This window comes from Oncorhynchus gorbuscha, unplaced genomic scaffold (assembly GCF_021184085.1).
Source record: "Oncorhynchus gorbuscha isolate QuinsamMale2020 ecotype Even-year unplaced genomic scaffold, OgorEven_v1.0 Un_scaffold_1121, whole genome shotgun sequence".
NCBI lineage: Eukaryota > Metazoa > Chordata > Actinopteri > Salmoniformes > Salmonidae > Oncorhynchus > Oncorhynchus gorbuscha.
Window position 1 is genome coordinate 138,253 of NW_025745995.1, and position 64,652 is coordinate 202,904.

The 64,652-nt window shown below is 45.3% G+C and overlaps 1 protein-coding gene and 1 pseudogene across 1 annotated transcript; one reads left to right on the forward strand and one right to left on the reverse strand.

Annotated features, from left to right (window-relative positions):
- The window catches only part of LOC124021465, a 120,822-nt pseudogene extending 119,352 nt beyond the window's left edge, over window positions 1-1,470 (reverse strand).
- A 30,237-nt stretch (window positions 1,471-31,707) lies between these two features.
- On the forward strand, window positions 31,708-60,526 carry ap3s2 (adaptor related protein complex 3 subunit sigma 2). The gene is made up of 6 exons (XM_046336662.1): window positions 31,708-31,857; window positions 32,218-32,309; window positions 32,702-32,813; window positions 50,548-50,619; window positions 57,589-57,696; window positions 60,250-60,526. Exons 1-6 carry the CDS (start codon window positions 31,789-31,791, stop codon window positions 60,373-60,375), a joined length of 579 nt encoding a protein of 192 aa, XP_046192618.1. The 5' UTR covers window positions 31,708-31,788; the 3' UTR covers window positions 60,376-60,526.
- The last annotated feature ends 4,126 nt before the right edge of the window (window positions 60,527-64,652 follow it).

Here is a 64,652-nt window from a genome sequence, read left to right on the forward strand (position 1 = left end):
CCACTACTTACTATGTTAGTTAACCCACTACTTACTATGTTAGTTAACCCACTACTTACTATGTTAGTTAACCCACTACTTACTATGTTAGTTAACCCTTACTATGTTAGTTAACCCACTACTTACTATGTTAGTTAACCCACTATGTTAGTTACTTACTATGTTAGTCAACCCACTACTTACTATGTTAGTCAACCCACTACTTACTATGTTAGTCTAACTATGTTAGTCAACCCACTACTTACTATGTTAGTTAACCCACTACTTACTATGTTAGTCAACCCACTACTTACTATGTTAGTTAACCCTTACTATGTTAGTTAAACCACTACTTACTATGTTAGTCAACCCACTACTTACCCACTATGTTAGTCAACCCACTACTTACTATGTTAGTTAACTATGTTAGTTAACCCACCTTACACTATGTTAGTTAGTTAAACCCACTACTTACTATGTTAGTTAACCCACTATGTTAGTTAACCCACTATGTTAGTTAACCCACTATGTTAGTTAACCCTTCCCCTAACCTGACTCATAACCAGTGTTAGCCACATAGCTAACGTTAGCCACAACTCATTGGAATTCGTAACTTTAAGACATTTAAGAAAATGGATAACACATTTGTACTTTTTTTTGCAAATGTGTAACATCATCCGAAATGTAATTCGTTTACTTCCACAAATGAATACGACACGTAACACATTATACTGAAGAGAAAGTGGGTTTTCCAGGATAATAGGACATGTGGAGAGAGCAGGTTGTCCCTGTAGGTACATTACATTCAGCTATATGGTTGTCTAAAGGTAGAACAAAGATCAACTATTAGGAGCAAAGAGGAGCATTAAGACAACCTAGCAAATATATATATATATACAGTATTGCATTTATCAATTTAGTTAGGTAGTCGTTCCCTGGAAAACGGAGATGAAACCACTTACTTTCTCCATGTGCGGACCGAGGGCAGGTCGCGGAGACACACAGCAGCAGACCACAGAACAAGGTCACCGGATCCGTTTCTGTGCCAGACTTCATTCCGGTAAAACAAACTTCCTCCCCGGCGTCAGAAACAAACAACGGGAATGACCCCCTAATCAATTAATGCTCCCAAATAATGGTCGCTTCTCAGGCCACACAAATAAAAGGCCGAGAACGTGGGAGCAAAGTGAACACGTCCCTGACTTGTAATTCCTAAATGTTGACTTCTCGGTACCGTCGGTGTTTTAGTACCGTCAGTATCGGTACCGTCGGCAGCCAGCCGATGCGATCTCCCGGACTAACAGACGTGGTCTTCTCCTGTGTTGAGGAATGTCCACTGCGGGGTTGAATCCAGCAGGAAAACAAGGCTGTCCTGGTCTCTCTGTCATATAATGACCCCGTCGGGTTGAGACGGACAACCTCCCAGGGACGGATGAAATGTTACCGGGAAACAGCCGCGTCGAGCAGTTGACAATCCGCATCTTCCGACTCCATTTCTTCAAAAAAGCAAAATGCCACTTTGTTCGCTTGAATGCGCTCTTCACCAGGCGGGGAGAAAGTCCTCCAACGTGGACGGGAGAGCGGGCTTGGTTCGGGGTTTGGTTAGTAAAAGAGCCCTCCCGGAGTGAGACACATGAGGTTTTGATCCAAAATATCCGTCTAGGACGGAAAAGGATTCAACAACTGCAGCCCCCGGTGTCTCCCCCTCCTCCGTCTTCACCCGCCGCTCATAAAGACACACGAACAACCGAATCCATTTTCAGCGCGCAGAAACGGGATTATTTCAATATTATCGTCCGTGTTCGTTCAGATTCAGACCCCTGTAGTATCCATTACAACCCGTGTTCTTGTCTCTTACAACGTCAGTCAGCGGCTCCGGTTGTGGGATCACGGCTCAGTGGGATGGATTCAGCCGCTGTAAACAAGGCTGGACGTTTCTGTAGACTGCTACGTCCTACAAGGCTGGATGTTTCTGTAGACTGCTACGTCCTACAAGGCTGGATGTTTCTGTAGACTGCTACGTCCTACAAGGCTGGACGTTTCTGTAGACTGCTACGTCCTACAAGGCTGGATGTTTCTGTAGACTGCTACGTCCTACAAGGCTGGATGTTTCTGTAGACTGCTACGTCCTACAAGGCTGGATGTTTCTGTAGACTGCTACGTCCTACAAGGCTGGATGTTTCTGTAGACTGCTACGTCCTACAAGGCTGGATGTTTCTGTAGACTGCTACGTCCTACAAGGCTGGATGTTTCTGTAGACTGCTACGTCCTACAAGGCTGGATGTTTCTTTCAGCCACACACCGTCGACTGTTACGTCCTACAAGGCTGGATGTTTCTGTAGACTGCTACGTCCTACAAGGCTGGATGTTTCTGTAGACTGCTACGTCCTACAAGGCTGGATGTTTCTTTCAGCCACACACCGTCGACTGCTACGTCCTACAACGCTGGGTGTTTCTGTAGACTGCTACGTCCTACAAGGCTGGATGTTTCTGTAGACTGCTACGTCCTACAAGGCTGGATGTTTCTGTAGACTGCTACGTCCTACAAGGCTGGACGTTTCTGTAGACTGCTACGTCCTACAAGGCTGGATGTTTCTGTAGACTGCTACGTCCTACAAGGCTGGATGTTTCTGTAGACTGCTACGTCCTACAAGGCTGGATGTTTCTGTAGACTGCTACGTCCTACAAGGCTGGATGTTTCTGTAGACTGCTACGTCCTACAAGGCTGGATGTTTCTGTAGACTGCTACGTCCTACAAGGCTGGATGTTTCTGTAGACTGCTACGTCCTACAAGGCTGGATGTTTCTGTAGACTGCTACGTCCTACAAGGCTGGATGTTTCTGTAGACTGCTACGTCCTACAAGGCTGGATGTTTCTTTCAGCCACACACCGTCGACTGCTACGTCCTACTAGGCTGGATGTTTCTGTAGACTGCTACGTCCTACAAGGCTGGATGTTTCTTTCAGCCACACACCGTCGACTGCTACGTCCTACTAGGCTGGATGTTTCTGTAGACTGCTACGTCCTACTAGGCTGGATGTTTCTGTAGACTGTTACGTCCTACTAGGCTGGGTGTTTCTGTAGACTGCTACGTCCTACAAGGCTGGATGTTTCTGTAGACTGCTACGTCCTACAAGGCTGGATGTTTCTGTAGACTGCTACGTCCTACAAGGCTGGACGTTTCTGTAGACTGCTACGTCCTACAAGGCTGGATGTTTCTGTAGACTGCTACGTCCTACAAGGCTGGATGTTTCTGTAGACTGCTACGTCCTACAAGGCTGGATGTTTCTGTAGACTGCTACGTCCTACAAGGCTGGATGTTTCTGTAGACTGCTACGTCCTACAAGGCTGGATGTTTCTGTAGACTGCTACGTCCTACAAGGCTGGATGTTTCTGTAGACTGCTACGTCCTACAAGGCTGGATGTTTCTTTCAGCCACACACCGTGACTGTTACGTCCTACAAGGCTGGATGTTTCTGTAGACTGCTACGTCCTACAAGGCTGGATGTTTCTGTAGACTGCTACGTCCTACAAGGCTGGATGTTTCTTTCAGCCACACACCGTCGACTGCTACGTCCTACAACGCTGGGTGTTTCTGTAGACTGCTACGTCCTACAAGGCTGGATGTTTCTGTAGACTGCTACGTCCTACAAGGCTGGATGTTTCTGTAGACTGCTACGTCCTACAAGGCTGGACGTTTCTGTAGACTGCTACGTCCTACAAGGCTGGATGTTTCTGTAGACTGCTACGTCCTACAAGGCTGGATGTTTCTGTAGACTGCTACGTCCTACAAGGCTGGATGTTTCTGTAGACTGCTACGTCCTACAAGGCTGGATGTTTCTGTAGACTGCTACGTCCTACAAGGCTGGATGTTTCTGTAGACTGCTACGTCCTACAAGGCTGGATGTTTCTGTAGACTGCTACGTCCTACAAGGCTGGATGTTTCTGTAGACTGCTACGTCCTACAAGGCTGGATGTTTCTGTAGACTGCTACGTCCTACAAGGCTGGATGTTTCTTTCAGCCACACACCGTCGACTGCTACGTCCTACTAGGCTGGATGTTTCTGTAGACTGCTACGTCCTACAAGGCTGGATGTTTCTTTCAGCCACACACCGTCGACTGCTACGTCCTACTAGGCTGGATGTTTCTGTAGACTGCTACGTCCTACTAGGCTGGATGTTTCTGTAGACTGTTACGTCCTACTAGGCTGGGTGTTTCTGTAGACTGCTACGTCCTACAAGGCTGGATGTTTCTGTAGACTGCTACGTCCTACTAGGCTGGATGTTTCTGTAGACTGCTACGTCCTACTAGGCTGGATGTTTCTGTAGACTGCTACGTCCTACTAGGCTGGATGTTTCTGTAGACTGCTACGTCCTACTAGGCTGGATGTTTCTGTAGACTGCTACGTCCTACTAGGCTGGATGTTTCTGTAGACTGCTACGTCCTACTAGGCTGGATGTTTCTGTAGACTGCTTCCTACTAGGCTGGATGTTTCTGTAGACTGCTACGTCCTACTAGGCTGGATGTTTCTGTAGACTGCTACGTCCTACTAGGCTGGATGTTTCTGTAGACTGCTACGTCCTACAAGGCTGGATGTTTCTGTAGACTGCTACGTCCTACTAGGCTGGATGTTTCTGTAGACTGCTACGTCCTACTAGGCTGGATGTTTCTGTAGACTGCTACGTCCTACTAGGCTGGATGTTTCTGTAGACTGCTACGTCCTACTAGGCTGGATGTTTCTGTAGACTGCTACGTCCTACTAGGCTGGATGTTTCTGTAGACTGCTACGTCCTACTAGGCTGGATGTTTCTGTAGACTGCTACGTCCTACAAGGCTGGATGTTTCTGTAGACTGCTACGTCCTACAAGGCTGGATGTTTCTGTAGACTGCTACGTCCTACTAGGCTGGATGTTTCTGTAGACTGCTACGTCCTACTAGGCTGGATGTTTCTGTAGACTGCTACGTCCTACTAGGCTGGATGTTTCTGTAGACTGCTACGTCCTACAAGGCTGGATGTTTCTGTAGACTGCTACGTCCTACTAGGCTGGATGTTTCTGTAGACTGCTACGTCCTACTAGGCTGGATGTTTCTGTAGACTGCTACGTCCTACTAGGCTGGATGTTTCTGTAGACTGCTACGTCCTACAAGGCTGGATGTTTCTGTAGACTGCTACGTCCTACTAGGCTGGATGTTTCTGTAGACTGCTACGTCCTACTAGGCTGTATGTTTCTGTAGACTGCTACGTCCTACTAGGCTGGGTGTTTCTGTAGACTGCTACGTCCTACTAGGCTGGATGTTTCTGTAGACTGCTACGTCCTACAAGGCTGGATGTTTCTGTAGACTGCTACGTCCTACAAGGCTGGAAGGAAAGCCTGGACCGAATCCAGTAGTGGCTTTGTTTTCCTCTCACAGATGCTCACCAGCTTGGAGTCCTAAAAACGGAAATGAGTTACCTCTGGATTGTTCAGTCATTGCTATGGGGAAAGTTCATTGGGGAAACAGGGTTTTGGGATAAACGTCAAAAGAGAAGGTCTGAGGTTAACACAGGTTCAGGAGATATTATATGGCTTTTTCTATGAGATAATATCATACCACTTTATATAATGTTTTCATACCCTACATTACTCATCTCATATGTATATACTCTACTCTATGCCATCTACTGCATCTTGTTTACATACCCTACATTACTCATCTCATATGTATATACTCTACTCTATGCCATCTACTGCATCTTGTTTACATACCCTACATTACTCATCTCATATGTATATACTCTACTCTATACCATCTACTGCATCTTGTTTACATACCCTACATTACTCATCTCATATGTATATACTCTACTCTATGCCATCTACTGCATCTTGTTTACATACCCTACATTACTCATCTCATATGTATATACTCTACTCTATGCCATCTACTGCATCTTGTTTACATACCCTACATTACTCATCTCATATGTATATACTCTACTCTATGCCATCTACTGCATCTTGTTTACATACCCTACATTACTCATCTCATATGTATATACTCTACTCTATGCCATCTACTGCATCTTGTTTACATACCCTACATTACTCATCTCATATGTATATACTCTACTCTATGCCATCTACTGCATCTTGTTTACATACCCTACATTACTCATCTCATATGTATATACTGTACTCTATACCATCTACTGCATCTTGTTTACATACCCTACATTACTCATCTCATATGTATATACTGTACTCTATACCATCTACTGCATCTTGTTTACATACCCTACATTACTCATCTCATATGTATATACTGTACTCTATACCATCTACTGCATCTTGTTTACATACCCTACATTACTCATCTCATATGTATATACTGTACTCTATACCATCTACTGCATCTTGTTTACATACCCTACATTACTCATCTCATATGTATATACTGTACTCTATACCATCTACTGCATCTTGCTGTTCGGCCATCGCTCATCCATGTATTTATATGTACATATTCTTCAATCATTCCTTTACACTTGTGTGTATAAAGTTGTATAAAGTAGTTGTGAAATTGTTAGGTTAGATTACTCGTTGGCTATTACTGCATGTTCGGAACTAGAAGCACAAATATTTCGCTACACTTGCATTAACATCTGCTAACCATGTGTATGTGACCAATAAAATTAGATTCAATTTGATTTGTACGACCTTTATGAATTAAGAAGACTTGATGTTCTTTTTTTATTACATAAATGCTTAAAAATGAACAAAAAGTGAATTCTCATTGAACAAAACATATAAGATCTCCTAAGCCTGTGCTTAGCTTACCATAGATCTTGTTTTCAGCTTTTATCCAAAATCCCTACAAAAACTAACCCTGGTGCCTGTTTCTCTCTGGGCTCAGCACCATACATTATGATACAAAACGAACCCTGGTGGAGTTAGTGCCTGTTTCTCTCTGGGCTCAGCACCATACATTATGATTACAAAACGAACCCTGGTGCCTGTTTCTCTCTGGGCTCAGCACCATACATTATGATACAAAACTAACCCTGGTGGAGTTAGTGCCTGTTTCTCTCTGGGCTCAGCACCATACATTATGATTACAAAACGAACCCTGGTGCCTGTTTCTCTCTGGGCTCAGCACCATACATTATGATACAAAACTAACCCTGGCGGAGTTAGTGCCTGTTTCTCTCTGGGCTCAGCACCATACATTATGATACAAAACGAACCCTGGTGCCTGTTTCTCTCTGGGCTCAGCACCATACATTATGATACAAAACGTACCCTGGTGCCTGTTTCTCTCTGGGCTCAGCACCATACATTATGATACAAAACGAACCCTGGTGGAGTTAGTGCCTGTTTCTCTCTGGGCTCAGCACCATACATTATGATTAAATCAAATCAAATCAAATTTATTTATATAGCCCTTCGTACATCAGCTGATATCTCAAAGTGTTGTACAGAAACCCAGCCTAAAACCCCAAACAGCAAGCAATGCAGGTGTAGAAGCACGGTGGCTAGGAAAAACTCCCTAGAAAGGCCAAAACCTAGGAAGAAACCTAGAGAGGAACCAGGCTATGTGGGGTGGCCAGTCCTCTTCTGGCTGTGCCGGGTGGAGATTATAACAGAACATGGCCAAGATGTTCAAATGTTCATAAATGACCAGCATGGTCGAATAATAACAAGGCAGAACAGTTGAAACTGGAGCAGCAGCACAGTCAGGTGAACCGGGGACAGCAAGGAGTCATCATGTCAGGTAGTCCTGGGGCATGGTCCTAGGGCTCAGGTCAGTTGAAACTGGAGCAGCAGCATGGCCAGGTGGACTGGGGACAGCAAGGAGTCATCATGTCAGGTAGTCCTGGGGCATGGTCCTAGGGCTCTGGTCCTCCGAGAGAGAGAAAGAAAGAAGGAGAGAATTAGAGAACGCACACTTAGATTCACACAGGACACCGAATAGGACAGGAGAAGTACTCCAGATATAACAAACTGACCCTAGCCCCCCGACACAAACTACTGCAGCATAAATACTGGAGGCTGAGACAGGAGGGGACAGGAGACACTGTGGCCCCATCCGAGGACACCCCCGGACAGGGCCAAACAGGAAGGATATAACCCCACCCACTTTGCCAAAGCACAGCCCCCACACCACGAGAGGGATATCTTCAACCACCAACTTACCATCCTGAGACAAGGCTGAGTATAGCCCACAAAGATCTCTGCCACGGCACAGCCCAAGGGGGGGGCGCCAACCCAGACAGGATGACCACAACAGTGAATCAACCCACTCAGGTGACGCACCCCCTGCAGGGACGGCATGAGAGAGCCCCAGTAAGCCAGTGGCTCAGCCCCTGTAATAGGGTTAGATTAAAAACGAACCCTGGTGGAGTTAGTGCCTGTTTCTCTCTGGGCTCAGCACCATACATTATGATACAAAACGAACCCTGGTGCCTGTTTCTCTCTGGGCTCAGCACCATACATTATGATTACAAAACTAACCCTGGTGCCTGTTTCTCTCTGGGCTCAGCACCATACATTATGATTACAAAACGAACCCTGGTGCCTGTTTCTCTCTGGGCTCAGCACCATACATTATGATACAAAACGAACCCTGGTGCCTGTTTCTCTCTGGGCTCAGCACCATACATTATGATACAAAACGTACCCTGGTGCCTGTTTCTCTCTGGGCTCAGCACCATACATTATGATACAAAACGAACCCTGGTGCCTGTTTCTCTCTGGGCTCAGCACCATACATTATGATACAAAACGTACCCTGGTGCCTGTTTCTCTCTGGGCTCAGCACCATACATTATGATACAAAACGAACCCTGGTGCCTGTTTCTCTCTGGGCTCAGCACCATACATTATGATACAAAACGAACCCTGGTGCCTGTTTCTCTCTGGGCTCAGCACCATACATTATGATACAAAACGAACCCTGGTGGAGTTAGTGCCTGTTTCTCTCTGGGCTCAGCACCATACATTATGATTACAAAACGAACCCTGGTGCCTGTTTCTCTCTGGGCTCAGCACCATACATTATGATTAAAAACAATGATGTAACGAGTATTAATATGACCGTTCTAACCAGCTACATATTGATTTAGAACTGGGCGATATGGACAGAAATCCAGAGCGCCATTAAATTGCCTTGAATTGGTGCGATAAGGATAAATAGAACAATCCCCTTTGGAACATTAATCTGCACCTCAGTTTCTTCCCCCAGTTATCTCGTACTACTAGTTTGATGGTTGTGACAATCAATTGTTCCATTAATAATCACCCATATTAGCAAACTTATTTCATTTCAAATGTCCCGTTTCTCTAGTAGCCTGGAGGCTACTCGTCATAATGAACGATATCAGCGAAAACGCCTGCGATAAGGTGATCGGTATGGTCGGCGTCGATCATTTTCAGCTGCATTCCACATTTTCCAACGCGGTAGTTAGTATCCATTCAGTCATACATTCAGTCCTTGGGTTGTCTTGCCCATCCAAGGACTGAATTGGATTCTTAGTATTGACCGTGGCATGGCCTAGGGATGAGCACGAGTAATGGAGTACTCAAACGGACGCCAGAACTCACTCTTTAACCAGACTAGAGATCAGTTGGGTTTTTTAGACTGGTAAACTATTTTGTGGAATGTGGTTTGTGGCTGCCTGAACAGGCAAGTTATATTTTGTCTGGAATTGTTTAATTTGCTTTGACTCTCGTGTTCCATTAGTACATGTGCATTTGCAGGGAACAAGGAAAAATAAACCAGGCCAAAGCATTAGTTCTTCTCCTTAAATTCATTTTCTCCTCCTGGTCTCGCTCACTGAATTAGGTTCAAACCGCTCCCTCTACTGTTCTTAATGCCCACACAAGCTCCTGCTAGGCCGACAGAAATCAAGGCCCATAAAAACACAGCTATAAAATGTATCTAACTGACAGGATAAACAAGCTGCATTCCTTGCCAAATCACGACAGTTTTATCACAAATAAAAGTAAAAAATGGACTGGTTGATTGAAGGAAATATGTGTTCCGTCAATAAGCTGCTGTTTTGGAGTCATTGTGCCCCATCTGTTTTTCCTCCTAGGCTATTATGAGAACTGCTAGTAACATTTACAACTGGCTAGCCTAGGCTACTATGAGAACTGCTAGTATCACTTACAACAGGCTAGCCTAGGCTATTATGAGAACTGCTAGTAACACTTACAACAGGCTAGCCTAGGCTATTATGAGAACTGCTAGTATCACTTACAACAGGTTAGCCTAGGCTATTATGAGAACTGCTAGTAACACTTACAACAGGCTAGCCTAGGCTATTATGAGAACTGCTAGTATCACTTACAACAGGCTAGCCTAGGCTATAACCCCCCTAAACATAGACTATAACCCCCCTAAAAATAGACTATAACCCCCTAAACATAGACTCTAACCCCCCTAAACATAGACTATAACCCCCCTAAACATCGACTATAACCCCCTAAACATAGACTATAACCCCCTAAACATAGACTATAAACCCCTAAACATAGACTATAACCCCCCTAAACATAGGCTATAACCCCTCTAAACAGTGACTATAACCCCCCTAAACATAGGCTATAACCCCCTAAACATCGACTATAACCCCCTAAACATAGACTATAACCCCTAAACATAGACTATAACCCCCTAAACATAGACTATAACCCCCCTAAACATAGACTATAACACCCCTAAATATAGACTATAACCCCCTAAACATAGACTATAACCCCCTAAACATAGACTATAACCCCCTAAACATAGACTATAACCCCCTAAACATAGACTATAACCCCTAAACATAGACTATAACCCCCTAAACATAGACTATAACCCCCTAAACATAGACTATAACCCCCTAAACATAGACTATAACCCCTAAACATAGACTATAACCCCCTAAACATAGACTATAACCCCCTAAACATAGACTATAAGCCCCCTAAACATAGACTATAACCCCCTAAACATAGACTTTAACCCCCTAAACATAGACTATAACCCCCTAAACATAGAATATAACCCCCCCTAAATATAGACTTTAACCCCTAAACATAGACTTTAACCCCCTAAACATAGACCATAACCCCCTAAACATAGACTATAACCCCCTAAACATAGACTATAACCTCCCTAAACATAGACTTTAACCCCCCTAAACATAGACCATAACCCCCTAAACATAGACTTTAACCCCCCTAAACATAGACCATAACCCCCTAAACATAGACTATAACCCCCATAAACATAGACTATAACCTCCCTAAACATAGACTTTAACCCCCCTAAACATAGACCATAACCCCCTAAACATAGACTATAACCCCCCTAAACATAGACTATAACCTCCCTAAACATAGACTTTAACCCCCCTAAACATAGACCATAACCCCCTAAACATAGACTTTAACCCCCCTAAACATAGACCATAACCCCCCCTAAACATAGACTATAACCCCCCTAAACATAGACTATAACCTCCCCTAAACATAGACTTTAACCCTCCCTAAACATAGACCATAACCCCCTAAACATAGACTATAACCCCCTAAACATAGACCATAACCCCCTAAACATAGACTATAACCCCCCTAAACATAGACTATAACCCCCTAAACATAGACTATAACCCCCTAAACATAGACTATAACCCCCTAAACATAGACTATAACAACCCCTAAACATAGACTATAACCCCCTAAACATAGACTATAACCCCCTAAACATAGACTATAACCCCCTAAACATAGACTATAACCTCCCCTAAACATAGACTTTAACCCCCTAAACATAGACCATAACCCCCTAAACATAGACTTTAACCCCCCTAAACATAGACCATAACCCCCCTAAACATAGACTATAACCCCCCTAAACATAGACTATAACCTCCCCTAAACATAGACTTTAACCCCCCTAAACATAGACCATAACCCCCCTAAACATAGACTATAACCCCCCTAAACATAGACTATAACCTCCCCTAAACATAGACTTTAACCCCCCTAAACATAGACCATAACCCCCTAAACATAGACTTTAACCCCCCTAAACATAGACCATAACCCCCTAAACATAGACTATAACCCCCTAAACATAGACTATAACCTCCCTAAACATAGACTTTAACCATCCCCTAAACATAGACCATAACCCCCTAAACATAGACTATAACCCCCTAAACATAGACCATAACCCCCTAAACATAGACTATAACCCCCCTAAACATAGACTATAACCCCCTAAACATAGACTATAACCCCCTAAACATAGACTATAACCCCCCTAAACATAGACTATAACAACCCCTAAACATAGACTATAACCCCCTAAACATAGACTATAACCCCCTAAACATAGACTATAACCCACCCAAACATAGACTATAACCCCCCTAAATATAGACTATAACCCCCTAAACATAGACTATAACCCCCTAAACATAGACTATAACCCCCTAAACATAGACTATAACCCCCCTAAACATAGACTATAACCCCCTAAACATAGACTATAACCCCCTAAACATAGACTATAACCCCCTAAACATAGACTATAACCCCCTAAACATAGACTATAACCCCCTAAACATAGACTATAACCCCCCTAAACATAGACTATAACCCCCTAAACATAGACTTTAACCCCCCTAAACATAGACTATAACCCCCCAAACATAGACTATAACCCCCCTAAATATAGACTATAACCCCCTAAACATAGACTATAACCCCCTAAACATAGACTATAACCCCCTAAACATAGACTATAACCCCGTAAACATAGACTATAACCCCTAAACATAGACTATAACCCCCTAAACATAGACTATAACCCCCTAAACATAGACTATAACCCCCTCAACATAGACTATAACCCCCTAAACATAGACTTTAATCCCCCTAAACATAGACTTTAACCCCCCTAAACATAGACTATAACCCCCTAAACATAGACTTTAACCCCCCTAAACATAGACTATAACCCCCCCCTAAACATAGAATATAACCCCCCTAAACATAGACTTTAACCCCCCTAAACATAGACTTTAACCCCCCTAAACATAGACTATAACCCCCTAAACATAGACTATAGCCCCCTAAACATAGACTATAACCCCCCTAAACATAGAATATAACCCCCCTAAACATAGACTTTAACCCCCTAAACATAGACTTTAACCCCCCTAAACATAGACCATAACCCCCTAAACATAGACTATAGCCCCCTAAACATAGACCATAACCCCCTAAACATAGACTATAGCCCCCTAAACATAGACTATAACCCCCTAAACATAGACTATAACCCTCCTAAACATAGACTATAGCCCCCTAAACATAGACTATAACCCCCTAAACATAGACTATAACCCCCTAAACATAGACTATAACCCCCTAAACATAGACTATAACCCCCTAAACATAGACTATAACCCCCTAAACATAGACAAGTTCCACACTGAAAACAAAACATTAGTTAGATGAATACAGAGCATATGTTCATGAGAATCATTAAGCCGAGGCCTACTCACCAGACAGCTGTCCTGGCCATAATTCATCACCATGCAGTGGTCAACGTGGAATTGTTCATACATTTAGACAATTCAGAAAAACAGACAGAATAAACCAAATTGAACGTCTCGAAAAGAAGACAGATTTTGGTTAGTTTGAGATTCTTCAAAGTAGCCACCCTTTGCCTTGATGACAGCTTTGCACTCTCTTGGCATTCTCTCAACCAGCTTCATGAGGTAGTCACCTGGAATGCATTTCAATTTAAAAGAAAATATATGTGGAATTTATTTTCTTCTTAATGCGTTTGAGCCAATCAGTTGTGTTGTGACAAGGTAAGGTTGGTATACAGAAGATAGCCCTATTTGGTAAAAGACCAAGTACATATTATGGCAAGAACACCTCAAATAAGCAAAGAGAAACGACACTCCATCATTACTCTAAAACATGAAGGTCGGTCAATCCGGGAACATTTCAAGAATGTTGAACATTTCTTCAAGTGCAATTGCAAAAACCCTCAAGTGCTATGATGAAACTGGCTCTCATGAGGACCACCACAGGAAAGGAAGACCCAGAGTTACCTCTTCTACTGCAGAGGATACGTTCATTAGAGTTACCAGCCTCAGAAATTACAGCCCAAATAAATGCTTCACAGAGTTCAAGTAACAGACACATCTAAACACCAACTATTCAGAGGAGACTGTGTGAATCAGGCCTTGATAGTACAACTGTCTGTGATTTATTTTGAATTCAAGGGACACTTAATATAACCAGCATGGCTACCACAGCATTCTGCAGCGATACATCATCCCATCTGGTTTGTGCTTAGTGGGACTATCATTTGTTTTTCAACAGGACAATGACCCAACACACCTCCAGGCTGTGTAAGGGCTATTTGACCAAGAAGGAGAGTGATGGAGTGCTGCATCAGATGACCTGACCTCCACAATCACCTGACCTCAACCCAATTGAGATGGTTTGGGATGAGTCGGACCGCAGAGTGAAGGAAAAGCAGCCAACAAGTGCTCAGCATATGTGGAAACTCCTTCAAGACCATTGGAAAAGTATTCCAGGTGAAGCTGGTTGAGATAATGCCAAGAGTGTGCAAAGCTGTCATCAAGGCAAAGGGTGGCTACTTTGAAGAATCTCAATAATAAAATACATTTTGATTTGTTCAACACTAAAATATATTTAGATTTGTTTAATACTTTTTTGGTTACAACATGATTCCATATGTGTTATTTCCTAGTTTTGATGTCTTCAATATTATTCTACAATATAGAAAACAGTCAACATAAAGTAGTAGGTGTGTCCAACCTGTTGACTGGTGCTGTTTATGGGATGATTTGTTGTCTGTGATGTTTATGATAAATTAGGGATTCATTCATTGTTGTCTGTAATGGTTATGATAAATGAGGCGTTGTTGTGGGCTGTTGCCACATATAGATGAATTCATCCATATTTGTTTCCATTGCAGGCCGTTTTGTAGTTGTGTTTTAGTTTTCCCAGTGGAGTACTCGAACAGTCAAAACATTTAAATTGCCCATCATTAGCATGGACAACCACAGAGACTGAACAGAAATCAATGATGGACGCTAGAAACTGCAACCAGAAACCAACCAGAATCCAACCAGAAACAGAGGGGTGATGTCATGTTTTGTCTTATATTGTCTTGTCATTATGCTTTCCCTTCTGTTCGTTTCCCCCTGCTGGTCTTATTAGGTTCGTTCCCTTTTTCTATCCCTCTCTCTCCCCCTCCCTCTCTCTCCTCTCTCTATCGTTCCGTTCCTGCTCCCAGCTGTTCCTATTCTCCTACTCACTCATTTAGTCTTTCCACACCTGTTCCCTATCTTGTCCTCTGATTAGAGTCCCTATTTCTCCCCTTGTTTTCCGTTTCTGTCCTGTCGGATCCTTGTATATTGTTCGCCGTGCTGTGTCTTGTTTCCCTCAGATGCTGCGTGTGAGCAGGTGTCTGAGTCTGCTACGGTCGGTGCCTTCCCGAGGCAACCTACAGTTTATGGTCGAGTCTCCAGTCTGTCCTCGTCACTACGAGTGGAATTAGTTTTTTATGTTTTGTTTTCTGCTCCGATTTGTCTAGGAGTATTGCATATTTCCTTTACTGGAATAAAGACTCTGTTTTCGCCAAGTCGCTTTTGGGTCCTCATTCACCTGCATAACAGAAGGATCCGACCAAGAATGGACCCAGCGACTATGGATTCTCTCTACTCTACTCTCGAGTTCCAGGGAGCGATGCTCGGCAGACACGAGCAGGAATTGTCTGCTGCTCGGCATGCCGTTGAGACCCTGGCCGCTCAGGTCTCCGACCTCTCAGGACAGTATCAGAGTCTTCGTCTCGTGCCACCAGCTACTTCCTGGTCTTCCGAGCCTCCGGAACCTAGGGTTAATAACCCACCTTGTTACTCCGGGCAGCCCACGGAGTGCCGCTCCTTTCTCACCCAGTGTGATATTGTGTTCTCTCTCCAACCCAACACATACTCTAGAGAGAGAGCTCGGGTTGCTTACGTCATATCACTCCTTACTGGCCGGGCTCGAGAGTGGGGCACAGCTATCTGGGAGGCAAGGGCTGATTGTTCTAACAATTACCTGAACTTTAAAGAGGAGATGATAAGGGTTTTTGATCGTTCAGTTTTTGGGAAAGAAGCTTCCTGGTCCCTGTCTTCCCTATGTCAAGGTAATCGATCCATAACGGATTACTCTATAGAGTTTCGCACCCTTGCTGCCTCCAGTAACTGGAACGAGCAGGCGTTGCTCGCTCGTTTTCTGGAGGGACTCCACGCTAAGGTTAAGGATGAGATTCTCTCTCGGGAGGTTCCATCCAGCGTGGATTCTTTGATTGAACTCGCTATTCGCATTGAACGACGGGTAGATCTTCGTCACTGAGCTCATAGAAGAGAGCTCGCGTTAACTGTGTCTCCCCTCTCTCCGACACTACCATCTTTCCCCACTGACTCAGGTGTTGAGCCCATGCAGCTGGGGGGGTATTCGCATTTCGACTAAGGAGAGGGAACGGAGAATCACCAACCGCCTCTGTCTCTATTGCGGTTCCGCTGGTCATTTTGTCATTTCATGTCCAGTTAAAGGCCAGAGCTCATCAGTAAGCGGAGGGCGACTGATAAGCGCTACTAGACGGTCCTCTCCGTCAAGTACCTGTACTACCTTACCGGTCCATCTACGCTGGACCGGATCGGCAGCTTCCTGCAGTGCATTAATAGACTCTGGGGCGGAGGGCTGTTTTATGGACGAAGCCTGGGCTCGGGAACATGACATTCCTCTCAGACAGTTAGGGGGAGCCCACGGTCATGTTCGCCTTGGATGGTAGTCCTCTCCCCAGTATATTATGTGAAACCCTACCTTTAACCCTCACTGTATCTGGTAACCATAGTGAGACCATTTCTTTTTTGATTTTTTGTTCACCTTTTACACCTGTTGTTTTGGGTCATCCCTGGCTAGTGTGTCATAATCCTTCTTTTGATTGGTCTAGTAATTCTATCCTTTCCTGGAACGTTTCTTGTCATGTGAAGTGTTTAATGTCTGCTATTCCTCCTGTTTGTTCTGTCCCCTCTTCTCAGGAGGAACCTGGTGATTTGACAGGAGTGCCGGAGGAATATCATGATCTGCGCTCGGTCTTCAGTGGGTCCAGAGCCAACTCCCTTCCTCCTCACCGGTCGTATGATTGTTGTTCTGATCTCCTCAAGAAGCGTTTTGCATCCGCTCCTATCCTTGTTGCACCTGACGTCACTAAACAGTTTATTGTTGAGGTTGACGCGTCGGGGCTGGGCGTGGGAGCCATTCTGTCCCAGCGCTCCGATACTGACGATGGGGTCCACCCTTGTGCGTATTTTTCTCATCGCCTGTCACCGTCGGAACGTAACTATGATGTGGCTAACCGCGAACTGCTCGCCATCCGTTTAGCCCTAGGCAAATGGCGACAGTGGTTGGAGGGGGCGACCGTTCCTTTTGTCGTTTGGACTGACCAAAAGAACCTTGAGTACATCCGTTCTGCCAAACGACTGAATGCGCGTCATGCTCGTTGGGCGTTGTTTTTCGCTCGTTTCGAGTTCGTTATTTCTTATTGCCCGGGTACTAAGAACACCAAGCCTCATGCTTTATCCCGTCTCTTTAGTTCTTCTGTGGCTTCTACCGATCCCGAGGGATCCTTCCTGTTGGGCGTGTTGTCGGGTTGACTGTCTGGGGAATTGAGAGACAGGTTAAGCAAGCACTCACGCACACTGCGTCGCGCGCGCTTGTCCTAGTAACCTTCTTTTCGTTCCTGTTTCTACTCGTCTGGCTGTTCTTCAGTGGGCTCACTCTGCCAAGTTAGCTGGCCATCCCGGCGTTCGGGGTACGCTTGCTTCTATTCGCCAGCGGTTTTGGTGGCCTACTCAGGAGCGTGACACGCGCCGTTTCGTGGCTGCGTGTTCGGACTGCGCGCAGAATAAGTCTGGTAATTTTTTTTCTGCTTCTGCTCCTGGTCTTGCTGGGTCTCAGTCTGTTCCCTGCCATCGCATCTCTCCTGTTCTTGTTCCTGCCCTTGCTGTGTCTCAGTCTGTCCCTAGTTGTTACTCTCCTGGCCTGTTTGGTCCTGTTTGCTCTAAAGCTTTCAGTTCTCTACCCGTGTCTCATTTTTTTTTTTAGAGTAGTACCCTAGTTTCCCTTTTTTATCGTTTTTCGTTACGGTCCTGAGGAGAGGAGTTGGGTTCTTTCTCGGGACGTGCTGGACCGTTTGTGATCTATGATTTCCTCCGTTGCCGCCAGTGTTCCTCCTCGAGAGCGCCAGGAGGCGCTCGGTGAGTGGGGGGGTACTGTCATGTTTTGTCTTATATTGTCTTGTCATTATGCTTTCCCTTCTGTTCGTTTCCCCCTGCTGGTCTTATTAGGTTCGTTCCCCTTTTCTATCCCTCTCTCTCCCCCTCCCTCTCTCTCCTCTCTCTATCGTTCCGTTCCTGCTCCCAGCTGTTCCTATTCTCCTACTCACTCATTTAGTCTTTCCACACCTGTTCCCTATCTTGTCCTCTGATTAGAGTCCCTATTTCTCCCCTTGTTTTCCGTTTCTGTCCTGTCGGATCCTTGTATATTGTTCGCCGTGCTGTGTCTTGTTTCCCTCAGATGCTGCGTGTGAGCAGGTGTCTGAGTCTGCTACGGCCGGTGCCTTCCCGAGGCAACCTACAGTTTATGGTCGAGTCTCCAGTCTGTCCTCGTCACTACGAGTGGAATTAGTTTTTTATGTTTTGTTTTCTGCTCCGATTTGTCTAGGAGTATTGCATATTTCCTTTACTGGAATAAAGACTCTGTTTTCGCCAAGTCGCTTTTGGGTCCTCATTCACCTGCATAACAGGTGAATTGACCCCAAACCAGACTAACAAATTAGAACAACCTCTGTTTATTTTCTAAATCTATATTTGTGTGTATATCTGAATCCAACTCCTTTATTTCCAGTCTTATCAGAACGTATAGCCTGATCCTTTCCATGGGTTCTGATAGAGACTGGGTTTAAGGATGTGTCCAGGACTCTTCACTAGATGTGTTCTAGCTTCATTCTGTCAGATATACTCATCAGAATCACTTTGAATATGAGCCTGTAGTCGTTTGGTACTTCTTTACACCAGAACAATGTTGCTGCAATGATCCCAAGGTTCTGGTGAAATGGCTCCCCAGACTATTTGCATTGACCCCCTCCCCCTAATGAAATGGCTCCCCAGACTATTTGCATTGACCCCCTCCCCCTAATGAAATGGCTCCCCAGACTATTTGCATTGACCCCCCCTAATGAAATGGCTCCCAGACTATTTGCATTGACCCCCCCCCCTAAGGAAATGGCTCCCCAGACTATTTGCATTGACCCCCCTAATGAAATGGCTCCCCAGACTATTTGCATTGACCCCCCCCTAATGAAATGGCTCCCCAGACTATTTGCATTGACCCCCCTAATGAAATGGCTCCCCAGACTATTTGCATTGACCCCCCCTAAGGAAATGGCTCCCCAGACTATTTGCATTGACCCCCCTAATGAAATGGCTCCCCAGACTATTTGCATTGACCCCCCTAAGGAAATGGCTCCCCAGACTATTTGCATTGACCCCCCTAATGAAATGGCTCCCAGACTATTTGCATTGACCCCCCTAATGAAATGGCTCCCCAGACTATTTGCATTGACCCCCCTAATGAAATGGCTCCCCAGACTATTTGCATTGACCCCCCTAATGAAATGGCTCCCCAGACTATTTGCTATATACAGGGGGTACCGGTACAGAGTCAATAGCCTCCACATTGATTCTGTACCGGTACAGAGTCAATAGCCTCCACATTGATTCTGTACCGGTACCCCCTGTATATAGCCTCCACATTGACTCTGTACCGGTACCCCCTGTATATAGCCTCCACATTGACTCTGTACCGGTACAGAGTCAATAGCCTCCACATTGATTCTGTACCGGTACCCCCTGTATATAGCCTCCACATTGACTCTGTACCGGTACCCCCTGTATATAGCCTCCACATTGACTCTATACCAGTACCCCCTGTATATAGCCTCCACATTGACTCTATACCAGTACCCCCTGTATATAGCCTCCACATTGACTCTATACCAGTACCCCCTGTATATAGCCTCCACATTGACTCTGTACCGGTACACCCTGTATATAGCCTCCACATTGACTCTATACCAGTACCCCCTGTATATAGCCTCCACATTGACTCTATACCAGTACCCCCTGTATATAGCCTCCACATTGACTCTATACCAGTACACCCTGTATATAGCCTCCACATTGACTCTGTACCGGTACACCCTGTATATAGCCTCCACATTGACTCTGTACCGGTACCCCCTGTATATAGCCTCCACATTGACTCTATACCAGTACCCCCTGTATATAGCCTCCACATTGACCCCATACCAGTACACCCTGTATATAGTCTCACTATTGTTATTTCACTGCTGCTCTTTAACTACTTGTACCTTTTATTTCTTATTCTTATCCGTATTTTTTAAAACTGTATTGTTGGTTAAGGGCTCGTAAGTCAGCATTTCACTGTGAGGTCTACACCTGTTGGTTAAGGGCTCGTAAGTCAGCATTTCACTGTGAGGTCTACACCTGTTGGTTAAGGGCTTGTAAGTCAGCATTTCACTGTGAGGTCTACACCTGTTGGTTATGGGCTCGTAAGTCAGCATTTCACTGTGAAGTCAACACCTGTTGGTTAAGGGCTTGTAAGTCAGCATTTCACTGTGAAGTCAACACCTGTTGGTTAAGGGCTTGTAAGTCAGCATTTCACTGTGAAGTCAACACCTGTTGGTTAAGGGCTTGTAAGTCAGCATTTCACTGTGAAGTCAACACCTGTTGGTTAAGGGCTCGTAAGTCAGCATTTCACTGTGAGGTCTACACCTGTTGGTTAGGGGCTCGTAAGTCAGCATTTCACTGTGAGGTCTACACGTGTTGGTTAGGGGCTCGTAAGTCAGCATTTCACTGTGAAGTCAACACCTGTTGTAATCGGCGCATGCGACTCTATACAGTTTGATTTGATTTAGTGGTGGTGTTTCTTCAAGTGTAACCAACATCAATATCGCCACCTAGTGTCATGAGACTGTCCTCACCATGCCTGGCTGGCTGCACAGAGTCATGCACACACGGTGTATAATGCACTTATAGAACACATAGAGTAGACACGCTGTAACTAATGATGAAAACCTACAGATTGAATATATATTTATTTATATTGCATGTTTTAGTGTTCTTAATAGATATATTTTCTCCAATCAAGTCAAATTCTGAGAAATGTGAATGAGATTGTTTGAAGAAACATGCAGTGGAGAATAGGGGTAGTTTGTGTTCTCTGAGATGCTTGATACATACGGCCCTCGGACCATTACCAGGAACAAGTTGTCTTCTCAGTGGTGACAAAGAGACTGATCAGTCAGATGCTTGATACATACGGCCCTCGGACCATTACCAGGAACAAGTTGTCTTCTCAGTGGTGACAAAGAGACTGATCAGTCAGATGCTTGATACATACGGCCCTCGGACCATTACCAGGAACAAGTTGTCTTCTCAGTGGTGACAAAGAGACTGATCAGTCAGATGCTTGATACATACGGCCCTCGGACCATTACCAGGAACAAGTTGTCTTCACAGTGGTGACAAAGAGACTGATCAGTCAGATGCTTGATACATACGGCCCTCGGACCATTACCAGGAACAAGTTGTCTTCACAGTGGTGACAAAGAGACTGATCAGTCAGATGCTTGATACATACGGCCCTCGGACCATTACCAGGAACAAGTTGTCTTCTCAGTGGTGACAAAGTGACTGATTAGTCAGATGCTTCCATTCTACTTGATGGTTAAGTAGATTTACAGTCCTCGTAGGTTTAAGACCAACCGATGCAGAACCTTATCCAAACCCATCCCAACTCATTACATTGGGATCTATCTTGTTTAACTACCCTGATATACAGAACCTTATCTGAACCCATCCCACCTCATTACATTGGGATCTATCTTGTTTAATTACCCTGATATACAGAACCTTATCTAAACCCATCCCACCTCATTACATTGGGATCTATCTTGTTTAATTACCCTGATGTACAGAACCTTATCAAAACCCATCCCACCTCATTACATTGGGATCTATCTTGTTTAATTACCCTGATGTACAGAACCTTATACAAACCCATCCCACCTCATTACATTGGGATCTATCTTGTTTAATTACCCTGATATACAGAACCTTATCCAAACCCAACCCAGGTGGTGAGGCGAGGAAGAGAGGAGAGGAGAGGAGAGGAGAGAAGAGAAGAGGAGAGGAGAGGAGAGGAGAGGAGAGGAGAGAGAGGAGAGGAGAGGAGAGGAGAGGAGAGGAGAGGAGAGGAGAGGAGAGGAGAGGAGAGGAGAAGAGAAGAGAAGAGAAGAGAGGAGAGGAGAGGAGTCAGGGTCTGTTGAGGGTCTGTTGAGGGTCTGTTGATGGTCTGTTGATGGTCTGTTCTAGAACACTGTGAAAGAGGAAGAGAGGAGAGGAGGACAGGGTCAGGGTCTGTTAATGGTCTGTTGATGGTCTGTTGATGGTCTGTTCTAGAACACTGTGAAAGAGGAAGAGAGGAAAGGAGGACAGGGTCAGGGTCTGTTGATGGTCTGTTGATGGTCTGTTCTAGATCACTGTGAAAGAGGAAGAGAGGAGAGGAGGACAGGGTCAGGGTCTGTTGATGGTCTGTTAATGGTCTGTTGATGGTCTGTTCTAGAACACTGTGAATGAGGAAGAGAGGAGAGGAGGACAGGGTCAGGGTCTGTTGATGGTCTGTTGATGGTCTGTTCTAGAACACTGTGAAAGAGGAAGCCAGTCAGATGAAACCCAGTGTGCGTCCCAAATGCCACTCTATTCCCTACATAGTGCACTAACAGGGGGCAGTGGTAAAGCGTAGTGCAACACATAGAGAATGGGGTCCCATTAGGGGCACAGTGCCAGTGGACTGTAGAAGAGTCCCTGACAGTTGGAATTACCCTCATCAATGTAACTCTCTTTCATCAGCCCAGAGAGAGAGGAACACAAAGACCTGAATATTACCTCAACTCTGGCAAGCACAGCTCACATTCCTACAATCACCACAGAAACAAACAAACATTAAGGGTGTATCCCAAACAGCACCCCTAGGGCCCACAGGGCTCCTGTCAAAAGGAGTGCACTGTAAAGGGTACACGGTTCCATTGGAACACACCCTAAAACACTCCCACTGACCACCCAAGACGACCCTGTACCGTGTGTCACCAACAATCCTTCAACAGAGTACAGTCTGTACCCGCATGAGGCGTTGGTATATACATGTTTGCAAACTTCTAAATTCATGATATTTATCCATTGATTCTTGAAGAGTAGAACTTACTAATGCCTCATGAGTTTAATTCAACTGTTGTTCACCATCAGAACCTAAAATAGAAGCTTGTTTCACTGGATACGTCAGGCTGTTTCACTGGATATGTCAGGCTGTTTCACTGGATACGTTAGGCTGTTTCACTGGATACGTTAGGCTGTTTCACTGGATATGTTAGGCTGTTTCACTGGATATGTTAGGCTGTTTCACTGGATATGTTAGGCTGTTTCACTGGATACGTTAGGCTGTTTCACTGGATACGTTAGGCTGTTTCACTGGATATGTCAGGCTGTTTCACTGGATACGTTAGGCTGTTTCACTGGATACGTTAGGCTGTTTCACTGGATATGTTAGGCTGTTTCACTGGATATGTTAGGCTGTTTCACTGGATACGTTAGGCTGTTTCACTGGATATGTTAGGCTGTTTCACTGGATACGTTAGGCTGTTTCACTGGATATGTCAGGCTGTTTCACTGGATACGTTAGGCTGTTTCACTGGATACGTTAGGCTGTTTCACTGGATATGTTAGGCTGTTTCACTGGATATGTTAGGCTGTTTCACTGGATACGTTAGGCTGTTTCACTGGATATGTTAGGCTGTTTCACTGGATACGTTAGGCTGTTTCACTGGATACGTTAGGCTGTTTCACTGGATATGTTAGGCTGTTTCACTGGATACGTTAGGCTGTTTCACTGGATACGTTAGGCTGTTTCACTGGATACGTTAGGCTGTTTCACTGGATATGTTAGGCTGTTTCACTGGATATGTTAGGCTGTTTCACTGGATACGTTAGGCTGTTTCACTGGATATGTTAAGCTGTTTCACTGGATACGTTAGGCTGTTTCACTGGATATGTCAGGCTGTTTCACTGGATACGTTAGGCTGTTTCACTGGATATGTTAGGCTGTTTCACTTGATATGTTAGGCTGTTTCACTGGATACGTTAGGCTGTTTCACTGGATATGTTAGGCTGTTTCACTGTATATGTTAGGCTGTTTCACTGGATACGTTAGGCTGTTTCACTGGATACATCAGGCTGTTTCACTGGATATGTTAGGCTGTTTCACTGGATACGTTAGGCTGTTTACGCTGCATAACATGTGGAAGTTGACCCCTTCTTATGTTTAGATGAGCTGACTGGTAAATACGGCCATCTGTATAAGTTGGTTTGTTGTTGTTAGAACTGCAGGTTTCTTCAGCTGTGACTATCAGAGAGACAGTGACCACCCACTAACCAGCATAGTGAGTCACTAAGCGTCTGTTCCAGCATGACCCCCTCTGTCCACTGAATGTCATGCCTGTCAACTTGCATTTGTTAAATCCTCATAAAGCGTGTCCATAAAGGCTGGCCAGGCCCACCTACCTTGACCGTCTCTGATGCTCTCCTTCTCCTGGGCCACTCATGTTGAAGTAACCCTATTTGTGTTCCAAATGGAACCCTATTCCCCATATAGTGCACTACTTTAGACCAGAGGCCTATAGAACCCTATTCCCTATATAGTGCACTACTTTAGACCAGAGGCCTATAGAACCCTATTCCCTATATAGTGCACTACTTTAGACCAGAGGCCTATAGAACCCTATTCCCTATATAGTGCACTACTTTAGACCAGAGCCCTATAGAACCCTATTCCCTATATAGTGCACTACTTTAGACCAGAGGCCTATAGAACCCTATTCCCTATATAGTGCACTACTTTAGACCAGAGCCCTATAGAACCCTATTCCCTATATAGCGCACTACTTTAGACCAGAGGCCTATAGAACCCTATTCCCTATATAGTGCACTACTTTTGACCAGAGCCTATAGGGCTATCTAGGGAATAGGATGGAGTTTGGAATGCAGACCCTGATTACTACCAGCGGGTCACACATGGTAATGAGCATCTGTTTGTTGTTAACTATGTGCCCATTCAGGAGGAAGGGCATTTTGAGAGCAAGTAATGGATGATGATGTGTAAAAAGGTCTGGGACTTCTAAAGCGCTAATGATGGACTCTATAAATGTTGAAAACAGGAAGAGCTGGAGCTTCTAAAGCACTAATGATGGACTCTAAATGTTGAAAACAGGAAGAGCTGGAGCTTCTAAAGCACTAATGATGGACTCTAAATGTTGAAAACAGCAAGAGCTGGAGCTTCTAAAGCACTAATGATGGACTCTAAATGTTGAAAACAGGAAGAGCTGGAGCTTCTAAAGCACTAATGATGGACTCTAAATGTCGAAAACAGGAAGAGCTGGAGCTTCTAAAGCGCTAATGATGGACTCTAAATGTTGAAAACAGGAAGAGCTGGAGCTTCTAAAGCACTAATGATGGACTCTAAATGTTGAAAACAGGAAGAGCTGGAGCTTCTAAAGCACTAATGATGGACTCTAAATGTTGAAAACAGGAAGAGCTGGAGCTTCTAAAGCACTAATGATGGACTCTAAATGTTGAAAACAGGAAGAGCTGGAGCTTCTAAAGCACTAATGATGGACTCTAAATGTTGAAAACAGGAAGAGCTGGAGCTTCTAAAGCGCTAATGATGGACTCTAAATGTTGAAAACAGGAAGAGCTGGAGCTTCTAAAGCACTAATGATGGACTCTAAATGTTGAAAACAGGAAGAGCTGGAGCTTCTAAAGCACTAATGATGGACTCTAAATGTTGAAAACAGGAAGAGCTGGAGCTTCTAAAGCACTAATGATGGACTCTAAATGTTGAAAACAGGAAGAGCTGGAGCTTCTAAAGCACTAATGATGGACTCTAAATGTTGAAAACAGGAAGAGCTGGAGCTTCTAAAGCACTAATGATGGACTCTAAATGTTGAAAACAGGAAGAGCTGGAGCTTCTAAAGCACTAATGATGGACTCTAAATGTTGAAAACAGGAAGAGCTGGAGCTTCTAAAGCGCTAATGATGGACTCTAAATGTTGAAAAGGAGGGAGGTGTTCATTCCCAGGGTCCTGAACTATGTGATGAGCTTGTGGGGCACCATGGTGTTGAACGCTAAACTGTAGTAAATGAACAGCATTCTCACATAGGTGTTCCTTTTGTCCAGGTGGGTGAGGACAGTGTGGAGTTTAATAGAGATGTGTCATCCGTGGATCTGTGGGGATGGTATGCGAATTGGACTGGGTCCAGGGTGTTCTGGGTGCTCTGGGATGATGTTGTTGATGTTAGCCATGACCTGCCTTGCTCAGTATTTCATGGCTATACATGTGAGTTCTAACGGGCGATAGTCATTTAGGCAGCTAACCTTGGCGTTCTTGGGCACGAGGACTATGGAGCTTGAAACACGTTGGTATGACAGACCAGGTCAGGGATAGGTTGAAATTGTCAGTGAAGACACTTGCCAGCTGGTCAGTAGAAACACTGGATTTCCATCTGTTCTTTTCCCCCAGGTGAAGCTGGTTGAGAGAACGCCAAGATACTGCAAAGCTGTCATCAAGGCAAAGGACGGCTACTTTGAAGAATATAAAATATATGTTGATTTGTTTAACACTTTTTTGGTTACTACATGTATATGTACTGTATGTGTATATGTACTGTATGTGTATATGTACTGTATGTGTATATGTACTGTATGTGTAGTTGTACTGTATGTGTAGTTGTACTGTATGTGTAGTTGTACTGTATGTGTACTATATATGTACTGTATGTGTAGTTGTACTGTATGTGTATATGTACTGTATGTGTATATGTACTGTATGTGTAGTTGTACTGTATGTGTAGTTGTACTGTATGTGTACTATATATGTACTGTATGTGTATATGTACTGTATGTGTATATGTACTGTATGTGTAGTTGTACTGTATGTGTAGATGTAGTGTATGTATAGTTGTACTGTATGTGTAGATGTAGTGTATGTGTAGTTGTACTGTATGTGTAGTTGTACTGTATGTGTATATGTACTGTATGTGTATATGTACTGTATGTGTACTGTATGTGTATATGTACTGTATGTGTACTGTATGTGTATATGTACTGTATGTGTATATGTACTGTATGTGTATATGTACTGTATGTGTATATGTACTGTATGTGTATATGTACTGTATGTGTACTATATATGTACTGTATGTGTATATGTACTGTATGTGTATATGTACTGTATGTGTATATGTACTGTATGTGTATATGTACTGTATGTGTATATGTACTGTATATGTACTGTATGTGTATATGTACTGTATGTGTATATGTACTGTATGTGTACTGTATGTGTATATGTACTGTATGTGTATATGTACTGTATGTGTATATGTACTGTATGTGTATATGTACTGTATGTGTATATGTACTGTATATGTACTGTATGTGTATATGTACTGTATGTGTACTGTATGTGTATATGTACTGTATGTGTATATGTACTGTATGTGTACTGTATGTGTATATGTACTGTATGTGTACTGTATGTGTATATGTACTGTATGTGTATATGTACTGTATGTGTACTGTATGTGTATATGTACTGTATGTGTACTGTATGTGTATATGTACTGTATGTGTATATGTACTGTATGTGTACTGTATGTGTATATGTACTGTATGTGTATATGTACTGTATGTGTATATGTACTGTATGTGTACTGTATGTGTATATGTACTGTATGTGTACTGTATGTGTATATGTACTGTATGTGTATATGTACTGTATGTGTATATGTACTGTATGTGTACTGTATGTGTATATGTACTGTATGTGTATATGTACTGTATGTGTACTGTATGTGTATATGTACTGTATGTGTATATGTACTGTATGTGTATATGTACTGTATGTGTACTGTATGTGTATATGTACTGTATGTGTATATGTACTGTATATGTACTGTATGTGTATATGTACTGTATGTGTATATGTACTGTATGTGTACTGTATGTGTATATGTACTGTATGTGTATATGTACTGTATATGTACTGTATGTGTATATGTACTGTATGTGTATATGTACTGTATGTGTACTGTATGTGTATATGTACTGTATGTGTATATGTACTGTATGTGTATATGTACTGTATGTGTATATGTACTGTATGTGTACTGTATGTGTATATGTACTGTATGTGTATATGTACTGTATATGTACTGTATGTGTATATGTACTGTATGTGTATATGTACTGTATATGTACTGTATGTGTATATGTACTGTATGTGTATATGTACTGTATGTGTATATGTACTGTATGTGTACTGTATGTGTAGTTGTAGTGTATATGTACTGTATGTTTATGTGTACTGTATGTGTAGTTGTAGTGTATATGTACTGTATGTGTATGTGTACTGTATGTGTATATGTACTGTATGTGTATATTTACTGTATGTGTATATGTACTGTATGTGTATATTTACTGTATGTGTATATGTACTGTATGTGTACTGTGTGTGTATATGTACTGTATGTGTACTGTGTGTGTTTCTGTACTGTGTGTGTTTCTGTACTGTGTGTGTTTCTGTACTGTATGTGTTTCTGTACTGTATGTGTTTCTGTACTGTATGTGTTTCTGTACTGTGTGTGTTTCTGTACTGTATGTGTACTGTGTGTGTATATGTACTGTATGTGTTTCTGTACTGTATGTGTTTCTGTACTGTGTGTGTTTCTGTACTGTGTGTGTTTCTGTACTGTGTGTGTTTCTGTACTGTATGTGTTTCTGTACTGTATGTGTTTCTGTACTGTATGTGTACTGTGTGTGTATATGTACTGTATGTGTATATGTACTGTATATGTACTGTATGTGTTTCTGTACTGTATGTGTTTCTGTACTGTATGTGTACTGTGTGTGTATATGTACTGTATGTGTTTCTGTACTGTATGTGTTTCTGTACTGTGTGTGTTTCTGTACTGTGTGTGTTTCTGTACTGTGTGTGTTTCTGTACTGTATGTGTTTCTGTACTGTATGTGTTTCTGTACTGTATGTGTATATGTACTGTATGTGTATATGTACTGTATGTGTACTGTGTGTGTATATGTACTGTATGTGTTTCTGTACTGTATGTGTTTCTGTACTGTGTGTGTTTCTGTACTGTATGTGTATATGTACTGTATGTGTATATGTACTGTATGTGTACTGTGTGTGTATATGTACTGTATGTGTTTCTGTACTGTATGTGTTTCTGTACTGTATGTGTTTCTGTACTGTATGTGTACTGTGTGTGTTTCTGTACTGTGTGTGTATATGTACTGTATGTGTTTCTGTACTGTATGTGTTTCTGTACTGTGTGTGTTTCTGTACTGTGTGTGTTTCTGTACTGTGTGTGTTTCTGTACTGTATGTGTTTCTGTACTGTGTGTGTAGTTGTGGAGCCACCTGCTGTATTATTTGAGTAACTGCATCTCAGTGTGTGTGTGTGTATATATGTTTATATATATATATATGTGTGTGTGTGTATATGTATATTTTTATAATTTAATTTAATTTCACCTTCATTTAACCAGGTAGGCTAGTTGAGAACAAGTTCTCATTTGCAACTGCGACCTGGCCAAGATAAAGCATAGCAATTCGACACATACAACAACACAGAGTTACACATGGAGTAAAACAAACAGTCAATAATACAGTAGAAAAAAGTATATTTACAGTGTGTGCAAATGAGGTAAGATAAGGGAGTTAAGGCAATATATAGGCCATGGTGGAGAAGTAATTACAATATACATATTAAACACTGTCATGGTATGATGTGCAGAAGATGAATGTGCAAGTAGACATACTGGCGTGCAAAGGAGCAAGATAAATAAATAAATACAGTATGGGGATGAGGTAGATTGGATGGGTTATTTATAGATGAGTTATGTTCAGGTGCAATGATCTGTGACCTGCTCTGACAGCTGGTGCTTTAAGCTAGTGAGGGAGGTAAGAGTCTCCAGCTTCAGTGATTTTTGCAATTCGTTCCAGTCATTGGCAGCAGAGAACTGGAAGGAGAGGCGGCCAAAGGAAGAATTGGCTTTGGGGGTGACCAGTGAGATATACCTGCTGGAGTGCGTGCTACGGGTGGGTGCTGCTATGGTGACCAGTGAGCTGAGATAAGGCGGGGCTTTACCTAGCACAGACTTATAGATGACCTGGAGTCAGTGGATTTGGCGACAAGTATGAAGCGAGGGGCAGCCAACGGGAACGTACAGGTCGCAGTGGTGGATAGTACATGGGGCTTTGGTGACATAACGGATGGCACTGTGATAGACTGCATTCAGTTTGCTGAGTAGAGTGTTGGAAGCTATTTTGTAAATGACATCGCCGAAGTCGAGGATCGGTAGGATGGTCAGTTTTACGTGGGTATGTTTGGCAGCATGAGTGAAGGATGATTTGTTGCGAAATAGGAAGCCGATTCTAGATTTAACTTTGGATTGGAGATGTTTGATGTGAGTCTGGAAGGAGAATTTACAGTCTAACCAGACACCTAGGTATTTGTAGTTGTCCACATATTCTAAGTCAGAACCGTCCAGAGTAGTGATGTTGGACAGGCGGGCAGGTGCGGGCAGCGATCGGTTGAAGAGCATGCATTTAGTTTTACTTGCATTTAAAGAGCAGTTGGAGGTCACGGAAGGAGAGTTGAATGGCATTGAAGCTTGCCTCGAGGGTTGTTAACACAGTGTCCAAAGAAGGGCCAGAAGTACACAGAATGGTGTCGTCTGTGTAGAGGTGGATCAGAGACTCACCTGCAGCGAGAACGGTTCTCCTGACATGTAAAACTTGGGTATGTGAGATATGAGGTGAGACCGTATGTACAGAATTGTTACAATTGTAAAAAGTTTGGACACGTGGCACGTGTTGGTCAAAGGAATAACTATGTAGTCGTTGAAGAGTCAGATGAAGCATGTTGTTGTGATGGGAAGCACGTTTCCGGAGTGCCCTGTGTGGATGAAGGAGGTTGCAGTAGCTCGGATCAGGGCCATCTAGCAGGTCTCCTATGTGGAGGCAGTGAAAATAGCTGGAGTGAGTAGAGAGGAGATGGTAGTGGATGTCTCCATGCAGGAGGATCCTGACATACTAATAGTGAAGAACATGGATTTTGTTGCGTTTATAGCTGCAAGTGATAAACTGCACGAATCAAACCAATCAAACATCATTGTGAAGGCAGCAAATAGATGTCTGGATCTCCAGGACTTTACAGCTGATATGTTACAGGGACTACTGAATAAAGAGGTCCCCCTTCCCAGATTCCAGAGCCTGTGTAGGGATCTGAATAGTACAGTTTTAGTTTTTGTTAAAGGTTTGTGCCTCTACATTTGTTTTAGTTATTGTGTGTATTTTTTTTACTCCTCCGTACAGTAGGTGGCAGCAATACAGTTTATGGGGGGAGTCTGTCAATAAACCAGAGCGAAGAAGAAGAACCGGTAAAACCTACGTAGCAACACATCCGGCAGGTGGACAGCTGACTGCAAGTCTGTTATTAAGTCATTTGAGACATTTACAGCTAAATATGATTAAAGCTATTTTAATATTTAACAACCATGGGAAACCACGACTCATCAGATTTTATGAATATTTTGTAAGTAACCAAATATATGAACTGCTACAGTTTGTTAGCTATGTCTGTCTTATTTGTCAGCTTTTAGTGCACTTATGGTATGCTAGCTAGAGGCTAACTAATCAATAATCTATATTGTCATCATCATGAGATGTGATTTATTGACATTTATATACCTAACTAGCTAAGTTGCTTATATATATTTGTTGAAATAGCTACGAATATCAATGTACCCAACAGATGGCCAACCTCCAGAGGGGGCTGGTTTACTGCTGCCTGACCGCTAGCTGAAGTTACCTCTTTCATTTAGATAGTTAATGGTTGTGTGTTACTAACTATGTTAGTTCATAGCCAATTTATCAAAGACAGATTTCTTCTCAGGCTGAAGATGTGCAGCAGCAGATCATTCGAGAGACTTTCCATCTGGTGTCGAAGAGGGACGACAACGTCTGCAACTTCTTGGAGGGGGGAAGGTAAACAGCATTACTAGCTGGTTAAATTAACCAAAAATATACATTCTTGATGAAACAATCAGCGAATTAAAAAAAGATGCGTTAATGATTCAATGCACCATCCAGGAAGCAGCTATATAGGTATCTATGGCTTGTATTGGGGGTATTGTGCTTCTATGGTGACAATATGATGTAGACCTACCTATACTGTAGCCTATAGACCAACTGGGCAAGCTCGGTTGGTCATTGTGACTAAAGATTTATTCTGGGTTGTTAAATGAGAAGTATTGTTTGACCGAAGTGTTCAGATCATATGACAGGCAATCAATCATCAATTCCCTGGCAGATGAGTTAAAGTCGGACCGAATCAGACATTGCAGAATAGACTAATAATATCATTCCTCTATTTGCAGTTTGATCGGTGGCTCGGACTACAAGTTGATCTACCGGCACTACGCAACACTGTACTTTGTGTTCTGTGTGGACTCCTCTGAGAGTGAGCTCGGTATTCTGGATCTAATACAGGTGGGTTGGCAACTGTTGCTATGTTACCATCTATAACTCTGTAGAACAGTAGGGTTGTGTTACCGTCTATAACTCTGTAGAACAGTAGGGTTGTGTTACCATCTATAACTCTGTAGAACAGTAGGGTTGTGGGTAACTCTGTAGAACAGTAGGGTTGTGTTACCGTCTGTAACTCTGTAGAACAGTAGGGTTGTGTGGTGTGTTACCATCTATAACTCTGTAGAACAGTAGGGTTGTGTTACCATCTATAACTCTGTAGAACAGCAGGGTTGTGTTACCATCTATAACTCTGTAGAACAGTAGGGTTGTGTTACCGTCTGTAACTCTGTAGAACAGTAGGGTTGTGTTACCATCTATAACTCTGTAGAACAGTAGGGTTGTGTGGTGTGTTACCATCTATAACTCTGTAGAACAGTAGGGTTGTGTTACCATCTATAACTCTGTAGAACAGTAGGGTTGTGTTACCATCTATAACTCTGTAGAACAGTAGGGTTGTGTTACCATCTATAACTCTGTAGAACAGTAGGGTTGTGTTACCATCTATAACTCTGCAGAACAGTAGGGTTGTGTTACCATCTATAACTCTGTAGAACAGTAGGGTTGTGTGTGTGTTACCATCTATAACTCTGTAGAACAGTAGGGTTGTGTTATAACTCTGTAGAACAGTAGGGTTGTGTTACCATCTATAACTCTGTAGAACAGTAGGGTTGTGTGCTGTGTTACCATCTATAACTCTGTAGAACAGTAGGGTTGTGTTACCATCTATAACTCTGTAGAACAGTAGGGTTGTTACCATCTATAACTCTGTAGAACAGCAGGGTTGTGTGATGTGTTACCATCTATAACTCTGTAGAACAGTAGGGTTGTGTTACCATCTATAACTCTGTAGAACAGTAGGGTTGTGTTACCATCTATAACTCTGTAGAACAGTAGGGTTGTGTGGTGAGTTACCATCTATAACTCTGTCTGACTACCTGATGACAGTCCATCTACTGTGCTGCTGCTCCAGTTTCAACTGTTCTGTGACCATGCTGTGTTACCATCTATAACTCTGTAGAACAGTAGTTTCTTCCTAGGTTTTGGCCTTTCTGTGTTACCATCTACCTGCATTGTTTGCTGTTTGGGGTTTTACTCTGTACAGCACTTTGAGAACAGTAGGGCTATATAAATAAATTTGATTTGATTTGATTTGATTTGATTTAGAACAGCAGGGTTGTGTTACCATCTATAACTCTGTAGAACAGTAGGGTTGTGTTACCATCTATAACTCTGTAGAACAGTAGGGTTGTGTGGTGAGTTACCATCTATAACTCTGTAGAACAGTAGGGTTGTGTTACCATCTATAACTCTGTAGAACAGTAGGGTTGTGTGGTGTGTTACCATCTATAACTCTGTAGAACAGTAGGGTTGTGTTACCATCTATAACTCTGTAGAACAGCAGGGTTGTGTTACCATCTATAACTCTGTAGAACAGTAGGGTTGTGTGGTGTGTTACCATCTATAACTCTGTAGAACAGTAGGGTTGTGTTACCGTCTATAACTCTGTAGAACAGTAGGGTTGTGTGGTGTGTTACCATCTATAACTCTGTAGAACAGTAGGGTTGTGTTACCATCTATAACTCTGTAGAACAGCAGGGTTGTGTTACCTTCTATAACTCTGTAGAACAGTAGGGTTGTGTTACCATCTATAACTCTGTAGAACAGTAGGGTTGTGTGTGTGTTACCATCTATAACTCTGTAGAACAGTAGGGTTGTGTTACCATCTATAACTCTGTAGAACAGTAGGGTTGTTACCATCTATAACTCTGTAGAACAGCAGGGTTGTGTTACCATCTATAACTCTGTAGAACAGTAGGGTTGTGTTACCATCTATAACTCTGTAGAACAGTAGGGTTGTGTGATGTGTTACCATCTATAACTCTGTAGAACAGTAGGGTTGTGTTACCATCTATAACTCTGTAGAACAGTAGGGTTGTGTGGTGAGTTACCATCTATAACTCTGTAGAACAGTAGGGTTGTGTTACCATCTATAACTCTGTAGAACAGCAGGGTTGTGTTACCATCTATAACTCTGTAGAACAGTAGGGTTGTGTTACCATCTATAACTCTGTAGAACAGTAGGGTTGTGTGGTGAGTTACCATCTATAACTCTGTAGAACAGTAGGGTTGTGTTACCATCTATAACTCTGTAGAACAGTAGGGTTGTGTGGTGTGTTACCATCTATAACTCTGTAGAACAGTAGGGTTGTGTTACCATCTATAACTCTGTAGAACAGCAGGGTTGTGTTACCATCTATAACTCTGTAGAACAGTAGGGTTGTGTGGTGTGTTACCATCTATAACTCTGTAGAACAGCAGGGTTGTGTTACCATCTATAACTCTGTAGAACAGTAGGGTTGTGTTACCATCTATAACTCTGTAGAACAGCAGGGTTGTGTTACCATCTATAACTCTGTAGAACAGTAGGGTTGTGTTACCATCTATAACTCTGTAGAACAGTAGGGTTGTGTGTGTTACCATCTATAACTCTGTAGAACAGTAGGGTTGTGTTACCATCTATAACTCTGTAGAACAGTAGGGTTGTGTGGTGTGTTACCATCTATAACTCTGTAGAACAGTAGGGTTGTGTTACCATCTATAACTCTGTAGAACAGCAGGGTTGTGTTACCATCTATAACTCTGTAGAACAGTAGGGTTGTGTGGTGTGTTACCATCTATAACTCTGTAGAACAGTAGGGTTGTGTTACCATCTATAACTCTGTAGAACAGTAGGGTTGTGTGGTGTGTTACCATCTATAACTCTGTAGAACAGTAGGGTTGTGTTACCATCTATAACTCTGTAGAACAGCAGGGTTGTGTTACCATCTATAACTCTGTAGAACAGTAGGGTTGTGTTACCATCTATAACTCTGTAGAACAGTAGGGTTGTGTGATGTGTTACCATCTATAACTCTGTAGAACAGTAGGGTTGTGTTACCATCTATAACTCTGTAGAACAGTAGGGTTGTGTTACCATCTATAACTCTGTAGAACAGTAGGGTTGTGTTACCATCTATAACTCTGTAGAACAGTAGGGTTGTGTTACCATCTATAACTCTGTAGAACAGTAGGGTTGTGTGGTGTGTTACCATCTATAACTCTGTAGAACAGTAGGGTTGTGTTACCATCTATAACTCTGTAGAACAGTAGGGTTGTGTGGTGAGTTACCATCTATAACTCTGTAGAACAGTAGGGTTGTGTTACCGTCTGTAACTCTGTAGAACAGTAGGGTTGTGTGGTGAGTTACCATCTATAACTCTGTAGAACAGTAGGGTTGTGTTACCATCTATAACTCTGTAGAACAGTAGGGTTGTGTTACCATCTATAACTCTGTAGAACAGCAGGGTTGTGTTACCATCTATAACTCTGTAGAACAGTAGGGTTGTGTGGTGAGTTACCATCTATAACTCTGTAGAACAGCAGGGTTGTGTTACCATCTATAACTCTGTAGAACAGTAGGGTTGTGTTACCATCTATAACTCTGTAGAACAGTAGGGTTGTGTTACCATCTATAACTCTGTAGAACAGTAGGGTTGTGTTACCATCTATAACTCTGTAGAACAGTAGGGTTGTGTTACCGTCTATAACTCTGTAGAACAGTAGGGTTGTGTGGTGTGTTACCATCTATAACTCTGTAGAACAGTAGGGTTGTGTTACCATCTATAACTCTGTAGAACAGCAGGGTTGTGTTACCTTCTATAACTCTGTAGAACAGTAGGGTTGTGTTACCGTCTATAACTCTGTAGAACAGTAGGGTTGTGTGGTGTGTTACCATCTATAACTCTGTAGAACAGTAGGGTTGTGTTACCATCTATAACTCTGTAGAACAGCAGGGTTGTGTTACCTTCTATAACTCTGTAGAACAGTAGGGTTGTGTTACCATCTATAACTCTGTAGAACAGTAGGGTTGTGTTACCATCTATAACTCTGTAGAACAGCAGGGTTGTGTGGTGTGTTACCATCTATAACTCTGTAGAACAGTAGGGAATTGAACCAGGGTCTGTAGTGACGCCTCTAGCACTGAGATGCAGTGTTTTCAAACACACGTTTTCATGGTGGTGAGATGCATGTGTTTTGCAAAACATCATTAAATAGACAGAAGACAACGTTTTCAAACCATGGTGGTGGTAGTTGGGGTGGGTTCAAGTTGATGACCTGTATCCACTTTCAATGCAAACACATCATTAAATAGACAGAAGACAACCTTTTCAAACCTGTATTGGTTTTGATTGTGTGGTGGAGGAGTTGCTGTTCAAGGTTATGACAAGTCGGGATATGCTTTAGATACGCGTCTTGTCTTGCTCTTCAGTGACCACTAATGACCCTTGAACTCACGATACATGACATTGTAAAGCCTACTGATGGGTGTGTATTGAGCAAATATACACTGAGTGTACAAAACATTAAGAACACCTTCCTAATATTGAGGAGCACCTCCCCCTTCTGCCCTCAGAACAGCCTCAACTCCACCAGGCGTGGAGTTGAAAGCGTTCCACAGGGACGCTGGCCCGTGTTGACTCCAATGCTTCCCACAGTTGTGTCAAATTGGCTGGATGCCCATTGGCTGGATGCCCATTGGCTGGATGCCCATTGGCTGGATGCCCATGGGGTGGTGGACCAATCTTGATACACACGGGAAACTGTTGAGCGTGAAAACACAACCCAGCTGCTGGGCAAACTTTGTTTATTATCTATGCAAATTAACTTTAACTCTACCGACATGTAGGTATTACCTTGACGAACTGGCACATTGACTCTGTACCGGTACCCCCAGTATATAGCCTCCACATTCTGTACCGGTACCCCCTGTATATAGCCTCCACATTGACTCTGTACCGGTACCCCCTGTATATAGTCTCCACATTGACTCTGTACCGGTACCCACCTATATATAGCCTCCACATTGACTCTGTACTGGTACCCCCTGTACATAGCCTCCACATTGACTCGGTACCGGTACCCACCTATATATAGCCTCCACATTGACTCTGTACCGGTACCCACCTATATATAGCCTCCACATTGACTCTGTACCGGTACACCCTGTATATAGCCTCCACATTGACTCTGTACCGGTACCCCCAGTATATAGCCTCCACATTGACTCTGTACCGTAACACCCTGTATATAGCCTCCACATTGACTCTGTACCGGTACCCCCAGTATATAGCCCCCACATTCTGTACCGGTACCCACCTATATATAGCCTCCACATTGACTCTGTACCGGTACACCCTGTATATAGCCTCCACATTGACTCTGTACCGTAATACCCTGTATATAGCCTCCACATTGACTCTGTACCGGTATCCCCTGTATATAGCCTCCACATTGACTCTGTACCGGTACCCCCTGTATATGGCCTCCACATTGACTCTGTACCGGTACCCCCTGTATATAGCCTCCACATTGACTCTGTACCGGTACCCCCTGTATATAGCCTCCACATTGACTCTGTACCGGTACCCCCTGTATATAGCCTCCACATTGACTCTGTACCGGTACCCCCTGTATATAGCCTCCACATTGACTCTGTACCGGTACCCCCTGTATATAGCCTCCACATTGACTCTGTACCGGTACCCCCTGTATATAGCCTCCACATTGACTCTGTACCGTAACACCCTGTATATAGCCTCCACATTGACTCTGTACCGGTACCCCTGTATATAGCCTCCACATTGACTCTGTACCGGTACCCCCTGTATATAGCCTCCATATTGACTCTGTACCAGTACCCCCTGTATATAGCCTCCACATTGACTCTGTACCGGTACCCCCTGTATATAGCCTCCACATTGACTCTGTACCAGTACCCCCTGTATATAGCCTCCACATTGACTCTGTACCGGTACCCCCTGTATATAGCCTCCACATTGACTCTGTACCGGTACCCCCTGTATATAGCCTCCACATTGACTCTGTACCATAACATCCTGTATATAGCCTCCACATTGACTCTGTACCGGTACCCCCTGTATATAGCCTCCACATTGACTCTGTACCGTAACACCCTGTATATAGCCTCCACATTGACTCTGTACCGTAACACCCTGTATATATTCTCCACATTGACTCTGTACCGTAACACCCTGTATATAGCCTCCACATTGACTCTGTACCGTAACACCCTGTATATATTCTCCACATTGACTCTGTACCGTAACACCCTGTATATATTCTCCACAGTGACTCTGTACCGGTACCCCCTGTATATAGCCTCCACATTGACTCGGTACCGGTATCCCCTGTATATAGCCTCCACATTGACTCTGTACCGGTACCCCCTGTATATAGCCTCAACACTGACTCTGTGCCGGTACCCCCTGTATATAGCCTCCACATTGACTCTGTACCATAACACCCTGTATATAGCCTCCACATTGACTCTGTACCGGTACCCCCTGTATATAGCCTCCACATTGACTCTGTACCAGTATCCCCTGTATATAGCCTCCACATTGACTCTGTACCGGTACCCCCTGTATATAGCCTCCACATTGACTCTGTACCAGTATCCCCTGTATATAGCCTCCACATTGACTCTGTACCGGTACCCCCTGTATATGGCCTCCACATTGACTCTGTACCGGTACCCCCTGTATATAGCCTCCACATTGACTCTGTACCGGTACCCCCTGTATATAGCCTCCACATTGACTCTGTACCGTAACACCCTGTATATAGCCTCCACATTGACTCTGTACCGTAACACCCTGTATATAGCCTCCACATTGACTCTGTACCATAACATCCTGTATATAGCCTCCACATTGACTCTGTACCAGTACCCCCTGTATATAGCCTCCACATTGACTCTGTACCAGTACCCCCTGTATATAGCCTCCACATTGACTCTGTACCAGTACCCCCTGTATATAGCCTCCACATTGACTCTGTACCGGTACCCCTTGTATATAGCCTCCACGTTGACTCTGTACCAGTACCCCCTGTATATAGCCTCCACATTGACTCTGTACCATAACATCCTGTATATAGCCTCCACATTGACTCTGTACCGGTATCCCCTGTATATAGTCTCCACATTGACTCTGTACCGTAACATCCTGTATATAGCCTCCACATTGACTCTGTACCGGTATCCCCTGTATATAGCCTCCACATTGACTCTGTACCATAACATCCTGTATATAGCCTCCACATTGACTCTGTACCGGTATCCCCTGTATATAGCCTCCACATTGACTCTGTACCATAACATCCTGTATATAGCCTCCACATTGACTCTGTACCGGTATCCCCTGTATATAGCCTCCACATTGACTCTGTACCATAACATCCTGTATATAGCCTCCACATTGACTCTGTACCGGTACCCCCTGTATATAGCCTCCACATTGACTCTGTACCATAACATCCTGTATATAGCCTCCACATTGACTCTGTACCGGTACCCCCTGTATATAGCCTCCACATTGACTCTGTACCATAACATCCTGTATATAGCCTCCACATTGACTCTGTACCGGTATCCCCTGTATATAGCCTCCACATTGACTCTGTACCGGTACCCCCTGTATATGGCCTCCACATTGACTCTGTACCGGTACCCCCTGTATATAGCCTCCACATTGACTCTGTACCGGTACCCCCTGTATATAGCCTCCACATTGACTCTGTACCGGTACACCCTGTATATAGCCTCCACATTGACTCTGTACCGGTACACCCTGTATATAGCCTCCACTCTGTACCGTAACATCCTGTATATAGCCTCCACATTGACTCTGTACCGGTACACCCTGTATATAGCCTCCACATTGACTCTGTACCGGTACACCCTGTATATAGCCTCCACATTGACTCTGTACCGGTACCCCCTGTATATAGCCTCCACATTGACTCTGTACCATTGACTCTGTACCCCCTGTATATAGCCTCCACATTGACTCTGTACCGGTAACATCCTGTATATAGCCTCCACATTGACTCTGTACCGGTACACCCTGTATATAGCCTCCACATTGACTCTGTACCGGTACACCCTGTATATAGCCTCCACATTGACTCTGTACCGGTACACCCTGTATATAGCCTCCACATTGACTCTGTACCGGTACACCCTGTATATAGCCTCCACATTGACTCTGTACCGGTACACCCTGTATATAGCCTCCACATTGACTCTGTACCGGTACCCCCTGTATATAGCCTCCACATTGACTCTGTACCGGTACCCCCTGTATATAGCCTCCACATTGACTCTGTACCGGTACCCCCTGTATATAGCCTCCACATTGACTCTGTACCGTAACATCCTGTATATAGCCTCCACATTGACTCTGTACCGGTATCCCCTGTATATAGTCTCCACATTGACTCTGTACCGTAACATCCTGTATATAGCCTCCACATTGACTCTGTACCGGTATCCCCTGTATATAGTCTCCACATTGACTCTGTACCGTAACATCCTGTATATAGCCTCCACATTGACTCTGTACCGGTACCCCCTGTATATAGTCTCCACATTGACTCTGTACCGTAACATCCTGTATATAGCCTCCACATTGACTCTGTACCGGTATCCCCTGTATATAGCCTCCACATTGACTCTGTACCATAACATCCTGTATATAGCCTCCACATTGACTCTGTACCGGTATCCCCTGTATATAGCCTCCACATTGACTCTGTACCATAACATCCTGTATATAGCCTCCACATTGACTCTGTACCGGTATCCCCTGTATATAGCCTCCACATTGACTCTGTACCATAACATCCTGTATATAGCCTCCACATTGACTCTGTACCGGTATCCCCTGTATATAGCCTCCACATTGACTCTGTACCATAACATCCTGTATATAGCCTCCACATTGACTCTGTACCGGTATCCCCTGTATATAGCCTCCACATTGACTCTGTACCATAACATCCTGTATATAGCCTCCACATTGACTCTGTACCGGTATCCCCTGTATATAGCCTCCACATTGACTCTGTACCGGTACCCCCTGTATATGGCCTCCACATTGACTCTGTACCGGTACCCCCTGTATATAGCCTCCACATTGACTCTGTATCGGTACCCCCTTTATATAGCCTCCACATTGACTCTGTACCGGTACACCCTGTATATAGCCTCCACATTGACTCTGTACCGGTACACCCTGTATATAGCCTCCACATTGACTCTGTACCGGTACACCCTGTATATAGCCTCCACATTGACTCTGTACCGGTACACCCTGTATATAGCCTCCACATTGACTCTGTACCGGTACACCCTGTATATAGCCTCCACATTGACTCTGTACCGGTACACCCTGTATATAGCCTCCACATTGACTCTGTACCGGTACACCCTGTATATAGCCTCCACATTGACTCTGTACCGGTACCCCCTGTATATAGCCTCCACATTGACTCTGTACCGGTACCCCCTGTATATAGCCTCCACATTGACTCTGTACCGGTACCCCCTGTATATAGCCTCCACATTGACTCTGTACCGGTACCCCCTGTATATAGCCTCCACATTGACTCTGTACCGGTACCCCCTGTATATAGCCTCCACATTGACTCTGTACCGGTACCCCCTGTATATAGCCTCCACATTGACTCTGTACCGGTACCCCCTGTATATAGCCTCCACATTGACTCTGTACCGGTACCCCCTGTATATAGCCTCCACATTGACTCTGTACCGGTACCCCTGTATATAGCCTCCACATTGACTCTGTACCGGTACCCCCTGTATATAGCCTCCACATTGACTCTGTACCGGTACCCCCTGTATATAGCCTCCACATTGACTCTGTACCGGTAACCTCTGTATATAGCCTCTACATTGACTCTGTACCGGTACCCCCTGTATATAGCCTCCACATTGACTCTGTACCGGTACCCCCTGTATATAGCCTCCACATTGACTCGGTACCGGTACACCCTGTATATAGCCTCCACATTGACTCTGTACCAGTACCCCCTGTATATAGCCTCCACATTGACTCTGTACCGGTACCCCCTGTATATAGCCTCCACATTGACTCTGTACCGTAACATCCTGTATATAGCCTCCACATTGACTCTGTACTGGTACCCCCTGTATATAGCCTCCACATTGACTCTGTACCGGTACCCCCTGTATATAGCCTCCACATTGACTCGGTACCGGTACACCCTGTATATAGCCTCCACATTGACTCTGTACCAGTACCCCCTGTATATAGCCTCCACATTGACTCTGTACCGGTACCCCCTGTCTATAGCCTCCACATTGACTCTGTACCGGTACCCCCTGTATATAGCCTCCACATTGACTCTGTACCGGTACACCCTGTATATAGCCTCCACATTGACTCTGTACCGGTACCCTCTGTATATAGCCTCCACATTGACTCTGTACCGGTACCCCCTGTATATAGTCTCCACATTGACTCTGTACCGTAACATCCTGTATATAGCCTCCACATTGACTCTGTACTGGTACCCCCTGTATATAGCCTCCACATTGACTCTGTACCGGTACCCCCTGTATATAGCCTCCACATTGACTCTGTACCGTAATACCCTGTATATAGCCTCCACATTGACTCTGTACCAGTACCCCCTGTATATAGCCTCCACATTGACTCTGTACCGGTACCCCCTGTATATAGCCTCCACATTGACTCTGTACCGGTACCCCCTGTATATAGCCTCCACATTGACTCTGTACCGGTATCCCCTGTATATAGCCTCCACATTGACTCTGTACCGGTACCCCCTGTATATAGCCTCCACATTGACTCTGTACCGTAATACCCTGTATATAGCCTCCACATTGACTCTGTACCAGTACCCCCTGTATATAGCCTCCACATTGACTCTGTACCGGTACCCCCTGTATATAGCCTCCACATTGACTCTGTACCGGTACCCCCTGTATATAGCCTCCACATTGACTCTGTACCGTAACACCCTGTATATAGCCTCCACATTGACTCTGTACCGGTACCCTCTGTATATAGCCTCCACATTGACTCTGTACCGTAACACCCTGTATATAGCCTCCACATTGACTCTGTACCGGTACACCCTGTATATAGCCTCCACATTGACTCTGTACCGGTACCCTCTGTATATAGCCTCCACATTGACTCTGTACCGGTACCCCCTGTATATAGTCTCCACATTGACTCTGTACCGTAACATCCTGTATATAGCCTCCACATTGACTCTGTACTGGTACCCCCTGTATATAGCCTCCACATTGACTCTGTACCGGTACCCCCTGTATATAGCCTCCACATTGACTCTGTACCGGTAACCTCTGTATATAGCCTCCACATTGACTCTGTACCGGTACCCCCTGTCTATAGCCTCCACATTGACTCTGTACCGGTACCCCCTGTATATAGCCTCCACATTGACTCGGTACCGGTACACCCTGTATATAGCCTCCACATTGACTCTGTACCAGTACCCCCTGTATATAGCCTCCACATTGACTCTGTACCGGTACCCCCTGTATATAGCCTCCACATTGACTCTGTACCGTAACATCCTGTATATAGCCTCCACATTGACTCTGTACTGGTACCCCCTGTATATAGCCTCCACATTGACTCTGTACCGGTACCCCCTGTATATAGCCTCCACATTGACTCTGTACCGGTACCCCCTGTATATAGCCTCCACATTGACTCTGTACCGTAATACCCTGTATATAGCCTCCACATTGACTCTGTACCAGTACCCCCTGTATATAGCCTCCACATTGACTCTGTACCGGTACCCCCTGTATATAGCCTCCACATTGACTCTGTACCGGTACCCCCTGTATATAGCCTCCACATTGACTCTGTACCGTAACACCCTGTATATAGCCTCCACATTGACTCTGTACCGGTACCCTCTGTATATAGCCTCCACATTGACTCTGTACCGTAACACCCTGTATATAGCCTCCACATTGACTCTGTACCGGTACCCTCTGTATATAGCCTCCACATTGACTCTGTACCGGTACCCCCTGTATATAGCCTCCACATTGACTCTGTACCGTAATACCCTGTATATAGCCTCCACATTGACTCTGTACCAGTACCCCCTGTATATAGCCTCCACATTGACTCTGTACCGGTACCCCCTGTATATAGCCTCCACATTGACTCTGTACCGGTACCCCCTGTATATAGCCTCCACATTGACTCTGTACCGTAACACCCTGTATATAGCCTCCACATTGACTCTGTACCGGTACCCTCTGTATATAGCCTCCACATTGACTCTGTACCGTAACATCCTGTATATAGCCTCCACATTGACTCTGTACCGGTACCCTCTGTATATAGCCTCCACATTGACTCTGTACCAGTACCCCCTGTATATAGCCTCCACATTGACTCTGTACCATAACATCCTGTATATAGCCAAGTTGTAGAAACATCATCAAGCATGATCAATGGAAACAGGATGCACCTGAGCTCAAGTTAGTCTCATAGCAAAGATTCTGAATACTTATGTAGATCTGATATTTCAGTTTTTTTTATTTCTAATATCCTGTTTTGTCTGTGTCATTATGGTGTGTAGTTTGTAGATTTAATCCATTTGACAATAAGGCTGTAATATAACAACATGGGTAACGACACTACACCACACTAAAGAACACCACACTACACTACAGAACACCACACTACACTACAGAACACCACACTACACTACAGAACACCACAGAACACCACACTACAGAACACCACACCACAGAACACCACACTACAGAACACCACAGAACACCACACTACAGAACACCACACTACACCACAGAACACCACACCACAGAATACCACACTACAGAACACCACACTACAGAACACCACAGAACAGAACAGAACACCACACTACAGAACACCACAGAACACCACAGAACAGAACACCACACCACACTACAGAACACCACACCACACTACAGAACACCACACTACAGAACACCACACTACAGAACACCACACTACAGAACACCACACTACAGAACACCACACCACACCACACCACAGAACACCACACCACAGAACACCACACTACAGAACACCACAGAACACCACACCACACTACAGAACACCACAGAACAGAACACCACAGAACAGAACACCACAGAACACCACACTACAGAACACCACACTACAGAACACCACAGAACACCACAGAACACAACAACATCCTCCTCCCCCCACACTCCTGGAAGGAGTGCATGGTGTCTCTACACCACATCATAGAGACAGTTGAGGAGGTCCTGGTGTCTCTCCACCACATCATAGAGACAGTTTACATTACATTTACATTTAAGTCATTTAGCAGACGCTCTTATCCAGAGCGACTTACAAATTGGTGCATTCACCTTATGACATCCAGTGGGACAGTCACTTAACAATAGTGCATCTAAAACTTAGGGGGGGTGGGGTGAGAGGGATTACTTAACCTATCCTAAGTATTCCTTAAAGAGGTGGGGTTTCAGGTGTCTCCGGAAGGTGGTGATTGACTCCGCTGTCCTGGCGTCGTGAGGGAGTTTGTTCCACCATTGGGGGGCCAGGGCAGCGAACAGTTTTGACTGGGCTGAGCGGGAGCTGTACTTCCTCAGTGGTAGGGAGGCGAGCAGGCCAGAGGTGGATGAACGCAGTGCCCTTGTTTGGGTGTAGGGCCTGATCAGAGCCTGGAGGTACTGAGGTGCCGTTCCCCTCACAGCTCCGTAGGCAAGCACCATGGTCTTGTAGCGGATGCGAGCTTCAACTGGAAGCCAGTGGAGAGAACGGAGGAGCGGGGTGACGTGAGAGAACTTGGGAAGGTTGAACACCAGACGGGCTGCGGCGTTCTGGATGAGTTGAAGGGGTTTAATGGCACAGGCAGGGAGCCCAGCCAACAGCGAGTTGCAGTAATCCAGACGGGAGATGACAAGTGCCTGGATTAGGACCTGCGCCGCTTCCTGTGTGAGGCAGGGTCGTACTCTGCGGATGTTGTAGAGCATGAACTACAGGAACGGGCCACCGCCTTGATGTTAGTTGAGAACGACAGGGTGTTGTCCAGGATCACGCCAAGGTTCTTGGCGCTCTGGGAGGAGGACACAATGGAGTTGTCGACCGTGATGGCGAGATCATGGAACGGGCAGTCCTTCCCCGGGAGGAAGAGCAGCTCCGTCTTGCCGAGGTTCAGCTTGAGGTGGTGATCCGTCATCCACACTGATATGTCTGCCAGACATGCAGAGATGCGATTCGCCACCTGGTCATCAGAAGGGGGAAAGGAGAAGATTAATTGTGTGTCGTCTGCATAGCAATGATAAGAGAGACCATGTGAGGTTATGACAGAGCCAAGTGACTTGGTGTATAGCGAGAATAGGAGAGGGCCAAGAACAGAGCCCTGGGGGACACCAGTGGTGAGAGCGCGTGGTGAGGAGACAGATTCTCGCCACGCCACCTGGTAGGAGCGACCTGTCAGGTAGGACGCAATCCAAGCGTGGGCCGCGCCGGAGATGCCCAACTCGGAGAGGGTGGAGAGGAGGATCTGATGGTTCACAGTATCGAAGGCAGCCGATAGATCTAGAAGGATGAGAGCAGAGGAGAGAGAGTTAGCTTTAGCAGTGCGGAGCGCCTCCGTGATACAGAGGAGAGCAGTCTCAGTTGAATGACTAGTCTTGAAACCTGACTGATTTGGATCAAGAAGGTCATTCAGAGAGAGATAGCGGGAGAGCTGGCCAAGGACGGCACGTTCAAGAGTTTTGGAGAGAAAAGAAAGAAGGGATACTGGTCTGTAATTGTTGACATCGGAGGGATCGAGTGTAGGTTTTTTCAGAAGGGGTGCAACTCTCGCTCTCTTGAAGACGGAAGGGACGTAGCCAACTGTCAGGGATGAGTTGATGAGCGAGGTGAGGTAAGGGAGAAGGTCTCCGGAAATGGTCTGGAGAAGAGAGGAGGGGATAGGGTCAAGCGGGCAGGTTGTTGGGCGGCCGGCCGTCACAAGACGCGAGATTTCATCTGGAGAGAGAGGGGAGAAAGAGGTCAGAGCACAGGGTAGGGCAGTGTGAGCAGAACCAGCGGTGTCGTTTGACTTAGCAAACGAGGATCGGATGTCGTCGACCTTCTTTTCAAAATGGTTGACGAAGTCATCTGCAGAGAGGGAGGAGGGGGGAGGGGCGGAGGATTCAGGAGGGAGGAGAAGGTGGCAAAGAGCTTCCTAGGGTTAGAGGCAGATGCTTGGAATTTAGCGTGGTAGAAAGTGGCTTTAGCAGCAGAGACAGAGGAGGAAAATGTAGAGAGGAGGGAGTGAAAGGATGCCAGGTCCGCAGGGAGGCGAGTTTTCCTCCATTTCCGCTCGGCTGCCCGGAGCCCTGTTCTGTGAGCTCGCAATGAGTCATCGAGCCACGGAGCGGGAAGGGAGGACCGAGCCGGCCTGGAGGATAGGGGACATAGAGAGTCAAGGGATGCAGAGAGGGAGGAGAGGAGGGTTGAGGAGGCAGAATCAGGAGATAGGTGGGAGAAGGTTTGAGCGGAGGGAAGAGATGATAGGATGGAAGAGGAGAGAGTAGCGGGGGGAGAGAGAGCGAAGGTTGGGACGGCGCGATACCATCCGAGTAGGGGCAGTGTGGGAGGTGTTGGATGAGAGCGAGAGGGAAAAGGATACAAGGCAGTGGTCGGAGACTTGGAGGGGAGTTGCAGTGAGGTTAGTGGAAGAACAGCATCTAGTAAAGATGAGGTCGAGCGTATTGCCTGCCTTGTGAGTAGGGGGGGGAAGGTGAGAGGGTGAGGTCAAAAGAGGAGAGGAGTGGAAAGAAGGAGGCAGAGAGGAAAGAGTCAAAGGTAGACGTGGGGAGGTTAAAGTCGCCCAGAACTGTGAGAGGTGAGCCGTCCTCAGGAAAGGAGCTTATCAAGGCATCAAGCTCATTGATGAACTCTCCGAGGGAACCTGGAGGGCGATAAATGATAAGGATGTTAAGCTTGAAAGGGCTAGTAACTGTGACAGCATGGAATTCAAAGGAGGCGATAGACAGATGGGTAAGGGGAGAAAGAGAGAATGACCACTTGGGAGAGATGAGGATCCCGGTGCCACCACCCCGCTGACCAGACGCTCTCGGGGTGTGCGAGAACACGTGGGCGGACGAAGAGAGAGCAGTAGGAGTAGCAGTGTTGTCTGTGGTGATCCATGTTTCCGTCAGTGCCAAGAAGTCGAGGGACTGGAGGGAGGCATAGGCTGAGATGAACTCTGCCTTGTTGACCGCAGATTGGCAGTTCCAGAGGCTACCGGAGACCTGGAACTCCACGTGGGTCGTGCGCGCTGGGACCACCAGAGTAGGGTGGCCGCGGCCACGCGGTGTGGAGCGTTTGTATGGTCTGTGCAGAGAGGAGAGAACAGGGATAAACAGACACATAGTTGACAGGCTACAGAAGAGGCTACGCTAATGCAAAGGAGATTGGAATGACAAGTGGACTACACGTCTCGAATGTTCAGAAAGTTAAGCTACGTAGCAAGAATCTTATTGACTAAAATGATTAAAATGATACAGTACTGCTGAAGTAGGCCAGCTGGCAGTGGGTGCGTTGTTGACACTACACTAATCAAGTCGTTCCGTTGAGTGTAATAGTTTCTGCAGTGTTGCTATTCGGGGGCTAGCAGGCTAGCTAGCAGTGTTGTTTACGTTACGTTGCGTTAAAAGAACGACAATAGATGGCTAGCGAACCTAGAAAATCGCTCTAGACTACACAATTATCTTTGATACAAAGACGGCTATGTAGCTAGCTAAGTAGCTAGCTACGATCAAACAAATCAAACCGTTGTACTGTAATGAAATGAAAAAGTGATACAACCTGTGAATGCGACCGGGTAGTTGAGTTCTATACAGAAGACGTTGGCTAGCGTTGGCTAGCTGTTGGCTAGCTAGCAGAGTTGGCTAGCTAGCAGAGTCACCTACGTTAAGGACGACAAATAGCTGGCTAGCTAACCTCGGTAAATTAAGATAATCACTCTAAGACTACACACTCTAAACCTAAACAACACAATTATCTTGGATACGATGATACGATGATGCAAAGACAGCTATGTAGGTAGCTAACACTAAACTAATCAAGTCGTTCAGTTGAGTGTAATAGTAATAGTTTCTCAGTGCAGCTAATCAGTGGACGTTAGCTAGCTGGCTAGTGAAGACTACGTTAGGACGGCGAAATACGATAATTACGCAATTATCTTTGATACAAAGACGGCTATGTAACTAGCTGAGAAGAAATTGCTAAAATAATAGTGCATTGTAAAATAATAGTGAAGACATCAAAACTATGACCTGGCCTCCACAATCACCCGACCTCAACCCAGATGGTTTGGGATGTGTTGGACCGCAGAGTGAAGGGAAAGCAGCCAAAAAGTGCTCAGCATATGTGGGAACTCCTTCAAGACTGTTGGAAAAGCATTCCAGGTGAAGCTGGTTGAGAGAATGTCAAGATAATGCAAAGCTGTCAAGGCAAAGGGTGGCTACTTTGAAGAATTTTAAATATATTTTGATTTGTTCAACACTTTAAAAAAATAGTTTTGGTTACTACCTGATTCCATATGTGTTATTGCATAGTTTTGATGACTTCACTATTATTCTACGATGTAGTAAATACTGAAAATAAAGAAAAACCCTTGAATGAGTAGGTGTCCAAACCTTTGACTGGTACTGTATACTTAACGTAAGATGGATGACTTGACAATATCTCCTCTGTAGGTGTTCGTGGAAACTCTGGACAAATGCTTTGAAAACGTCTGTGAGCTGGACCTCATTTTCCACATGGATAAGGTGAGTTCAAGTCCATGGAAATCATTTACAAGGTCAGCTTGGCCACGTTTTGGCTTGTGACACTCTTTGATGCATTAGAGTAATAAATACACTTCTGTGTATAACATGGCAGCTGGTTTATAGACACAATATGCATTCAATATGAGGAAAGCCTTCAGGAGGGAAGGACTAGCAGAGGAACCCCTGCTGAGGCAGCCTAGATGAACTCCTGCTGTGTGGAGCTAGGTAGTAGCAGGGAAGCCTTGCTGAGGCAGCCTAGATGAACCCCTGCTGAGGCAGCCTAGATGAACCCCTGCTGAGGCAATCTAGATGAAACCCTGCTGAGGCAGCCTAGATGAACCCCTGCTGTGTGGAGCTAGGTAGTAGCAGGGAAGCCTTGCTGAGGCAGCCTAGATGAACCCCTGCTGAGGCAGCCTAGATGAAACCCTGCTGAGGCAGCCTAGATGAACCCCTGCTGAGGCAGCCTAGATGAACCCCTGCTGAGGCAGCCTAGATGAACCCCTGCTGAGGCAGCCTAGATGAACCCCTGCTGAGGCAGCCTAGATGAACCCCTGCTGAGGCAGCCTAGATGAACCCCTGCTGAGGCAGCCTAGATGAACCCCTGCTGAGGCAGCCTAGATGAACCCCTGCTGAGGCAGCCTAGATGAAACCCTGCTGAGGCAGCCTAGATGAAACCCTGCTGAGGCAGACTAGATGAACCCCTGCTGAGGCAGACTAGATGAACCCCTGCTGTGTGGAGCTAGGTAGTAGCAGGGAAGCCTTGCTGAGGCAGCCTAGATGAACCTCTGCTGAGGCAGCCTAGATGAACCCCTGCTGAGGCAGCCTAGATGAACCCCTGCTGAGGCAGCCTAGATGAACCCTGCTGAGGCAGACTAGATGAAACCCTGCTGTATGGAGCTAGGTAGTAGCAGGGAAGCCTTGCTGAGGCAGCCTAGATGAACCCCTGCTGAGGCAGCCTAGATGAAACCCTGCTGAGGCAGCCTAGATGAAACTCTACTAAGGCAGCCTAGATGAAACCCTGCTGTGTGGATTCAGGTAGTACAGACCTAGCTCTGTTGGAGGTCTGTTGGAGGTCTGATGGGCTGACCTAGGCCATTTGGAGGTCTGAGGGGCTGACCTAGGTCTGTTGGAGGTCAGATGGCTGACCTAGGTCTGTTGGAGGTCTGATGGGCTGACCTAGGTCTGTTGGAGGTCTGAGGGGCTGACCTAGGTCTGTTTGAGGTTTGAGGGGCTGACCTAGGTCTGTTTGAGGTTTGAGGGGCTGACCTAGGTCTGTTGGAGGTCTGAGGGGCTGACCTAGGTCTGTTGGAGGTCTGAGGGGCTGACCTAGGTCTGTTTGAGGTTTGAGGGGCTGACCTAGGTCTGTTTGAGGTTTGAGGGGCTGACCTAGGTCTGTTGGAGGTCTGAGGGGCTGACCTAGGTCTGTTGGAGGTCTGATGGGCTGACCTAGGTCTGTTGGAGGTCTGATGGGCTGACCTAGGCCATTTGGAGGTCTGAGAGGCTGGCCTAGGTCTGTTGGAGGTCTCTGAGGGGCTGACCTAGGTCTGTTGGAGATCTCAGAGTAGCTGACCTAGGTCATTTGGAGGTCTGTTGGAGGTCTGAGAGTCTGGCCTAGGTCTGTTGGAGGTCTGAGGGGCTGACCTAGGTCTGTTGGAGGTCAGAGGGGCTGACCTAGGTCTGTTGGAGGTCTGAGGGGCTGACCTAGGTCTGTTGGAGGTATCAGAGGGGTTGACCTAGGTCTGTTGGAGGTCTGAGGGGCTGACCTAGGTCTGTTGGAGGTCTGAGGGGCTGACCTAGGTCTGTTGGAGGTCTCAGAGGGGCTGACCTAGGTCTGTTGGAGGTCTGTTGGAGGTCTGAGGGGCTGACCTAGGTCTGTTGGAGGTCTCAGAGGGCCTGACCTAGGTCTGTTGGAGGTCTGAGGTCTGACCTAGGTCTGTTGGAGGTCTGAGGGGCTGACCTAGGTCTGTTGGAGGTCTGAGGGGCTGACCTAGGTCTGTTGGAGGTCTGAGGGGCTGACCTAGGTCTGTTGGAGGTCTGAGGGGCTGACCTAGGTCTGTTGGAGGTCTGAGGTCTGACCTAGGTCTGACCTAGGTCTGTTGGAGGTCAGATGGCTGACCTAGGTCTGTTGGAGGTCTGAGGGGCTGACCTAGGTCTGTTGGAGGTATCAGAGGGGTTGACCTAGGTCTGTTGGAGGTCTGAGGGGCTGACCTAGGTCTGTTGGAGGTCTGAGGTCTGACCTAGGTCTGACCTAGGTCTGTTGGAGGTCAGATGGCTAACCTAGGTCTGTTGGAGGTCAGAGGGGCTGACCTAGGTCTGTTGGAGGTCTGAGGGGCTGACCTAGGTCTGTTGGAGGTCTGAGGGGCTGACCTAGGTCTGTTGGAGGTCTCAGAGGGGCTGACCTAGGTCTGTTGGAGGTCAGAGGGGCTGACCTAGGTCTGTTGGAGGTCTGTTGGAGGTCTGAGGGGCTGACCTAGGTCTGTTGGAGGTCTCAGAGGGCCTGACCTAGGTCTGTTGGAGGTCTGAGGTCTGACCTAGGTCTGTTGGAGGTCTGAGGGGCTGACCTAGGTCTGTTGGAGGTCTGAGGGGCTGACCTAGGTCTGTTGGAGGTCTGAGGGGCTGACCTAGGTCTGTTGGAGGTCTGAGGGGCTGACCTAGGTCTGTTGGAGGTCTGAGGTCTGACCTAGGTCTGACCTAGGTCTGTTGGAGGTCAGATGGCTGACCTAGGTCTGTTGGAGGTCTGAGGGGCTGACCTAGGTCTGTTGGAGGTATCAGAGGGGTTGACCTAGGTCTGTTGGAGGTCTGAGGGGCTGACCTAGGTCTGTTGGAGGTCTGAGGTCTGACCTAGGTCTGACCTAGGTCTGTTGGAGGTCAGATGGCTAACCTAGGTCTGTTGGAGGTCTGAGGGGCTGACCTAGGTCTGTTGGAGGTATCTGAGGGGCTGACCTAGGTCTGTTGGAAGTATCAGATGGCTGACCTAGGTCTGTTGGAGGTATCTGAGGGGCTGACCTAGGTCTGTTGGAGGTCAGATGTCTGACTTAGGTCAGTTGGAGGTATCAGAGGGGCTGACCTCGGTCTGTTGGAAGTATCAGATGGGCTGACCTAGGTCTGTTGGAGGTCAGATGGCTGACCTAGGTCTGTTGGAGGTATCAGATGGGCAGAGCATACCAGCGTGGTCAAGAGCCATCTTGGTTTCATTTAGGCCTAGTAACTGAAAATGTAAGTCATATTATATTGCATTGTTGGTCTTGTTTGTGCGTTTCTGAGCGATATTCGATCAATTCCCGGGTTCACTTAATGTTTTCGTGTGTATCTGAGCAGGCAGAAATGCAGCCTGTGTGACACATTTTTTATCATGCAAAGTTTACCTGCAACATGTACTGATAAAGGCCCAGGATTGTTCTGCTATGGGGAGCAAAGTTCTATATTAGTTTCTACAGAGAGTGTAGTGGTTGAACCCTTCCCTATAACCAATTAGTAGGAACTGTTAATGGGTAGGGGCTCTGGGTCTATCTGTGATTGACTGGAGGGGCTCTGGGTCTATCTGGGATTGACTGGAGGAACTGTCAATGGTTAGGGGCTCTGGGTCTATCTGTGATTGACTGGAGGGGCTCTGGGTCTATCTGTGATTGACTGGAGGGGCTCTGGGTCTATCTGGGATTGACTGGAGGAACTGTCAATGGTTAGGGGCTCTGGGTCTATCTGTGATTGACTGGAGGGGCTCTGGGTCTATCTGTGATTGACTGGAGGGGCTCTGGGTCTATCTGGGATTGACTGGAGGGGCTCTGGGTCTATCTGGGATTGACTGGAGGAACTGTCAATGGTTAGGGGCTCTGGGTCTATCTGTGATTGACTGGAGGGGCTCTGGGTCTATCTGTGATTGACTGGAGGGGCTCTGGGTCTATCTGGGATTGACTGGAGGGGCTCTGGGTCTATCTGGGATTGACTGGAGGGGCTCTAGGTCTATCTGGGATTGACTGGAGGGGCTCAGGATCTATCTGGGATTGACTGGAGGAACTGTCAATGGGTAGGGGCTCTGGGTCTATCTGGGATTGACTGGAGGGGCTCTGGGTCTATCTGGGATTGACTGGAGGGGCTCTAGGTCTATCTGGGATTGACTGGAGGGGCTCTGGGTCTATCTGTGATTGACTGGAGGAACTGTCAATGGTTAGGGGCTCTGGGTCTATCTGGGATTGACTGGAGGGGCTCTGGGTCTATCTGTGATTGACTGGAGGGGCTCTGGGTCTATCTGTGATTGACTGGAGGGGCTCTGGGTCTATCTGGGATTGACTGGAGGGGCTCTGGGTCTATCTGTGATTGACTGGAGGAACTGTCGATTGGTAGGGGCTCTGGGTCTATCTGGGATTTGACTGGAGGACTATTTAAAACCGATTTGTACTGTGTGTTGGGCCAGAGGTCACCAACCATCTATTCTCTGGTACATTTTCACCCCAACCATCACATACCACCACCAGAGTTGAGCTCAATTCCAGTTAATTCAGGGAGTACACCCGATTAAAAAGCATTGAAGAGAATTGGAATTTCAGTGTACTTCCTAAATTGACTGGAATTGAAATGGAATTGACCACAACACATTCCGCCAAGCAGAGTTGAGAGGCTAGGCGGAGTTGAGAGGCTAGGCTAGGCGTAGTTGAGAGGCTAGGCTAGGCGGAGTTGAGAAGCTAGGCTAGATGGAGTTGAGAAGCTAGGCTAGGCGGAGTTGAGAAGCTAAGCTAGGCTGAGTTGAGAAGCTAGGCGGAGTTGAGAAGCTAGGTGCAAGTTCTAACTCTTCCACCTTTCATGTCACAGAATGAGATTCTAGTTGTGTCCAGTGATGGCAGTGTTGGAGAAAGCTGCTGATGGAATTAAAACCAATAGTTTTTAGTACTTTCTACTATCTGACTGCTCCGCTGCTACTCTAGACTTATCTGAGTATGTTTAGCTAACACCCTCTACCTTCCACCATCTGTTTTCCTCTCACAGGAACACCTTCCAGTATGTTTAGCTAACACCCTCTACCTTCCACCATCTGTTTTCCTCTCACAGGAACACCTTCCAAAGCTTGAGCAACATGTAAAACAATAACATGCCATGATTTAAACCTTCATTATAACCTTGTTTACCAAATGTAAGTAGCTGACTAGAATTTCTTATGACAACCACCTGTCATTGCAGTCTGATGTCTTTTTTCACTTTCAACAGCAGAAAACGAACAGGTTGTTCTGATCAATAGACAGGATATAGACCAGGATGGTCCAATTTGTTAACAGGCTGTTCTGATTTGTTAACAGGCTATATACAGGTGGTACTGGTACAGAGTCAATGTGGAGACTATATACAGGGGGTACCAGTACAGAGTCAATGTGGAGGCTATATACAGGGGGTACCAGTACAGAGTCAATGTGGAGACTATATACAGGGGGTACCAGTACAGAGTCAATGTGGAGGCTATATACAGGGGGTACCGGTACAGAGTCAATGTGGAGACTATATACAGGGGGTACTGGTACAGAGTCAATGTGGAGACTATATACAGGGGGTACCAGTACAGAGTCAATGTGGAGGCTATATACAGGGGGTACCGGTACAGAGTCAATGTGGAGGCTATATACAGGGGGTACTGGTACAGAGTCAATGTGGAGACTATATACAGGGGTACCAGTACAGAGTCAATGTGGAGGCTATATACAGGGGTACCGGTACAGAGTCAATGTGGAGGCTATATACAGGGGGTACTGGTACAGAGTCAATGTGGAGGCTATATACAGGGGGTACCAGTACAGAGTCAATGTGGAGGCTATATACAGGGGGTACCAGTACAGAGTCAATGTGGAGACTATATACAGGGGGTACCAGTACAGAGTCAATGTGGAGGCTATATACAGGGGGTACCGGTACAGAGTCAATGTGGAGACTATATACAGGGGGTACCGGTACAGAGTCAATGTGGAGGCTATATACAGGGGGTTACGGTACAGAGTCAATGTGGAGGCTATATACAGGGGGTTACGGTACAGAGTCAATGTGGAGGCTATATACAGGGGGTTACGGTACAGAGTCAATGTGGAGGCTATATACAGGGGGTTACGGTACAGAGTCAATGTGGAGGCTATATACAGGGGGTTACGGTACAGAGTCAATGTGGAGGCTATATACAGGGTGTTACGGTACAGAGTCAATGTGGAGGCTATATACAGGGGGTTACGGTACAGAGTTAATGTGGAGGCTATATACAGGGGGTACCAGTACAGAGTCAATGTGGAGGCTATATACAGGGGGTACTGGTACAGAGTCAATGTGGAGACTATATACAGGGGGTACCAGTACAGAGTCAATGTGGAGGCTATATACAGGGGGTACCGGTACAGAGTCAATGTGGAGACTATATACAGGGGGTACGGTACAGAGTCAATGTGGAGGCTATATACAGGGGGTACCGGTACAGAGTCAATGTGGAGACTATATACAGGGTGTACCGGTACATAGTCAATGTGGAGGCTATATACAGGGTGTTATGGTACAGAGTCAATGTGGAGGCTATATACAGGGTGTTACGGTACAGAGTCAATGTGGAGGCTATATACAGGGTGTTACGGTACAGAGTCAATGTGGAGGCTATATACAGGGTGTTACGGTACAGAGTCAATGTGGAGGCGATATACAGGGGGTACTGGTACAGAGTCAATGTGGAGGCTATATACAGGGGGTACTGGTACAGAGTCAATGTGGAGGCTATATACAGGGTGTTACGGTACAGAGTCAATGTGGAGGCTATATACAGGGTGTTACGGTACAGAGTCAATGTGGAGGCGATATACAGGGGGTACTGGTACAGAGTCAATGTGGAGGCTATATACAGGGGGTACCGCTACAGAGTCAATGTGGAGGCTACAGGTCCACTACCTTACCTTGTTATACACCTATCATTTACAGGTCCACTACATTCCTTTATTATATACCTATCCCTTACAGGTACACTTCATCCTTCAGGAGGTGGTGATGGGGGGGATGGTGCTGGAGACCAACATGAATGAGATCGTGGGCCAGGTAGAGCTGCAGAACCGCATGGAGAAATCAGAGGTTAGTCAGTTCACTTATTGGTCCTGTAATTAGTCCTCTGTTAGTCTGGTGACTGGTCCTGTAGTTAGTCCTCTGTTAGTCTGGTGACTGGCCCTGTTGTTAGTCCTCTGTTAGTCTGGTGACTGGTCCTGTAGTTAGTCCTCTGTTAGTCTGGTGACTGGTCCTGTAGTTAGTCCTCTGTTAGTCTGGTGACAGGTCCTGTAGTTAATCCTTTAGGGCTGTAAGTCTAGACTAGTCCTTTAGGGCTGTTATTCTAGACTCTAGTCCTTTAGGGCTGTTAGTCTAGACTCTAGACCTTTAGGGCTGTTAGTCTAGACTCTAGACCTTTAAGGCTGTTAGTCTAGACTCTAGACCTTTAGGGCTGTTAGTCTCTAGACTCTAGACCTTTAGGGCTGTTAGTCTCTAGACTCTAGACCTTTAGGGCTGTTAGTCTAGACTAGACCTTTAGGGCTGTTAGTCTAGACTAGACCTTTAGGGCTGTTAGTCTAGACTCTAGACCTTTAGGGCTGTTAGTCTCTAGACTCTAGACCTTTAGGGCTGTTAGTCTCTAGACTCTAGACCTTTAGGGCTGTTAGTCTCTAGACTCTAGACCTTTAGGGCTGTTAGTCTCTAGACTCTAGACCTTTAGGGCTGTTAGTCTCTAGACTCTAGACCTTTAGGGCTGTTAGTCTAGACTAGACCTTTAGGGCTGTTAGTCTAGACTAGACCTTTAGGGCTGTTATTCTAGACTCTAGACCTTTAGGGCTGTTATTCTAGACTCTAGACCTTTAAGGCTGTTAGTCTAGACTCTAGACCTTTAGGGCTGTTAGTCTAGACTGGTCTCCCAGACAGAGATGAAGCCTACTGTAGATTCAACATGATGTCCATAACCAGACCCTTTAGTCTCCTCTCTCTATTACACCTGATGAGTTCATTTCTGTTCCTAGTGAATACGACCCCTGGTCTCCCAGACAGAGATGAACGTTCCTAGTGAATACGACCCCTGGTCTACCAGACAGAGATGAACGTTCCTAGTGAATACGACCCCTGGTCTCCCAGACAGAGATGAACGTTCCTAGGTTCCTAGTGAATACGACCCCTGGTCTCCCAGACAGAGATGAACGTTCCTAGGTTCCTAGTGAATACGACCCCTGGTCTCCCAGACAGAGATGAACGTTCTAGGTTCCTAGTGAATACGACCCTGGTCTCCCAGACAGAGATGAACGTTCCTAGGTTCCTAGTGAACACGACCCCTGGTCTCCCAGACAGAGATGAACGTTCTAGGTTCCTAGTGAATACGACCCTGGTCTCCCAGACAGAGATGAATGTTCCTAGGTTCCTAGTGAATACGACCCCTGGTCTCCCAGACAGAGATGAACGTTCCTAGTGAATACGACCCCTGGTCTCCCAGACAGAGATGAACGTTCCTAGTGAATACGACCCCTGGCCTCCCAGACAGAGATGAACGTTCCTCGGTTCCTAGTGAATACGACCCCTGGTCTCCCAGACAGAGATGAACGTTCCTAGGTTCCTAGTGAATACGACCCCTGGTCTCCCAGACAGAGATGAACGTTCCTCGGTTCCTAGTGAATACGACCCCTGGTCTCCCAGACAGAGATGAACGTTCCTAGGTTCCTAGTGAATACGACCCCTGGTCTCCCAGACAGAGATGAACGTTCCTAGGTTCCTAGTGAATACGACCCCTGGCCTCCCAGACAGAGATGAACGTTCCTAGGTTCCCAGACAGAGATGAAGCCTACTGTAGATTCAACATGATGTCCATAACCAGACCCTTTAGTCTCCTCTCTCTATTACACCTGATGAGTTCATTTCTGTTCCTAGTGAATACGACCCCTGGTCTCCCAGACAGAGATGAACGTTCCTAGTGAATACGACCCCTGGTCTCCCAGACAGAGATGAACGTTCTAGGTTCCTAGTGAATACGACCCCTGGTCTCCCAGACAGAGATGAACGTTCCTAGGTTCCTAGTGAATACGACCCTGGTCTCCCAGACAGAGATGAACGTTCCTAGTGAATACGACCCCTGGCCTCCCAGACAGAGATGAACGTTCCTCGGTTCCTAGTGAATACGACCCCTGGTCTCCCAGACAGAGATGAATGTTCCTAGGTTCCCAGACAGAATGACCCTGGTCTCCCAGACAGAGATGAACGTTCCTCGGTTCCAGTGATGAGTTCGACCCTGGTCTCCCAGACAGAGATGAACGACCCCTGGTCTCCCAGACAGAGATGAAGCCTACTGTAGATTCCTAGTGAATAACCGACCCCTGGTCTCCCAGACAGAGATGAACGTTCCTCGGTTCCTAGTGAATACGACCCCTGGTCTCCCAGACAGAGATGAACGTTCTAGGTTCCTAGTGAATACGACCCCTGGTCTCCCAGACAGAGATGAATGTTCCTAGGTTCCCAGACAGAGATGAAGCCTACTGTAGATTCAACATGATGTCCATAACCAGACCCTTTAGTCTCCTCTCTCTATTACACCTGATGAGTTCATTTCATTGCTGTGTATTTCATCATCTCCACAGCCTCAAAGCAGAGTTGTGTCTGTTTCAGGGGGGCTTCTCTGCAGCGCCGGCGCGGGCCGTCTCCGCCGTCAAGAACATCAACCTCCCAGAAATGCCTCGCAACATCAACATCGGAGACATCAATATCAAAGTGCCCAGCCTCTCTCCCTTCTGACCAGGGAGCGGAGCAGGGGCTAGGCCCAAACGGCACCCTATTCCCCATGTAGTGCACTACTTTAGACCAGAGCCCTACGGCACCCTATTCCCCATGTAGTGCACTACTTTAGACCAGAGCCCTATGGCACTCTATATAGTGCACTACTTTAGACCAGAGCCCTATGGCACCCTATATAGTGCAATACTTTAGACCAGAGCCCTATGGCACCCTATATAGTGCACTACTTTAGACCAGAGCCCTATTCCCTACATAGTGCACTACTTTAGACCAGAGCCCTATTCCCTATATAGTGCACTACTTTAGACCAGAGCCCTATTCCCTACATAGTGCACTACTTTAGACCAGAGCCCTATTCCCTATATAGTGCACTACTTTAGACCAGAGCCCTATGTCACCCTATATAGTGCACTACTTTAGACCAGAGCCCTATGGCACCCTATATAGTGCACTACTTTAGACCAGAGCCCTATGGCACCCTATATAGTGCACTACTTTAGACCAGAGCCCTATGGCACCATATTCCCTATATAGTGCACTACTTTTAACCAGAGCCCTATGGGGGCTTCTGCCCTTTTGGTCTAAAGTAGTGCACTACACTATATATCAGTGCACTATAAGATGTGAGACACACTATATGACCTATACAGTATGTCTTCCTATGGGCCCTGGTCAAAAATCGTGCACTATATAGGGAATAGGGTGTATATGTAGTGCACTATATAGGGAATGGGGTGTATGGGTAGTGCACTATATAGGGAATAGGGTGTATAGGTAGTGCACTATATATGGAATAGGGTGTACAGGTAGTGCACTATATAGGGAATAGGGTGTATAGGTAGTGCACTATATAGGGAATAGGGTGTATAGGTAGTGTACTCTATATGGAATAGGGTGTATAGGTAGTGCACTATATAGGGTGTATAGGTAGTGCACTATATATGGAATAAGGTGTATAGGTAGTGTACTCTATATGGAATAGGGTGTATAGGTAGTGCACTATATAGGGTGTATAGGTAGTCCACTATATAGGGAATAGGGTGTATAGGTAGTGCACTATATAGGGAATAGGGTGTATAGGTAGTGCACTATATAGGGTGTATAGGTAGTGCACTATATATGGAATAAGGTGTATAGGTAGTGTACTCTATATGGAATAGGGTGTATAGGTAGTGCACTATATAGGGTGTATAGGTAGTGCAGAGCAGCGAGGGAGGAGGCTGACTGTATGTTGGACAGGTTAATTGCTACTGTGCTGTGTTATTGATGTGTGAATCCTGGGGCTCCTCTCAAAATGATACAACTAAATAATATACCACTGCTTTTCTATTTATGAAATCACAACCAGCTTTATCTCTGTCAGGACATTATCGCTCCTTCCTCTGTCAGGACATTATCCCTCCATCCTTCTGTCAGGACATTATCCCTCCATCCTCTGTCAGGACATTATCCCTCCATCCTTCTGTCAGGACATTATCCCTCCATCCTCTGTCAGGACATTATCCCTCCATCCTTCTGTCAGGACATTATCCCTCCATCCTCTGTCAGGACATTATCCCTCCATCCTCTGTCAGGACATTATCCCTCCATCCTCAATCAGGACATTATCCCTCCATCCTCTGTCAGGACATTATCCCTCCTTCCTCTGTCAGGACATTATCCCTCCATCCTTCTGTCAGGACATTATCCCTCCATCCTTCTGTCAGGACATTATCCCTCCATCCTTCTGTCAGGACATTATCCCTCCTTCCTCTGTCAGGACATTATCCCTCCATCATTCTGTCAGGACATTATCCCCCCATCATTCTGTCAGGACATTATCCCTCCATCCTCTGTCAGGACATTATCCCTCCATCATTCTGTCAGGACATTATCCCCCCATCCTCTGTCAGGACATTATCCCCCTATCATTCTGTCAGGACATTATCCCTCTATCATTCTGTCAGGACATTATCCCTCTATCCTTCTGTCGGGACATTATCCCTCTATCCTTCTGTCGGGACATTATCCATCCATCCTCTGTCAGGACATTATCCCCTCTATCCTTCTGTCAGGACATCATCCCCCTGACCTTCTGTCATGGCATTATCCCTCTAACCTTCTGCCAGGACATTATCACTCTAAACTTCTGTCAGGACATTATCCCTCTAAACTTCTGTCGGGACATTATCCCTCTAACCTTCTGTCAGGACATTATCCCTCTAACCTTCTGTCAGGACATTATCCCTCTAACCTTCTGTCAGGACATTATCCCTCTAACCTTCTGTCAGAACATTATCCCCCTGACCTTCTGTCAGGTCATTATCCCTCCAACCTTCTGTCAGGACATTATCCCTCTAACCTTCTGTCAGGACATTATCCCCCTGACCTTCTGTCAGGACATTATCCCTCCAACCTTCTGTCAGGACATTATCCCTCCAACCTTCTGTCAGGACATCTATTCCTTTATTCTGTCTTTGTTGAAAACATTTCCCTGTTAGTCTCCACCTGTTGTTTACCAAGCAGGTGACCAATAGGATGTGATTTCTCCACGTGGGAGACGTGTAGCACAAGGCACAGCTGATGTACCTTTTCCTGTGTGTGGGGAAATTACACAGTTCTCCAGTTTTGTGATTTGCACAAGATCATGACTAGGATGTTGATCCCAATGGGCGTTAATAATGACATGTTATTGTAGCTGCGTTCTGTTTTGAACGTTGTGTATTTATCAGTGTTAGTTTGTCCGTTGGTCTGTAATGAAAACACTCAATCTACGTCCTAAATGACACGGCCCTGGCCAAAGGTCGTGTGTGTGTGTGTGTGTGTGTGTGTGTGTGTGTGTGTGTGTGTGTGTGTGTGTGTGTGTGTGTGTGTGTGTGTGTGTGTGTGTGTGTGTGTGTGTGTGTGTGTGTGTGTGTGTGTGTGTGTGTGTGTGTGTGTGTGTGTGTGTGTGTGTGTGAGATCATTGTTTGCATGGGTCCAAAGTGTGTGCACTGAACTTGGTCAAGTTCTGGGCTTTTGGCGGGTGAAATAAATGTAGTGGTCTTTAAGTTTGGACTGCTTATTTGTAATCAGAAGGTTTGGTATCATGTCCTGTCATATTTAATAGATTGGTTTGGTATCATGTCATATTTAATAGATTGGTTTGGTATCATGTCATATTTAATAGATTGGTTTGGTATCATGTCCTGTCATATTTAATAGATTGGTTTGGTATCATGTCCTGTCATATTTAATAGATTGGTTTGGTATCATGTCCTGTCATATTTAATAGATTGGTTTGGTATCATGTCCTGTCATATTTAATAGATTGGTTTGGTATCATGTCATATTTAATAGATTGGTTTGGTATCTGTCATATTTAATAGATCATATTTAATAGATTGGTTTGGTATCATGTCCTGTCATTGGTTTGGTATCATGTCCATATTTAATAGATTGGTTTGGTATCATGTCCTGTCATATTTAATAGATTGGTTTGGTATCATGTCCTGTCATATTTAATAGATTGGTTTGGTATCATGTCCTGTCATATTTAATAGATTGGTTTGGTATCATGTCCTGTCATATTTAATAGATTGGTTTGGTATCATGTCCTGGATTGGTTTGGTATCATAGATTGGTTTGGTATCATGTCCTGTCATATTTAATAGATTGGTTTGGTATCATGTCCTGTCATATTTAATAGATTGGTTTGGTATCATGTCCTGTCATATTTAATAGATTGGTTTGGTATCATGTCCTGTCATATTTAATAGATTGGTTTGGTATCATGTCCTGTCTTATTTAATAGATTGGTTTGGTATCATGTCATATTTAATAGATTGGTTTGGTATCATGTCCTGTCATATTTAATAGATTGGTTTGGTATCATGTCATATTTAATAGATTGGTTTGGTATCATGTCCTGTCATATTTAATAGATTGGTTTGGTATCATGTCCTGTCATATTTAATAGATTGGTTTGGTATCATGTCCTGTCTTATTTAATAGATTGGTTTGGTATCATGTCCTGTCATATTTAATAGATTGGTTTGGTATCAGATTGGTTTGGTATCATGTCATATTTAATAGATTGGTTTGGTATCATGTCCTGTCATATTTAATAGATTGGTTTGGTATCATGTCCTGTCATATTTAATAGATTGGTTTGGTATCATGTCCTGTCATATTTAATAGATTGGTTTGGTATCATGTCATGTCATATTTAATAGATTGGTTTGGTATCATGTCATATTTAATAGATTGGTTTGGTATCATGTCCTGTCATATTTAATAGATTGGTTTGGTATCATGTC

Bases quoted from the DNA above. Each gene is read 5' to 3' on its own strand.
- ap3s2 (XM_046336662.1), top strand. From the start codon at position 31,789: ATGATTAAAGCTATTTTAATATTTAACAACCATGGGAAACCACGACTC. The intron at 32,310-32,701 runs GTAAACAGCATT...CTCTATTTGCAG, and splicing joins AACTTCTTGGAGGGGGGAAG to TTTGATCGGTGGCTCGGACT. The intron at 32,814-50,547 runs GTGGGTTGGCAA...TCTCCTCTGTAG, and splicing joins GTATTCTGGATCTAATACAG to GTGTTCGTGGAAACTCTGGA.